The sequence below is a fragment of the Spea bombifrons genome, chromosome 1 (genome assembly GCF_027358695.1).
Source record: "Spea bombifrons isolate aSpeBom1 chromosome 1, aSpeBom1.2.pri, whole genome shotgun sequence".
Lineage (NCBI taxonomy): Eukaryota > Metazoa > Chordata > Amphibia > Anura > Pelobatidae > Spea > Spea bombifrons.
The window spans coordinates 29,343,201-29,415,289 of NC_071087.1; the positions used below are offsets into that span (position 1 = coordinate 29,343,201).

Consider the following 72,089-nt stretch of genomic DNA (forward strand, 5'->3'; position numbering starts at 1 on the left):
CAATAAACCGCGACAACTAAGGAACTTTATATGCACAACAAACACCTATGCAAAATAACAAGGCTGTGTTTAAATAGGTTTATACATACGATGAGAGGATTGCAAGATGAAAAAGGGAGTGTTTCTATCCTATTTTCATTACTACCAGACTTTCTTACATTCTAGGTGACACAACTGTTCTGTCATTTTATGTAACTCTTCTACTTTATGTTCACACAGGGACCACAACAAACCAGACACGATTTCAGTAGGGTTATTTTTGGAGGAAAATGTGAGCAGTTCTCTTAATAGTAAAATGCACAGAACATAAAACATTAAATCACAACGTAGTTGTAAACTATTTGAAGATCTGAAACATTCTCGTGTTAATTCCGGTTTGCTGCTTTTTGGTTGTTTTTCTCAGATATACCATATACAAATTACAAATGTTAAAAAAGTTGCGCAGCATATGGACAAGTTGTAAAAACAACGATTTTGCGAGATATATATTAAAAAAAAACACATTAAAATAGATTTCTAATCATGTTTCTATTTAATGTATAAAGTCTTACTTTTCCTCACCTCCTCCAAAGTACAAAATGACATGACGGATGTTTTATAAAAGTCAAACTTAATGGGAGCTTGTCTTTTGTGTAGAAAGTAAAGAGTACATTAAAACAAAATAGTATTTAAAAAAAAATACAACATACCTTATATATAAAAAAATATTTTATTAGAGATCGGCTTACAACCAAATATCAAATTGTTTGATAATAAAAAGGAAATAAAAATAATCTATGATGATTTACTTGAAATTTTCAGTAGTTGCGTTGTTTCTTCCATCCTACCAACAGAGAGAAAAAAAAATCAGGTCATACTTAATGGATCCAGTCACAAAACAATCCGTCCATGCCAGTTATATATTATATCGCACATACATAAATATCCTGGCTTCATTCACAAGCAATGAACGTACATTTTATTCCCACAGCAATAGCTGGTTCTGTAGCAATACATATACATGATATAATTAGAGAGAGAGAATCGATAGAGAGAGCTATCCACACCTACCCACTTTTAAATGTTTTACTTTATACATAACCTTATTGTATAATGAATTACGCAGCGCTTGTTACAATACATATATTCAAGGGGCATGAAAAAAAATACAATTTGGTTAGTATTACAGAAATAATACTAATAATATTAATTACACATAAATGGATTAAATTAGGAAGCCCTCACTCACACCGATCGGTAAAATACACTACAATAGACATTAACTGAATATTTAACATAAACCGGCACCTTGGGCTTTTTTTTGCATATATACTTTAAATTGGAAAAGTGATGTCAAACGGTGACTTAAAACTCAGGCAAAGCGCATTGTGAAACACTTCAACCAAATATCCTGGACAAATTTCAGTAACACTTCCAAAACCATTAAACAGGTTTAGTTAGAGTCCCTGATCATAAACTGTTAGTTTGGTCTGAAAACAAATGACGCAAGATGTTAATAAGCAGAAATTGGTTCCACACCTTGAAGTGCCCAATACCCTCGATATACAAATATCTTATTTTAGCTTTAATCTGAAAGGAAAACGTGATTTTTACTTACATTTTACCAATCCTCTCCATCCTTTGCCTTGCCGTTTCCTGTAAACACATTTTTCCGGTGATCACTTTATTACATCATATACAGGATTTAGAATCTGTATGGCTCCTAGCTGGACATTTATCTATACTAATGCTTGCGTGTTCTTTTGACCCTACGATGGAATTCACTAAATCATTTGCCAGCTTTACTTACCTTTGGATTTTCTGTCAAGTTGCTGTGATTTATGTCAATAGCTATGGGAGATATGTCTGCAGATAGCAAGGAACTGTATCCAGAGGACTGATGATGGTTCTCGTGGATATCCCCCTTAGCCTTGAAATCTGTGCAAAAAGGTTTCATTTTTAGTAACCTATGTCATCTTGCTTGGTCAGTTGTAAACAACTTGATTTACTATACACAGTCTGCGATGCAATGTTTGGAATAAACCATGGGGTTTTTTCCATGATGTTTTCAAAGTTAATTGCAGACAGGGAGTACATCAAATGACCCAGCTTCAAAAGAATGTATTGATAACCATCAGAGATAAGACCAATATAAGACCAACAATGAAATATGGCATTCAGATGCCCCAGAAGGACAAATACTGTCCAAAATAGCTTCTTTTTTTTTTTTTTATAAAAAAAGAACTGTTTCCGCTACATAGGTTTTTCAGAATATGCTATCTCAACTCTGTATTCATATAACTTCTCTTCTTTGAAGAGGTTTGTTTGGAGCTTTTTTCCTAAATGTGACGCTCTACAAATAATTAAAATTAGTAAAACAACTATTGAAACCGTACACAGAATGGCAGCTATTCTTTCAGGTCCTGTCCTAACCGGGTGAATTCTATTCTGCAGAACCACTAGATGGCAGTAGGACCACATAGCTGATTGTAAAAGACGCAAATATTGTCTCGTACGGATACCAAAGCGAACCATTAAAAAGGTATTGCATATTTAGAAATGTACAGAAACACTGCTACAACTACTTGCGGCATAGCATAAAAATACCAGTCAACATATCCCCGTCCAACTTAGCAAAATAACCATCTCTCATTCACATCTAAAGAATCAGTGGGGTTTCTATGAATAAAATATAAAATGTTTCTCATTGAAAGTTAGAGATTTGTCATGTGCTTGGGTCGGTTCGCCAGAGGCATGAAATATACCAAACCGCTATGGGATACTTTGGCGGCAAAGACATCAAACCCAGATTTCCATGCATGAAACACTAATTAAACTGTAAAATGGTGGTGGGGATGTATAACAACACTACTGGCGATGTCTATTTAACTCAAGATGGGGATCATTATGAGTAAGAAATCCCTCTTTCCAAACAAGAGACATAGGACTCCACTTGTTCCATTTAACCGATTACCAAATGCAGATTGAAACCAATGTGTGTAAAGAAGGAAGTATATTTTGTTTTGTTGGCTTATTTTATACAGCTACATAAAGAATTGAATTTGCTTGCAACGTTCTAACATGTAGAGATTTCAAGAAGAAAAGAAGCTTTTTACTTGCACACATATTATCTGCATCATGGCCGTCGTAGCACTGCAGCTCCCATCGACCTAGTAAACATGGGAGCTTTAGTCCTACTAGGAGTGATGGCAGTGATTGCCCATTGCAGCGCTACAGCAACAGCCCTGAGAAAATGTTACTTCTGTGTTACTACAAGCAAATGACCACTTTCTAGTGGGTATAATTATTACTATTATTATTATTATTAAACAGGTGCTTCCTGTTTGACGCAGTTAGTCCCAACTATGGAAACTCACCTCTGCAGGCTTCGTTTGTCATTCTACTCGACGTGCGTTCATCACTTATGGCTGTAAATTCTGATGACAGGTCTCTCTGAAAGCATCATAAATTATGTTTATACAATATAGATTTATAGATTAACCCTATATACAGTGATGTGAAAAAGTTTCTGCCCCTTATTGGTTTATTCCAATTTTGCTTATTTGTCACATTTAAATGTTTCAGATCATCCGACTAATTTGAATATAAAACAAAAGACAGCATGAGTAAACAAATCAGGTCGTTTTTAAATCATTTCATTGATTAAAGATAAAAAGAGTTAATCAAAACCTATATCATCCATGGGAAAAAGTAATGGCCCCCTAAAAAACCGCAAACGTTTGCGATAACTGGCAATGCGTCTTTTACACAGCTGAGAAATTGTGGAGAAATTCTTGGCAGATTTGTATTAATTCAACCACTTTGGATGGTTTTCAAGCATGAACTTATTTCTTATGGTCATGCTACAGCTTCTCAATCGGATTCAAGTCAGCCGCTCCAAAACCTTAATTTGGTTTCTTTTTGAGGCATTCAGATGCAGACTTGTTTGTGTGCTCCAAATCTTTGTCCTACTGCATAACATAACTGAGTTTTAGGTCAACACCTGATGGCCAGACATTCTCTTTCCACCAGTAATGGCAAGCTGCCCAAGACCATCACTAGCAACAATGTGTTTGACTGTTGGTATGATCTTATTATGGAATGCTGTGTGCTGTGGCTTTACGCCAGATATAACAGCGCACGTCTTCCAAAAAAGTTTGACTTTTGACACGTCAATCCATAGAATGACCCCCAAAAGTCTTGGGGGTCATCAAGCTGTTGGTCAGCAAATGTGAGACAAGCCCTTTTGGTCAGCAGTGGTTTTTGCCTTGCAACTTTTTTTGCACAGTCTTTCTTATTATGGAATTGTGAACACTGACCTCAACCGAGGCGAGCCAGGCCTGCAGTTCTTTACATGTTAGTCTGGGTTCTTTTGTGACCTCCTGAATTAGTCATCAATGCGCTCTTGGATTAAATTTGGTAGGCCGGCCACTCTTGGGAAGTTCAGCACTGTTACAAGTTTCCTCCATTCATAGATAATGGGTCTCACGTTGGTTCGCTGGATCTCCAGAGCCTTAGAAATGGCTTTGAAACCCTTTCCAGACTGATAGATGTCAATGACTTTGTTTCTTATCTGTTCATGAATTTCATGAGATTTCAGCATCATGCGCTGCTTTTTGAGACCTTTTAGCCTATTTCACTTTGCAAGTTCTATTTAATGGATGTTTACAAGGCTGGCAGTAATCATGCCTCGGTGTGCCAAGTGAAATTGAACAATTATGAATTATATTTGATTATTTTTCGGTTAATTTAGTATCCAAGAGGGCAATTGCATTTTTCTCATAGCGCCAGGTAGGGTTGGGTCCTCATTTAAAAAAACTGAATTTTGTTTTTACTCACTTTGTCACGTCGTACTAAAATAAGTTGGATGAACTGACACGTGTTACGAAAAATGGAAGAAATCAGAAAGGGGGCAAATACTTTTTCACTGCACTGCATCAAGTTTGATTTGATTCTTCATCCACCAGTACTTATATTGCAAATGCCTTCTTCTTAAAATCAAGCTTGAAATCGAACCATAAAACACTAGCACAGTTAAAAACAACAGCCAGGACTTCATCTTCCTTATGAAGGATACCAGGGCCTGAAGCTGCCTTATCAGTTACACAGTGCTACAGACCTTATTAGCCCGATAATCACAATTAAAAGAACAATTTAGCAGTAGTACATGTAATATTCCACTTACAGAGAATACCAGAATCTAATACAAGTTCGTACTTCCTCTCCAGTACAGCGGCAAATATTATAATACTTTTTAAGCATTGATATTAATACTTATTGCAACAGCTTTTGGGATATGAACTCAATGTACGCATTACCATCTGGCAATACTATGTATGTAAGCGATGGCACAAATTTTAATAAATAGATACAGTCCAGTATTTTAGAAGATTTTACTTGTTTGCCTGAGACGAGAAGAGTTAAGCTAAATAACCTTAGCTAACAATATTAGTCTACACGTTTGGTAAGAATTTTGCAAACAGCTGTACTTCAGATGACCCTGAAAAATAAAGCTTTTGCCCTAAACTCAATACTGTAACACAATGAATATTTTCTCTCAGAGGATAGGACACAAAAACTTAGTGTCTCACCTTCTTTGAATTTATGAGTCGATCTGTTTCCAGGAGTAAAACACGGCTAAGAAGGTTATTCCAATCTGTCTCATCAATAATTATTTTTCCTTTCATTTCAGTCTCTAAGGTATGTATTCTTTCTTCCATCCAATCAAACCTTTGTAGTTTTTCTTGGCATTCAGCTATCTGGATTTTAAGTAACTCAATTTGTGTTGACTCATCCTTTGAAGCCTGTAAAAAAACAGTGCTTTATATTACAAAGCATAATAGAGCAAGCACTGGCAAAGAAAAGGAAAAAGAAATTGTATAATTTAACAAAATGCAAAGTGGGTGAGCAGAAGAAAAATCTAAAACCAATATTAGGCCTGACAACCCTTTTGCCTTCAAACCAGCATCAATTCTTCTAGGTAGTCAGGGGTTTGGTAGGCATATAGATAGGTGTATAATTAAACAATTATACCAAACAGGTGCTAATGATCATCAATTTAATATGTAGGTGGGAACACAATCATTAAAAAAAATGGGTGAACAGACAAAACTCACTAATAAGGTGAAGTTGCTGAAGGCAGTTTAATGTCAAAAGTCATGACTGAGCACAGCAATAAGACACCATGAGGTTATGCTGCATTAACAAGGTCTCTCCCAGGTAGACATTTCAAGCCAGACAGGGGTTTTCAGGTGTTATGTCAAAGCTCTTTTGAAGAAGCACAAAGAAACGGGCAATGTCGAGGACCGTAGACAAAGTGGTCAGCCAAGGAAACTTAGTGCAGCAGATTAAAGACATAAGCTTTCTTCCCTTCCCAATCGGAAGACGTCCAGCAGTGCCATCAGCTCAGCATTGGCAGAAAACAGTGGGAGCCTGGTACACCTTTCTATTGTATTGAGAAGTCTGGTCAGAAGTGGTCTTCATGGAAATCTACGGCCAAAAAGCCATAACACCAACTTGGAAACAAGGCCAGGTGACTCAACTATTCACAAAAACATCTGAGCTGGGGTGCAGAGAAATCGCAGCAAAATTTGAATTGTTTGGCTGCAGCAGAAGGCAGTTTGTTCGCTAAAGGCCTCAGGTGCAGAACAAGAACGAGTGTTTAAAGGTTGAGGCTCCTTGCAAGTTAATGATCTCCTTTACAGGTAAATATGTACGATGCAATACAATCAGAGATGCATCAGATTGGCCCCAAATTTATTCTGCAGCACGACAACAACCCCAAATATACAGCCAAAGTGATTAAGAACTATCTTCAGAAGTGAAGTGAATAAGGGCCCCCAGAGCCCTTATCTCAACATAAATTTTTAAGCTCTAATAGATTTAGTATTCCTCAGTATTTCATTTGTACCCGCGAGAGTGTTTACTTAAATATGAAGCTTTTTCCTTTTACAACATTTGCTACTATGGTAATATTATAACGGATATCTTCCATAAGGTTACATACCAAAGGTGTGCATGGGCTTTCAGGCTCAGATTCCGATACAGACGTCTCTTCTTCACTGGGCGGTGGATGAATTCTGGTAGCTGTACACAAAGGCGGCAAGTTCAGATCATGGCCTGTGTGGCGCTCCACCAGTGGCTTCTTCTACATTAGAAATCACAACAAAAGTAATAGCAGTAAAAACCACGGGAGGCATTATATCATTGCGTTAAAATACATTGGTTGTTCTAGTCTTGAATATATGTACTGTAAGCGCTGCGTAAATTGTTGGTGCTATATAAATAAAATATAATATTATAAATATTAATATTATGATTAGTAGTTCAGGTCTAGATTTTTTTGAAAGACACGTATAAACATTTTAGAAACATGTTTGATTTTGTTTTAAGCAGGTAAGAACGGTCATGCTTAATAAGAGTTCTATAAAACATGGGGGAGGGTAACAAGCAGAACAAGCAATTTAGTTATTTTATTTTACTGTCTAGGGAAATATGCTACGTCTTGTCATTAACACCAGGAAATTATTTATATCTTTATTAGCAATTGAATGTTAACAGGTCTTGTTAACCAAATGTAGAATTGCTCAAGTATGGATCAATAATAATCTGCTGATTTCATTACTAGCATCCTATGAGGCATATTCTAAATTCAAGAGCAGACGGCTTCCCCACCAGAACGTTATAAAGCTCCAGAGACGTTTATACTTACAAAATAACTCAATTACAAAAGCAAAATCCTATCATCCCTGCTGTAAACAAACAAAAAGGTGTATTCCATTATTAACCATCATAAAACCCCTAATAGGAGAAAGCCACTGAAGCATGAAAAGAGGGAAACAATGGAGTGCATAGTGAATATGGGTGCGCGCAAGAGAGGAGCCCCATGGAACGCATCTACTGCAAGGCAGATAGCCCTGGGGTGATGGGGCAGAGCAACTGCATAGCAAAGATTCCATAATACATCTAAGCATTTGCATTCATAAATAGAAGGTGATGCTCAGCCATCACACGCATTAAAGTGCAAACGATGGCTAGCGTGTACCTTTACACACGGAAGACCAAAATAGTCAATGAGATGAGGAATTTGCTACAGACGCTTGCCTCTGGGCCAGTTCGGTGAACTAGAATTCATAGGACTATATATCACTGTTATCATGATAAATCGTAAGACAAAATTTAGGTATCAATGTTTAAAAACATATAAAGTTTGGGGTTTTGGGTTGCATGCTCCATATTTATCAGCAGCTAGCAGGCAGCCCGCTGCAATGGAGACACGATCTGAGCAATCCATCACTTTGTGCAGAGTAGAGCTACATAGGAGATGAGCTCTCTTTGCCAGCTACATATCTGCTATGTAGTTTTCACTCTAGGGCTTGGCACAATGAAATATGTTTCTCTAACACGCCTATAGTGTTTAAGCAATATAGAGATTATCAGTTTAAAAGTTCCCCCTGCATTCATGCAAATCCTATTTACAAGGTGATAAGATGGTTGGTCTGTCTCACATGTTGATATACAGTGTTTTGTATCTGTTTGTTTACTAAGTAGACTTAACTGTAAAACACAGGATTCGGCACAGCGACATGTTGACTTTACTTTGATACTTAAACGTAAATAAAATCTTATAAAACATTAAAAAAGGCATCCTTTGTATACGCCAACTGTTTCAAGGTTACCCACCTGGCTTTGTTCAGCTTGTGGTGGTTGCACATATGTCTCTTCAGGGTAAAAGATCTCACATGTATCTTTAACAGAAATGTTTTTCTTTATTGGATGGGGTTTAACCTGTTCAAAAGGGGGATAAAGCAGCAGTCATTGCAAAAGTTGCACAGAAACATAGTAACAAAAAAATACAACACCCGCACAAGGCACAGAACGTCGCACGATGCTTAGAAATACCAGCAATCTGGACATCAACTAAACCTACAAACATATCCCGGCAATTTGTTTTGCATGTATTGTGTACTCCGGGGCTGTTATCTATTCTTTACATGAACCCTCCATGTCACCAAAACTTGCTTTATCTTATATATAATAGGGACTTGGTACAACATGCTTTTAATATTTAATAACACTCAATAGGTCAAGAAAATCTATGATACTGAAAATAGATGATCCTGATAGCAGTCTATGAGGGGTTTTTTAAACAGTAAATTAAAGCCAGAATTGTGTTAAAAAAATATTTGGCTACCTTTCACTTGGTACTTTTTGCCAAAAAAAAATTAACTAACCTTTGCCAATAAAAGGATTGTGTCTATGTAGTTATTCCTGAAAAATTCTTGTTTGAACAGACATTTTAATTACATTCCTGTGTAGGCCAAACATAGTTGGAAGCCATGCGTATCATATCAATTAACTTAAACAAAGGAAACATAATACACAATTCGGTTTTATGAAATATGAGTTTATTGGTGACATAAAGGCCACGGCAATAAAACAATCACTTTTACTACTGACAACACATTTTATTTGCGCTAGATCATAAATCAGAGGTTTCAGGAGGTCTACCTGAGCCAATGACTGACTTAGCTGAGCAGGGCTAATCTTAAATGATACTGAGCGGCTAATAAAATAATAATAACCAGATATGATGGTTTACTTATTTCCCACATCTTCTAATCACATACAATTGAAATAAAAAGCTAAGTAAGCCTCTGTGCTTTCCATGAAAAGTCTTGTGGTTTTCTTTTAACGTCCGCTTATATGTAGGAAGGATTATTAGGGAGAGTTGCTGAAGCCCAAGCAAATTGGAACGTGCACCATGTGACTCGGCCAAGAAAAAAAGCAGAACAGACACTCAACAGGAGCACGTTAACAAAAAAGCCATACGTCAATGTGTAAGGGTACGTGGATAGAAAATTATTTAAAAATAAAGAATGAGTAGAGGTGGGAAAGATGGTTGGTGGCTTAGTCTGATCTGAGCCAAGCATGACTTATCCAGAGCATAAGGATCAGTAGGAGTCCCTGCAAGAACCTCAATAATCGGAGGTGATAGGGCCACTACAAGTCCAGTTCACACGCTACCATGCTTGTAGGTAATCAGGCTGTTAGTAGAGCTTTTAGTACATCTCCTAAAAGACGCATCACTCTCATTGTCTCACAAGCTAAACATTTAGATGTGAGGTTTCTGCTGAATAGTAAAAAGGTCTCGATAAAGGGAGGCGAGTACAAGACTGTAAGTCAGGCCCTTTTGGTCACCCATGGGCTCCAATAGTATGGCATCAGAACATCAACAAATATTTCCACATTTTTCAAAATATGTATACTTTAATTGTTGGAAAACAGTTGCAAATGACAGCCACACTTACTCATCTCCTCCATGATTAAGATATATAATTGATAATAGACTACTTATAAAAAAAAATAATAATATTTGTTAAATACCCTGAAAGATGTTAAGGTTTTAGACACAGCTTGCATTTTGTATGGCTGTACTTTGACAATGACCTTGGAACTTCACGTACATTCCTTTATAAACATATCAGTGGAATATGAAGCTTTGATTAATTATCTTTGTACTTTACTTAAACATGACTTTTGTGTCTTAGCGTTAGGTCAATTTTCTTAAGACAGGAACAAATGAGGGTGTTATAGAGGGATTCAACGATGAGAAGATAGTGTCGTTGCTGACCTAATAAGCCCAGTAAGAAACGGCAAGTAACAAGGAAAGATCCATAGTATGACATCTATTTAAACAGAACATTTATCTAGATGAAAGAGTGGAAAATTATAAAGGTCTTAAGCATTACACAAGGTTACTTTTAAAATGCTGCTATATAGCATGGACATTTGCCTTATTCCAAAGAGCTTCTCGACCTAAAGAGCTAAGGTTATTTAAAGGTCTTTGAATTCCATGACCTTTTTTTGTAAAAAAAAATAAAATTGGGGTTCTACAATTAAATGATGGGGACACAATGTGGACATTAGGTTACTTGCAGTTAGAGTTTTCTTCAATAAACCATTAGCTTGCAGATAAGTTTTGGTTTGGGGCAAGATTTCAATTCACTATGCATTATGAAGGGCTGGACGTGATTAATGCCTAGTGTAAGGTAATTATTTTAACTATGCATTATACAGGGCAGCTCTGTTCTTCCTGTAGAAGAAACTTCCATGCCTTTGACAATTATAATTCCCAACACACAGATGTGCGCCTAACACCTTTAGGTAAAGTTGTGGAAATGTAATGAAATGAGAGACAATGCAATATCTTGTATATTTATTTTCTAATGAGGTAAGTAAATGCAATTCTTGGCTGTGTGCAATAAGAAAAAAACAATTCAATAGTTCTCCCCTGTAGTGTTATGTTGATGACTGAAAACAGAGAACACATTCAGAAAGAAAAAAAAAAAAAAAAAGAATAAAAACAATTGAACCAGAAAAATAGAATTTGATGCTACTTAAGAACCGTTCACCTTATCTCTTAAGTCTTACACCTTAATCACCCTTTGGTCTTATCTCAGATTCAAGATAGCCATGTGCCTCTCCTATGCATGTTTAGGTTCTCTTACTGTATTAGCTTCTACCACTTCTGTTCCACTTGTCCACCACCAGCTCAGTAAAGTAAGACTTTCTTACATTAAATTAGTCATGATAACGTCAAGTGTTTCACCATTATAACAACCAGCCTTATTGTACCTTGTTTTTATTGATGAATTCTTTGTGTTTCTTCATTACACAGTCAATAATGTCACAGACGATCTGTATCTTCCTTTCAGAAAACGCATACTGGAGGAACTGCTGTTTTGTTAACACAGGCTTATAGTTAAACACATCACGTAGAACCTGGAAAGAGCATGTAAACATGTTTATCGCCAGTATAAAGGATAGTTCTTTACCTTCCCGCATGCAGTTAAATTTAACCTGTCCATCTATCGGGAGATTTGAAGACTGGATGGCCATTAGAACCATTGCGGCTTTATCCCAAGGCTATTGGGAAGAATAACTGGCACTACTAATGAAATGATCACACGGGTCATACATCGGGGGTTTTTATGTAAAAGCTACAGCCAAACGATGCACGGAATGTTTTAGATATTAGCACGTCTTACCTTATAAACGGAATCAATGAACCTCAAGTCACTCTTTGCTGTAAGCTCTATATCCAAAGACACCAGAATCTCCGCAATGTGCGTGGAATAGCAAGTGAATGCGTAACTTATGATGGGCAATGACGCGGAAGGATCTCCTTTCACCAACCTTTCATGGAGAACACGAAAAAAAAACACAACCCAACATTGGTGAATAGCAAAATACTTCTAATCAAATATGGGGAGTCAAAACGGGGGATAACATACAATGGTATTATGTCGCAAGTAAGCTTGCTTTCTCACTTGTTCTAAACTAGTTCAAATTAACAGAACTAGCAGTTTTTATGCGCTCACATTATCCATAATCAAAGCTGCCTATGGAGGACTCAATAACATGGCATGGACCTTTTGCGCATGCTGCTCTCACTGCTCCTGGGCTGTGTAATAATGAAATTGCAGATGTCAAAGACACGGTAATAGTTCAAAGCAAAAACTCCAATGAACAGACAGTTTTATTCTGTGGACTTTAGCTTTCAAGTCTGCAAATAGGCTCTGTATGTAAATAACGATGAATTCACTGTACCACTTAAAAACGCACATAAAAAAACCTGGCACACCTTCGACAATACTGAACCACAAGTAAACATACAATAAATATAAAATATAGTATAAAATGCACGTAAAACGGAAGAAAGATTTTTTTCTTATTATTGAACGGAAGTCAGTGTTAGTAACAGGCTTCTAGTTTGTGACGTGTCGAGTTCTGTCGGATTCTTCATGTGATAATGAGCTTTCCAGAACTTACTCAGACAATCCACGGGCTTTTAAGAAATGTTCTAGTCACCCCCCATGTCAGTACACAATTCATAAACAAAGATACAAATGAAAAACCTGCTGTAGACGCACGCTATATTTAGACAAAAACACCATCTGAACTCTTCTAGTTTCGGCCAAACGAGATGCGCCTGCCATAAACAACTTCAAACATTTCTACGCAGAGTGCTGAGAAAAGGCTCGGTGTCTGAAGGATGAGACTTCACAAAGCTTTAAAAGAAACCAATATGGAAAACAGGCGCTTTGCGAAGTTAAATCTTGGAACTACGTGACAGCCGTGTACAAGCCTTCATGAGCAGAGCAGGGAATTTAGTTGCAGAACAAAGTACAAGGAATTACGTATGCAATAGGAAAATTCAGAATGTGTTCCTTACAAAACAGAAAAGTACTTTCAAACATCTCCAACGTATCCCTCCGTACAAGCAGCACAACCCGAGTCTGCTCTGCTGCAGAGACAGATTAGAAGTGAACTCACACGTATTTCATATGAGTTAGCAAGGCGAGTGTCCGCACCAGGGGAGCCCTCCTGCTAGTAAAAAGTACGACTCCTAAGACACTTTGCTAAACTGTGGGCTACACAAGATTTTACTGTAATTCAGCTTTATTAAAATACAAAATGCTGCGTCTCGTTCGGAAGAGCTATGCTACCAAGTATAGCAGTATTCATGTGTGATGCAGAGAACCCTGATAGAGCATCTCATGGTAACATTTAAAAACAAAATAGTTGGTGCATTATAATTCAGGAGGGTTGCCAGGTAGCTCTTGGACCATGCTGGAATAACAACTCCCATGATGCGCAATCAGTATCCTAAAAGAACCATATTTATGGAATATCTTCCTTTTTTAAGCAACCAAACTTTTTAGTGGTAGTGTGTGTGTAATATATATATATATATATATATATATATATATATACACTAGGGCTGCAACTAACGATTATTTTAATAATCGATTAGTTGGCCGATTATTTTTTCGATTAATCGATTAATCGGATAAAAAAAAACAATATGCAAATTTTTCGTTTATTTAAAATAATTTAATGAACTGGATGTTAAAAACAACTTAAAATTTACATTAACATTCTTATTTTGTTATGATGTAATAAAAAACAATATTTTCAAAGTACAAGAACCCAAACACAATATTTATGAAACAAAATAACCCCAAACATTCTGAAAAGAGGTGGACTATTACTGTTCAAGAAACTTTGCCCCAGCCCTGGCACTTTGCACCCAGCACTTTGCACCCAGCACTTTGCCCCAGCCCTGGCACTTTGCACCCAGCACTCAGCACTTTGCACCCAGCACTCAGCACTTTGCACCCAGCCCTGGCACTTTGCACCCAGCACTTTGTATCCAGCACTTTGCCCCAGCCCTGGCACTTTGCACCCAGCACTTTGCCCCAGGCCTGGCACTTTGCACCCAGCACTTTGCCCCAGCCCTGGCACTTTGCACCCAGCAAGCACTTTGTACACAGCACTCAGCACCAGCACTTTGCACTTTGCACCCAGCCCTGGCACTTTGCAGCCAGCCCTGGCACTTTGTACCCAGCACTGGCACTTTGCACCCAGCACTTTGCACTGTGCCCCTGCACCCAGTCTCCAACTCTGCCCTGCACCCAGCCCTGCCCCCACACTCACACTCTGCCCTGCACCCACTCTGCCCTGCACCCACTCTGCCCTGCACCCACACTCACACCCTGCCCTGCATCCCCACCCCCACTCTGCCCTGCACCCAGTCTCCCACTCTGCCCTGCACCCACACTCACACCCTGCATCCCCACCCCCACTCTGCCCTGCACCCAGTCTCCTGCCCTGCACCCCCCACCCCCACTCTGCCCTGCACCCCCCACTCCCACTCTGCCCTGCACCCCCACCCCCACTCTGCCCTGCACCCCCACCCCCACTCTGCCCTGCACCCACACTCACACCCTGCATCCCCTGAAACCCCACCCCCACCCCACCGTGGACCCCCACCCCCGCGAACCGCTCTGTGCGAATGGAGCCACTCGCACAGAGCGAACCGCTCTGTGCGAATGGAGCCACTCGCACAGAGCGAACCGCTCTGTGCGAGTGGCTCCATTCGCACAGAGCGATTCGCTCTGTGCGAGTGGCTCTGTGCGATCTGTGCACATAGACATGAAGAATACTTACCTCCGGAACGCGTCACATCCGTCACGTAGCTAGAAGGCGGAGACTGCAGAGCGTGTAGCAGAAGCGGGGAACGCTCGCGGAGGTAAGTAAAAGGAGCCGAGTGCTCCAACAACGAATCGATCACTCGATTAATCGATAACGGAAATCGTCGACAACGATTTCCGTTATCGATTATTATCGATTTTATCGATTCGTTGTTTCAGCCCTAATATACACACACATACACATACACACACTTATATACATACACACAGTGGATATAAAAAGTCTACACAACCCTGTTAAATGCCAGGTTCTTGTGATGTTACAGAATGAGACAAAGATAAATCATGTCAGAACTTTTTCCACCTTTAATGTGACCTATAACGTGAGCAATTCAATTGCAAAACAAACTGAAATCTTTGAGGGGGGAGAAAAAATAAATAAATAAATAAATAAAGGGCTCTGGGTGGTCCATTCCAAAACTTTAACTTTAATCTCCTTCTGGTGAAGCCATGCTTTTGTGGATTTGGATGCGTGCTTTGGGTCGTTGTCGTGCTGAAAGGTGAATTTCATCTTCAGCTTCCTAACGGGCGCCTGAAGGTTTTGTGCCAGAATTGCCTGGTATTTGGAACTGTTCATAATTCCCTCCACCCTGACTAAGGCCCGGTTCCAGCTGAAGAAAAACAGCCCCAAAGCATGATGCTGCCCCCACCATTCTTCACTGTGGGTATGGTGTTCTTTGGGTGAGGTGTAGTGTTGTTTTTGTGCCAAACGTACCATTTGGAATTATGGCCAAAAAGTTCAACCTTGGTTTCATCAGACCATAACACATTTTCCCACGTGCTTTTGGGGGACTTGATGTTTGTTTTTGCAAACTTTAGCCGTGCTTGGATGTTTTTCTTTGTAAGAAAAGGCTTCCGTCTTGCCGCCCTACCCCATTCATATGAAGAATACAGGAGATTGTTGTCACATGTAGCACACAGCCAGTACAGCCAGAAATTCCTGCAGTTCCTTTAATGTTGCAGTAGGCTTCTTGTAAGCCTCCCTGACCAGTTTTCTTCTCGTCTTTTCATCAATTTCGGAGGGACGTCCAGTTGTTGGTAATGCCTCTGTTGTGCCATATTGTGATGCATATCTGAGATGCAACTAGGCAAATGTCAGGTAAGTCCTAATAGAACAGCTGAACTTTATTTGTGATTAATCAGAGTCACTTTAAATGATGGCAGATGTAATGACTGCTATGTAACATGAGTTTGAATGTGATTTGTTAATTCTGAACACAGCCCCAGTTATAAGAGGGTGTGCACACACATGCAACCAGGTTATTGTGAGTTTTTTGGGGGGGGGGTTCGTTCTCCTCAAAGATTTTAGCTTGTTTTGCAATTGAATTGTTCACATTAAAGGTGGAAAAAGTTCTGAGATGATTTATCTTTGTCTCATTCTTTAACATCACAAGAACCTGGCATTTTAACAGGGGTGTGTAGACTTTTTATATCCACTGTATACCCCCCCACACACACACACACTCAATCATTTTAAGTTGTAACAAGAAGCGATCTCTCTTTTTGATTAAGCAAATTTATTGTATTGAAACAGACTCTAACATGCATCCCAGCACCGGCATCCCTAATAAATATGCTTTCCAGAGCAGAGACCGATGAGGCTTAAATTTTGCATTCCATGTATGAGCATCACAAGTGAAATTAACTGGAACCCACACACTGTATAAGGCAAATTCATAGTACATTGCAACAGGTTGTCACCTACATCACACATCAACTTTTCAGTTAAGGTTACAGAAGACTAAACAATAAAGCTGATTTTGTTTGGTTCATGTGCTGTGTCTGCAGATTTTAGCCAGTCAGCCCCACAAAGTCAAATATATTCATTAAATGTATTAAACTTTTATATGAAGGAATATTAGAGACCTCTTACCCAGAATAATCCACATCTCTTGGATAAGTGAGAAGTCTTAATCTTTGTTCTAACTTTCTTATTCCTGCTTTTACATCTCCGGTTGCCATGTTCTTATCTAAGAGGACAGAATGAAATGTTCAATGCGGACATAAGACAAGAAATCAAAGATTTTACAAACTGAATTTTTTATATATAAAAATGTAAAATAAAAAGTTATCCTGATACAGAACAGAAACAATGACATACCATTCAAACCACTAGTCACGAGAAGCAGTCACTAGCTCACTGACTTAACTAAGCATTATACAGGGCCAGCCAACTCTTCACGTAGCAGAAGTTACCTGGTGTTGGACTTTTATAATGTAAAGTGAAGGAGGTGAAACCACAACTCCTCAGCAGTAGCTTCCCTTTAGTAAATACAAACAAGAGGCAACTGTTATTGCTACAGCTGAGAACAATAGGGTAACAATAAGTATATCACGTTCACGTTATAGGTCACATTAAAGGTGGAAAAAGTACTGACGTGATTTATCTTTGTCTCATTCTTTAACATCACAAGAACCTTGCATTTTAACGGGGGGGGGCAGGGTTGGTGTAGACTTTGTATGTATATATATATATATATACACACACACACACACACACACACACACTATATGGACATAAGTATTCGGACACACTTTTTAACTACTGAATTCAGGTGTTTTATTCAGACTCATTGGCCAAGGAGTATAGAATCAAGCACCCATCCATGCAGTTTGCATTTACAGTTTGCATCTTCGTTCTGAAGAGCTCAGTGAATTCAAGCGTCACATCACCAAGTACAATGCCAAGTGTGGGATCAAGTGGTGTAAAGTAGAGCCCTGCGCGAGACTGTTTTTTTTAAATTCCGCTCCCGCAATGTGTGTGTCCCACTCCTGCGCACCCCCTTACCTGATCTGCAGATTTCCTGCACATTCCCGCAAGGATGTCTTCGCGTTGCTCCCACACAGCGTGTCTTCTCTTGTTCTGCCCAGGAACCCAGCGGAGTTACGTGAAGTGACGTAAAATCATGTGACTCCGCTGGGTTCCTGGGCAGAACAAGAGAAGAGACGAGACGAGACGTTGTGTGGGAGCAACGCGAAGGCAGCCTTGCGGCAGTGCGCAGGATTACCGGGACCTGCAGGTACACTGACCGCCCGCAACTCCTGAAAAACCACCCATGCCTGCAAGTTTTTTGATGGGTACCGTAAAATAATTGTTTACAACATTAACAATATTTCTGATACATTTGATGTTATTTTAATGGAGAAAATATCCTTTTCTTTTGAAATATATATATATATTGCTGCACAACATTATTTACAGAAGGAACTAAATCACTGGATTTGCATAAATAAAAACAATTTTGATTAATGTCAAGCGAGGGTTTGATGGATGTGTGGCAATCCAAGAAACCCTGTATCTTACTACACCTATGTAATATATAACATGCTACAAATACATTGACCTATTACTATATGCAATCACCTAGCTCTGGGCCACTGAGGTGTTACTGTAGTAGCCCACAGGGCAGCCTAAAAGAGATGTCGTCTTTGGTTAGTCCAGTGGCCCTGACTGTTGTATTTTAATTGCATTGGCTGTAGGATGGATCTGCTAACAAATGCTATATGACCCTGTAATAGCGCGGCTCATCAACTAGATAAGAGCTTTTGATCAGTCGCAGCAAGATGAAAATAATAAATGTCTTTAAACACTGCTTTACAAATAACCATTTAAACTGAAATTTTTTTTTCCAGTGTCTGTAGATTAATATGATGGGTTTTATTTTTTTGATCTTAAAGTAGGCATTATGAAGGCAAAGAAACAAAGCTGCAGATATTAACATCACACCATTTGTCTTGCTGATGCATCCAAAAAAAATTAAACAATATTATTTTGAATAAGGATTATATATACAAGCCATCTGCAAATCATTTATTTTTTCATATGCTTTAAGTGAATTGGATACTTCATGGACATCATTTCCAAAGTATAGTATAAAACACGGGAAATAGAGCGATAGAGCTCCAAAAAGATCGTTTTAACTGGTTTTACAGTTGGATTCTCTCCGGAATTTGCTTTCCATGATGTGTTAAATGATTCCGTAACGCACTAATGCCCTAAACAGGACAGGATTTATATATTTTTTTTATTGAAGCACACTTATATTTGATAGATTGCAACTAACCCTTTCCAATCCAAGGTTTTTTTTTTGTTTTGTTTTTTTTCCTTCCATATGTTTTTATGCCAGTTCTAGAGAAACTGGATGTGTGTGTATATATATATATATATATATATATATATATATATATACCGTATTTGCTCGATTATAAGACGACCCTGATTATGAGACGACCCCCCAAAATCTGAATATTAATTTAGGAAAAAAAGAAAAAGCCTGAATATAAGACGACCCTATAGGAAAAAAGTTTTACCGGTAAATGTTAATTCATGTAAACGATTACATTTTTTAATAAAAGCTATGATTGAGAAAAATATTTTTTTGTTTTTATTTCCTTGTATTTTCCAACCTGCCCCCCAGTTACGTACATCTGCCCCCAGGCTTGCCACTCCAATATGGCACTGTGGCCCATGATATGCCTTTTAACCCTCTATGTGCCACTGTGCCCCATGATATGCCTTTTAACCCCCTATGTGCCACTCTGCCTCCAGAAATGCCTTATACCCCTATATCCCATTCTGGCATTTAGGGGGTTAAAAGGCATATTATGGGGCAGAGTGGCATATAGGGAGGTATAAAGCATTTCAGGAGGCAGAGTGGCGTATAGAGGGTTAAAGGCATTTCTGGAGGCAGAGTGGCATTCAGGGGGTTAAAAGGCATTGTATAGAGCACTCTGCCTCCAGAAATGCCTTATACCAGGGCTCGACAAATCCCAGGCGCCAGGTCGCCATGGCAACTCAGAATTTTGTCCTGGCGCCTAGGAGTTTGTCAGCCTCTTACATTCACAAAAAAATGCCCCCGTGTCACCACGCGGGGGCGCTGCTGTTGCTGTCTGTCCAGGAGTCTGGGCAGACAGCACAGCCACTCCGAGTCCGCCCCCGAGCCTGTGATCACTCCCACGGAGTGATCCTGTAGGCTGAAACCGCGATTGCAGAGAAACCTGCAATAGCGTTTTCAGCTACCACAGGCAGCTTCAGGAAAGGGGGTTCAGTGTTGATTGGGTCCCCACACAAGTGTGGGGACCTGACACAACATCCCCCTGCTGCCTGATCGCTCCATGAGAGCGACAGGGCAGCGTTAACCCCTTCAATGCCGCGATCGCGGCATTTAGGGGTTAATTCCCGTTTTTCAAGGGGCTCTGCTGCTGGTGGTCTGCCTGGAAGTCCAGGCAGACCAGCAACAGCAAAAACGAGCCCCCACAAGCCCTTTGATGACTCCTGTAGGCATGGAAGCCTACAGCAGTCATCAGAGACTCCCCCCTGCAATGGCTGGTTTATAGACCAGCAATTGCTTCCCAGCTGCCAGAGGCAGCTTCAGTGACAGGGGGAGAGGGTTCTTTGGTCTCCACATGAGTGTGGAGACCAGCCCCAACACCCCCCTGCTGCCTGATCGCTCCATGAGAGCGACAGGGCAGCGTTAACCCCTTCAATTCCACAATTGTTTATAACACATTCGTGGCATTGCAGGGGTTAACATTTGTCCCCACAAGCTTGTGTGGACTAAATATCAATCAATGCTGTGCTCCAATGAAACATCAGCATTGAAAGTGTTAAAAAAATATATATATCAAAAAAAATTATTTAAAAAAAAAAAAACCAAAAAAACAGCACTGACCTGAAAGTCCAGGGTGCTTCCAGGTCAAATGCTGTGAGTTTAGTAAGTGGGCTGATGATGATCAGATCACTCCTAACCAACTGTTAGTTTAAAAAAAAATCCTGGCTCCTAACTTTTTTAGCTGGTGCCTAGATTCACAACAAATTTGTCAAGCCCTGCCTTATACCCCTATATGCCACTCTGGCATTTAGGGGGTTAAAAGGCATATTATGGGGCAGAGTGGCATATAGGGAGGTATAAGGCATTTCAGGAGGCAGAGTGGCGTTAAGGGGGTTAAAAGGCATTTCACAGAGCACTCTGCCTCCAGAAATGCCCTATGCCCCCATTTAACACCCCCCCCACACTCACACACACACTGACTGGTGCTTCCAACTTCCTGTTGTATTGCCGGGGCAGCGGGTTTACGTCTACGCGATTCCCTGCAGCCGGAAGGAGGTGGAGTTGGCAGCGGGGGTTTGTCTGCGTCCATCGCGCAGACCTTCCCCGACTGTCAGAGATCAGAGTTCCCCGCACCAGTATATATATATATATATATATATACACATATACATATATACACACATACACACACATTTTATATTCATGAATGATATACTTATTGTTACCCTACTGTTCTTAGCTGTAGCAATAACAGTTGCCTTTTGTGTCTATTTACTAAAGGGAAGCTATTGCTTGGAAATAATAATAATGCTAGTATGAGAGAAAAAAACCTCCAACAAATCTATACCTTTTTTTGCAATTATGTTTACAACTCTTACACCGTAAGTGCCACTGATGAACAATAAACACATTTATGTCCCCTGATTAGACTTTTAGCTCTTTTTATTATTATTTGCCTTATCAGTGCAATACGGATGGGGGCCCTTTATGTTTGTCAGTGATGTCATAATGGCATCCCTGAGCTCATTGCTGAAAGCAGGATTTCACCCGCGCTGTACCCCTCCTGTGGAATTCCCTTCCCCGTTCTGTTTAGACTTCTGCCTCATACGCAACTTTCAAAACCCAACTGTTCAGGGAAGAGTACAACATTCCTTCCCAGTACTCCCACCCATCATAATCAAGCCATCTGAACAATCAACAGCTTCAACACATCATTGGAAGCAGAGCAACTAATCCCCATCCAAGCCGTCCTCTCCTATTGTCTCACTTCCCCCTCAACAACTGACTAGATCAGGGGTGTCCAAGTTTTTTCTGCAGTGGGCCACTTCATCAGAATTGTATACTAATTTTTCACTGTGATAAAATATAGCCTTTAATAAGATATGCAGATTGAAATAAAGTAAATGACACAAAACCTTTACTTTTCCCCTCACTGATTTCTTGGCCTAGAAAGTTTTGTGACTACAAATTCAGGATAATTAAAAATGAAATAGTTCTATTTATTCTAGGGATGCACCAAAATGAAAATTCTGGACCAAAACCTAAAATTCAGGGTTCACTTAGCCAAAACCGAAAATGACCCCCCACCTTTAAGGATAACCCCCCCACACACTTTTAATAAAAGTAAGTAACACACCACAATTGGACAAAAAAAATTAAACAATATGACTTGGCATGATAGGAGTGTGATTGCTAACAACAATCACACTCCTATCATACCCAGGCAACCAGTAAATGCTGGAACCTAGGCATGATGGGACTGTGATTGCTGTTAGCAATCACACTCCTATCATGCCAAGTCAGCCAGTACATGCTGGTACAGGGTGGCTGTAAGTGATGTGCAGACCCCATAATGCTGGCAGCATCAATACACATGGGGGCAGCTAGCCAGGTTTCAGCATGTAATGGCTGACTTGGCATGATAGGAGTGTGATTGCTAACAGCAATCACAGTCCCATCATGCCTAGGTTCCAGCACTTACACATCCATGCTATCACACACACATTCATTCATATACTCATTCATTCCCTCAATCACGCATACTCATTCAAACACCCTCCCCCACCCCCTTACCTGCACTGCAGCTCTCTCGATGCCGCTCACAGACTTCAGCAGGGGGCGTGGCCTCCCTCTGTGTTCTCTTGTACTGCACAGAGGAAGCAGGACTGGAGCAGAGTCATGTGATATCACGTACAGTCACGTGACTCTGCTGGGTTCCGCTTCCTCTGTGCAGTACAAAAGACCCTCCCACAGGTAAGTAGCAGGCCCTTGTGATCCCGGTTGCCCTGGCTGCCGATCTTATGCGGGCCGCACGTTGGACACCAATGGAGTAGACGGTAAGCTTGCAAGAGCAGGGCCCTTCTCTCCTTTGCACCAGTTTGTTATTGTATGTGAAATTGTTCTATGGAATCTGCTGGCGCTTATAAATAAATGTAATGTAATTGTTATTTTTTTTCAATATTATTTACATTTCATAAAAAAAAAATAAAAAACTTTTCCTACAGCGTAGCGGCGCTTGTTACAGATAATTGGTTGGTATTGCTATTGGCAGCCTGAGCTCCCGTGCAGCAGCTGTGAAAAACACATGACGTACAGGTAAAGGTAATCTTGCCAAACCTTTGGCGGACGTACCTGTATGTCTATAGGGTAACGAAGGGGTTAATATATTTAGGGTGTTCTATATCTGCATAGCATACTGTAAATCTCATACATTGCTTTGCCTCAGTGTTCCGGATATGATTTGTTCCCCTTGACGGAAAGCTGAAGCGAGTGCATTGTGTTATTTTGTACGATTCGGTGTAGAAAGTTTCTGTCACCTGCTTGTTAGCAGCTTTGGCCTTACATGGATATTTTCAAATGTCTCTCCAGAATGTTTGCGCTGCTTTTCTCACATGCACTTAAGTTGATAAATATGTTCTATTTTAATGTGTAATGTATCATTTCGGAAGCAGAGTACAGGACCGAATCCAAAAACCGTACAGACCATTGCCCATCAATCTTGCTGCTGGCGTAACGCTGCACACATCACTCGTTCACTCAGCGCAAGTGAATACAAATTCTCTGCATCCGATTTGAAACACGGATTGACATGTATACATACAGAACCCAGCATTCGGGGCAATGTTTGTGTTTGCCATACCGTCCTGAGTACATGCGATATTGTCTGATCTCGGGAGCTAAGCAGGGTTGGGCCTGCTTAGTACTTGGATGGGAGGCTACCTTGGGACTGTGCACAACCCCAGAGTTGCAGGAGACCCTGTACTTTAGCTCCTTGATTTCATCACACACTCCTGCTGCAGAGAGGCCCCATAGAATGTATAGTTAAATCAACGATTTGCTTCAAATAATACAGGGCCAGCTCAGCCCTTCTTTCTGAAGAAACCTGTCAGTGTTGACCCTTCATAATGAATAGTGAATCGACAATGCAACCACAACTCTCCTGTAGGGCCCTGCGAAATTTGAATTTCATTCAAAAAGTTTTCAAAGAAATGGTATATGAAGCAGGGCTCTCTCCACCTAATGTATCGGTTTGTCTTAGTCTGTCAATTCTCACCTTATCATACCCCTTGAATATATGTATTGAATTAAGCGCTGGGTAGATTGTTGTCGCTACTTAAATAAAAGATAATAATTAATAAATAATGACTGCATGTGTCGTTATAGCAACACTTTAGAAAAAATATTTTTAAAAAATAACCTATAGGATAAAATAACTACAGAATAATAAATGATTCTACATCCATTAATCGAGTTTATATATATATATATATATATATATATATATATTATATATATCGTGTGTATATATTATATATAAATGGCCAGAGCAATTCATTTATTGTCATTTTGATTACAATAAATGATTTGTTCTGAAGTGTTGATATAGCTTCAGCAGATCAGAGCATTATACCGGCTATATGTGAATAGTAGATTCAATGTACATTTTTTTTTAAATGTCCCCTGCTTTAGAAAAGTTGTCTAACTCAAGCCTTTACACAGCAACACCTGCGAAAAAGCAGTACTGTGCTATAACCATGCATTAGCCCAATCTTCCCTTTCAATGTAAACAAATAGCAAACACTCTATACCATTGTTGTCATCACGCAACCCTTTAAGTGCCAGAATTTAGACATGGGCTGCAAGTTTATACGATACTTCAAGGGTTAAAACGCAACGGGGAATTCGTACTAAAGCGATGCACAATACATTATACGTCATTATTTAATATTGTCGTGAAATAGGAAAATAACCCCAAAATATGTGTGTACGTTACAGACACATCCAGTGACAGTTATTAGCATAAGCGACATATTGCCTGACACACAGTCCTTACCAGTCGGTAACAGCCAGGAACCCAGCAACGTATTCAATCAGAATATATTCCCACTCACTCCCAGGCGTTATAGTGTGGCGTGCCCTGTTTTGCTCGCCCAGACTCGGTAATACGAATTCAGTTGGGCTTCTCCCTCCCCCTTAGTAATTGAAACCTCCCGCCATTCAGAGGCAGATAGACCGCTCGAAACACGAGCGCGCACCGTGACGACCAACAGGGCACGCGCGTCCACAGAGCGTTCGGTTCTAACGTCATCACATAGCGACAGAGTTCTAAACACCGCAGCTTGTTTCATTTTTTTTTAACTGTTTTACCTGCTTGAATAGCTCCGATAAGACGTTTCGAACACATACTAAATTTAGGGGATGAAAATACCTGGAAAAGGTTGAAAAAAAAAATCTTACAACAAGCGAAGGTTACTGTTACTAGACGTGGTGTTTAGAACTCTACGTGTGCATTAACCCTTTGAGAACCGTCATGTGTAAATACGTCTTCATTGTTTTGCTAACATAATACCCGGTAATACATGCACGTTCTGCGGCAGGTGCTGATGTACAGTCTTCCACGGATGCATTTGCCGGGATCAGCTTAGTTTCATTGATGATATTTGGCCAATATACATATAAATAGCTAATACTGTCGCAGGGTTGGTAGAGGTCTCATTTAGGAGTAGCGTTAGAGTGCCAGCTTTCAGGACCACTACGATCTCTTCTTCATATGTTACCAAATTAAAGCTTGTGTCTCTACCGGAATACCGAATGTGTTTGCGCGTTTGCTTTATTTTAACTCCTTAATTGCCCAGAGTGGGGGTGGGCATCGGGAAAATCAACCTGTATCCTCGCAAAACACAAACATCATATTAAGGGATAAAAATTGTATATATACCCCAGTTTAATATCACGCGAATGTGCTGCTTAGAATACGCTAACAAAACAAGGAAGCGAAACCAAAACGCAAGTATGTTTCCGTCAAGTCGTTGTCACCGCTCACGTTGTTTGTGTCCTGTCATAAAGAGCAAAAGTGGAGTGGGCGGCGCCCAATGTAATCACGTACGTTAGCTGACGTACATACCCTAGTGCCATAGCAACGTTAAGCGTCTAAACAAGGAATGGCATGGATTTAAGGAAATGCAAGCTAGTTTGACCCTCTCGCCATCCCGTAGCCGGATGACACCTTCGTCACATGACTGGACGAAGCAAGTGCTAGTGGGTGGTTAGGAGACTGACAGGGAAGGGACGTACCTATAGAGCTGAGGGAGTTTACCTGTCAGGCTGTATACAGCCGGCAGATTCGCTGTAAGTATGCTGTCTAATTCGATATTGTGTGCGAATGCCCCCTGAGTGTCTCTTTAGAGTCAATAAACGATGGATCAGAAATAAATCCTCTATTCCAGTTGTTTCTAGAGCGATGTAAACACACAATGGCTGGGCGGGCAACATAGTCAGAGGTGCTGCTATTCTACTACTGCCAATGCTCCCTTCTCGAGTAAATTGTAAGATCAGATACCCCATATAGCAGGGCAATAAGGTAAAGCAGGGCATAATGTGATTTGCCTAGAGATTGTATCTGCCAATCCGGTGTCATTTGTTTCTTTCTAAATACAGTTTTACTCTCACATGTTCCAGGGCATGATATATTTGTCAGGTTCTATGGCTAGTTTACATGTTTTGTGGCCGTGCTGCAGTTCTTATCACGTCTGACCAAGAATGATCTGCCTGAGAATGATGGGAGTTGAAGTCAGTAGCTGTTTCCGTGCTTTTGCCATCTGTTGTGTAGATTCATTCTCTTATATTTATATGGACGGAATTAAATTCTTCAATTTCTTTTTCATGCAGAAGAAGAAAAAAATCAGAAAAGAAACAGCCACAAACAGGACTGTAAGTATGCCTTACGTGTTACGTGTTATGTGTTATGACACCGCATTCCTCCGTCTGAAACATGCATTTTATAAGCGTTTGTTGTCCTCGCTACACTCCATATCTAACGTATTTATTATATGCGTTCGTAGGTTACTGCATTATGTCGGAATGTCAATAACCTACAATTGTTGTACAGGCCCTTAACGTCTGTTAATTATTGCTAGGAGTTTCTTCAAATGTCAATGTTCAAAAAATAATTTTGCAAAACATGATTAATGGTATCTGCCAGAGAAAGGATTGATACTTTTACAACGGCTGCTATGGCTGTGAGGTCACATAGAGACTCCCCATATTTCTGTGTGAACATTGATGAAACACACACATAACTACGTGCTGTGGTTTATTTTATTTTTTTTACTGTACTTTTAAACTTTATTAAAATTTTGTGCCAATATCTTAAATATAGAGAAGCTTTTAAAAAAAAAAAAGGCCAAGCCTATAAAGTTAGGTATTTGCATTGAATATGTACGCGCGCATTGTTTCTTTACTACCAGCGCTTCCACTAATTCCAAAGAGATGAGTGTAATAAGTATATCCATGCCAGTATTCTGGATTTCACATGGTTAATAGATGCAAATAACATTGGTAAGCACAAATTACATACAATGCCAAGTCTGCTTCTTCTCTTGAATTTCCAAGTGTGATTTTCATGTTAAGTACGGTATATATTTCAAAATCTCTTTGTGTGTGTGAACATTTTTTTTCTGATGTGTAATAGGATATATTTGCTATTTATCTGAAAGCATACATTCATCTCCATGCATATTAAAGTAACACTATTCCTCTGAGTACTTTTTAACATGCTTCCAAAACAAATATAATAATAATAATATAATAATGTATCACTTACCTGACACAGAATATGCAGCCATACTTCAACATATTTTTCTTTAGCCATGCTCCAAATGCTCTTACCACTGATTGGCTGCTTAAACTGTCAACCAGTGGCAATAAAATACCCTAATTGATTTCACTGGAGGTAGGTCCTGTCACTGATTGACAGCTTAAGCAGCCAATCGGTAGCAGGAAAGTGCTGCCATTGATAAAGGAGATCACGCACATATCATATGCATTAAAGTGTGTATGGCGGCAGGAGTGTCCCTTTAATTTGCAGTGATTGTCAGCAATGTGTTTATTATATTCTCAATCTGAAGCATGCTCTTCTTTAAATTTCTTTATTTAGCATTTTTAGAACACAGCTTGAGTTGTAATAACAAACACAGAACAGAAACAGCCTCCTCTCTAAGGCTAATCATTTTCAACAGTTTCATAGAAGTGGCAACTTGAGTCCTAAAATGCAGGCTAGTGGATTTCCCCTGTATGTAGGCTTTTTTTTTACAGGTGTCACTCAAATCATTATGGTAAGGGCTCCTGGCAAAGAAAGCAAGGATTAGCGGACTGCGCTTCTGTTATGTGGTTTGGTTCCCTCATTCTTTGATTAATATGTAACCAAGATGTCTGGAGGTTGTCTTCCCTGTCCCCGAACACAAATGTTTTAAATCGGATTTCAAAAAACAATGCATTCTCAATAATCTACTGCGGGGGGTGTTGAACATCATCAGTAGCACCTACATTTTTTTTATTTTTTTTTTAAATTATTATTATTACTTAAATATTACCAGGTAGGCATTAAGTATGAGTATCAAAATCACACTAAAAAGAGATACACTAAACATGTATCGGTTTGTCATAGTCTGTCAATTCTTGTCATACCCCTTGATTATATGTATTGAATTAAGCGCTGCGTACATTGTTGGAGCTATATAAATAAAAGATAATAATAATAGTTGAACATAGTTGCTTCAACATATGTGTGTGTGTGTGTGTGTGTGTGTGTGTGTGCGCACGCCCTGTGTATCCCGCTATACATAGCTTTCAGTCTTGCAGTTTTCTCTTTTGAATCATGGAAATCCGAGGGCCTTTTAAGATACGTTTGTTGGGCAAATGATCGGGGCTTCCCATTAGTTCAGATTTTGATTAATCCAAACTCTGTTTACAGTGGAGCGTCTCTTTATACGTCTGATGCTCTATTTTGTGGTTAATTTACAGCCGTGTGTTTCTGAAATCTAAGTTGTTCATCGCAGAATCGCAGCTGCTGGCCTGGCTCGGGCTCTAGCCAACCTTTAGTCATATAGATGTTTAGAGGCGAAACATGGGATTGGAATATGTATTCCTAACTGATCTTGGATTTCACCCCAATCTCGGGCTGAACGGGCTACTTTCAGATTCTTAGCACCAGAAGCAGATTTCTTTGCATTCTCTTCTGGTTTGATGATACTTGAGCCTTCAAATTGGATCTTTTCCTATTAGTATTTCATCTGACATTGGGTAGTTGCGCAACCTAAATATAGATACATGTCTCACTACTGAATATTTCTAATGTACTGTATGTGAATTTAAAGCAATTTTGTGTGCTTTAAAAAAAATCCAACTGTATATGCAGCTGAGTGCGATGTTCTTACATTTCTTGCTTCCGTTTTAGATCGTGTATAGTGTAATCATTTAATGAATATGTGTTACACACACTCTGTGTTATTGCGATGAATGGAGTTTTTATTTTTTGTTTTGTTTTTTCCCCCTTTAGGCAGCGCAATGACATACTACATGAATGGTCAGTGCTAGACCACCCGAGGAGCATGAGAATAGCTGAGTAGCTGCAGAGCTGCCTCGTTGCTTCTCATTTAAAGTGAGTTTCTTTTCTTTTTTTATATTTTGGCAGAGCACACAAACAGCTGGATTCATTTCTCTTTCTTAGAGCAATTAAGCAGATCAGACTGAAATTCTGCTACAAAATATTCCATAGCCTTTTAGTACCGAACTGCTTTCATCTTTTTTTCATTTTGTCTTGTAATAAAGAAAGAAATCTGTAGTATAGTGGGCTGCCCATTGGCCTCAAAGCCATCTTTTGCATCCACGTAACAAAGATTTTAGTATTCATGCGTACATACAAGACCACCGATAAAGATAGTGTTTATACTTGAGTTCGGAGGCTCCTTTGCGGAAGCAGAGAATCGAGCTGACCGCCAGCAACCGATCTGCGTTTTTTTGTGTGTGGGAGGACATTTTTTTGTTTTTTGTTTTTCTTCTCAACTTGGCTGCCTCCTAAGTTCTATATAGATTTGTCTAGCTTGATGCTAAGCATTCTAAATCACCCACATAAATGCATTAATTCAATGAATTATTCAATTTTAGTCCCTTCAATGTTCTTCATGTATCCTTTGGATGTATAGTAGGTTGAAAAAAAGACTTCAGTCCATCCAGTTCATCCTTTCACACATACGTACCTCTAAAGTTGATCCAAAAGAAGGTGAAAAAACCCTACTTGAGGCAATTCCCAATTATCTCAGAACATAGTGGCAATCAGATTACTCCCTGGATCAACTTTCTAATACGACTGTCCGTTTAGCAGTTGTAGCCCTTTATGTTTTGCTTATCCAGAAAAGCATCCAGACCTTTCTTAAAAATATCCACAGAGTTAGATAATACAACATCATCAGGCAGAGACTTCCATGTTCTTATTACTGTGAAGACCCCTTTCCTATGCTGATGCGGAAATCTCCTTTCCTCAAATCTCATCCGATGGCCCCGTGTCTTTTGTAGAGACCTCTTGGTGAATATTGCATTTTAGTCTAGATTACTACTCGCGGTGGGAATGATATCCCTTTTGCTTTCTTTTTCTTCTCTTGCCATCCTAAACATGCGCTTGTAAACAGTCTCTACCTCGCTTTACCTCCTTCAGCTGTCAGAGATGTATAGGGTAGCGAGGCCTGCAGAATGTCTTGTAGCTCGATCACGTGCTAGTTCCCTACACTGGTTTGTGTAACATATTCCTGATCTATTTTGGGTCAGGCTTGTAATTAAACCGCAAACTCCACGAAATGCAAAATTCTTTTCTAGTGGAGGGATTAGTATAATTTCAAGGGGTTTGTTTTGTTTTTTGTTTTTTAAACAAAACAACAATTTAATAATTTGTGATTTATTTTTGGATCATGTAGAATACATATTTTGTCCAAAATGCGACGCAGGGGTTCCAGCGAACCTGTTGCTTAAAAACCTCTTTTTGTAACCTGATTGAGCACATGTACGGATAATAGTTTGTTAGAACTTTTCAATAGTTTAGAACTATTTAGATAGAGCCAAATACATAATAGTTTTCTGATTTGCGTGGAAATTGCACGCGGGTGCATTTATTATTGGTTAGGAAATGAGGCGTCTGTCTCATTTAACTCCTCTTTCGTAAATATTTATGGGCACGTACCCTGCTTTGTCTTGCCAAATGGCTGCGTATTTTTGTGAATATTTTAGAACTGGTTATAAAACATGCCACAAAATCAGAAGACGGGCAGAATTAAGTGTGCCAAAGAATAACTGCAGGACCTTGCAGGATAATTTTATATGAAAATCTTGCATGTTCAGTTCTCAAAATCAAACACCAGCCATAAAAGTGCTATTTATGAGAAATGAGCTTTTACAAACATCTGAATTTATAAAAAGCCTGAATATAAGACTACCCTATAGGGAAAAAGTTTGACTAGTAAATTGTATGAAAACAATTTTTTCATATTTCATAAAAACTATGATTGAGAAAAATGCATTTTTTTGTTTATTTCCTTTTAAGTAGCCAACCTGCCCCCCGGATATACCTCATACCCCCCCCTTATATGCCACTCTTACCCTCCCCTGACTTACCAATGCTTCCCTAGACTTTTCCCCGTGCTTCAGATTCCTTTGTGTCTAGTGGGGCAGCCGGTGGAGGTCTGTGCAATGCATGTAGACAACCTCCGCTGCTGCTGCTGCCGGGGCTTCTATGTATGAGCACTGAAAGGTCATGTGATGCCGGTGCTCCGTCATAGAAGCGCCGGCAGCAGCGGGGGTTGTCTGGACGCATTGCACAGACCTCCGCCGGCTGCCAGAGAGGAGGATCTGGGTTCCCTGCAGCGCTGCGGGGTATCTGAATCTTATTCTTGTAGTCAGACCTCCTATTCTGATTATAAGACGTCCTCAAATATAAGACAATGGTTATTTTTCATTTGCTCTGAAAAAAACCTTTTCTTATAATCGGGCAAATACTGTGTGTGTGTGTGTGTGTGTGTGTGCGATGTTTTTTGGCATCGTATCTACTAGACTAATACGGCTTCACCCATTTTATATGTGTGTGTATGATGTATGTGTTTGTGTGTAACTCCACTAACTGGGAACTGAAGACAAGGTCTCTTTTTCCTTTGAAACCAATAGGTCACACTACAAAGTCTTGGAATCCAGTTTCTTCTGGCTTTTCAGATGTTTTCAGATCCTTTTTTTTTGTGATAAATACATTTTCAAACTAGAATACATTTAGCAACACAGGAATGATGCTGATGTTGGGTCACAGAGGACTCCTTAAAAACTCCTTTCTGGACAGAGAGTACTCTTGAAAGTTTACATTTTCGAAAGCGTCCTTTAAATATTTATACTTGTATCAAGCATTTCCTGCCGACTCGGCTCAATGTAGACACATTCAGTGTATATTGATGGACCGGTCTTTTTTTTTTTGGCCTGGGGAAGATCCATTTCTATTCCCTCTCCGTATATTTAGCTCAGTCTTGCAGATAAAACCATTACCGATCTTTGAACATTATGAATGTATATTTTTGTATTTTATTACTCCCACATTAATGCGCCATCTGTTGTTACTCCTTTTTAACGTCTTGTGGAATAAATGTATTCCCTATAACTTGCACCATAGGCGTAGAACCATAAAACGTATCCAGTGCTGAAATATCCACACCTACCCGGGGAATATTTCATTCTGATTTTATAGCTATCCTTTATATTTTTATCCATGTAACGGAGGAGGTTGAAGGTGGAATATACAATAACGGAAGTAGCTATACTTGTTCCTTCAGTAACATTGATCCTTTTTGAGCGTGTGGATAAAAATGAATTATTAAATGAGTTATGGCTGCCTGCTTGTGTTTTCTTTAAGGCATTTCTTTTATAGAGCTAAGCAGAAAATGAAAACACTGGACTACTTCCGGACTACTAGCCTTCATTGATTTGAGATCAATTTCTTGTAATATTTTCATACTTTTTTTTTCCGATTCTAGTTTTAGCTGGAACAGTTCTTCATTCCACCCACGAGGTAGCATCTGCTTTATAGAAGCCAGATTTTGATGAGCTGTAATATATGTAACAAAAATCTTCAAAATATTTTGTTTAAATGTCATTTGAATCCATTTGGTGTAACTCTAGGGCCCCCTCCCTTTTGCCCGTTGTGGCTCTGCGTAGCGTTCTCTTGACATTGATATGTGATGTCCTGTCCTGACTCCCACTCGCTGCATCTATACCTTTTTATATACATGAAGTTATATGTGACTGCACCCTCTCGCCAGACCACTGGAAGACAGGGCAAGGATTGCGTAGCTGCGGGACTGATTGAAACTCAAAGCTCTGTTGTCTGTGTTTAACCCCCTGTATCCTTTGCTCCCCTTGATGTCTGTTCTAGCGTCATCAGAGTTCTGCGGCCATAAATAAGGTCACAATAATATGTAGAGAAAAAGTAGAAAATGTGTCTACAAATGACATCAACCACGTTTTTTTTTTTCTTCCATAGTTTCATAGATATTGATGGGTCCTTTGTGCATCTGAAATGTTTGCATCGGTACTGTTAAAAAGGGAACGCGCTTTAAGCCAGAATCTTTGTCTTTCCCAACCAATAATCCCAGAAACATTTCTCCAACCAAGTAACATCTGAGTACTCCTAGGGGCCCTTGGAAATTGTATTATGCTGTAGGTAAAAATGCATGCCTTATGCTATATTCATGTGATGTTGCTTATCTTGTATACAAAAAAGTCTTGGTTTTACCCCCAAAATAGTTCTGGTTGCATTCATATAATGCTTATTTTTCTTTTCTTGCTATCAGGGTTCACAGATGGGTCAGGGACTCTGGAGAGTGGCAAGAAATCAACAATTTCAGCATGGATACATTGAGTCCAGCTACCTCTCCACAGATAACGGCCAAGGAATAATTGTTGATGAGAACAACATGAACAATTGTAGGCACCTGCAAGGAGGAATGGACATCTACCACCTCCTGAAAGCAAGGAAAACCAAGGATGAACAGGGTTTTATAAACCTAGAGAGGCTTCCCCCAGAGCTGAGCCTTACCATTCTGTCCTATTTGAATGCAACTGACCTCTGTCTGGCATCCTGCGTTTGGCAAGATCTTGCCAACGATGATTTGCTTTGGCAAGGGTAAGTAAAATGTGCCATCTCTGTAACTTGGAAATGAGTGCGGTGGAGGGAGAAGATTGGATGGTTTGGAAAAGAATAAGAAGATAGATTAGTCTATCTACCTACCCTATTTCCTTTTTTCTTCCCCTTCTAAAGTAGAGTTTTATATTCTTGGTGACAGGGGGTTTAGTTCCTACATCGAGGCTTTCAACTGTAGAATGTGTTCTAGGAATCATGGCCTTAAGTAATTACATCTATTTTTTATATTAGAATGCCATAAAACTTGCAATGCACCATAAAAAAATTAAAAATAAAAATATGGACACTTCTGGGATATGAAAAATCCCATGATTTTCTTTTTATTTTCCAAATCCTCCTGTGGTTGGTGCTGTCTGGGGTTTTCTTTTTCCTTTTTCTTTCTTTTAGCGGTTTAGAGACCAAGGTAGGAGCACATAAATATGTACAGTGGGAATCTGTACTCCTAGAAATGGCATCGCCCGCATAATGTCTCGGAGGTATACATCAAAGGTCAATTATGTGGAGCTGAAAACAACCAACATTTAAGTCATCCATGCTCTGCCCTCAACCTAATGCTCAGGTTACTTAAAGTGATTGATGTAAAACATGAATGATTAGGTTCAGATGTGCCTCAAATACCACAGTATATGTGATATTTATTCATAAGAATTCAAGAAATGTGTTTAGGGAAAACCTACATTTCCCAGGAAGATGGAAACATTTATTTAAATTGGGAAAGAAAATACTTTTATATATTATGGAAAATCGAACTTGATATGAAGTGGCCATTTCGTTTCTTGATGCCTTTTGGGGGTTATTCATATATGGGTGCAAGCTTCTAGTGGGATCTGTATGGTTTTGTTTATTTGAACACATCATTTTGTTTTATGTTTCATTATTACGTGTATATATTTTTAGTGTTTTTTGTTGCTACTTATACAGAAGTTTCAAGTACTTGAAACTTTGTACTTTCAAGGACGTACAATAAGATGAACCCAGTTCTTCTTCACTTGGATGCACGTTTTTGCCAGTCCATTGTAATGAACAATTTAAGTGCTAACTATATGGGTTTCTTGTACAGAACATACACACAAGTTGACATAAATCATCAAAACTATTTCCAGTTGTCGGTTCTTCTTCTTATCCTCCTTCTCCACATAAATCGTGTTTTCAGGGCTCTCCTGGCCAGATTCCAGTGTTGCGTGGTGGATAAAGTGCTCCAGCACATACATGATGTGTAATGCTGGTGGAAAGTGCGATGTCAAGACGCTGGTACACGATATGAGTGCAATATACTTGCTGCTACTAGTTTCATTGTCTGCGGTGGTTAAGTGATTATTATTATTTATTGTTTTATATAGCGCCATCAGATTCCGTAGCGCTGTACAATGGGTAGACAGGACAAAACAAGTAGTATGTAACATAACAAATTGACTAACAGAGACAGCAGGTGAGGAGGGCCCTGCTCAAACAAGCTTACAGTCTAGAAGTGATGATTTGTGTTGTTAACACCTTAATAAATTGCCATTAATCATTAACACAGCTGATGCTGTGTACACAAATCACACAACCTGCCTAATGAAAATACAGGTTTCTCATGAAATATAGCTTTTTTTTTTCTATGAAATAATCAGATTTCAAGGTACTGTACATTGAAGACACCATTATAGTTGGGCTTCTCCTTTTGAAAAGAAAACAAAATTCCTTCATTTTTGTTAGTGTATCCACCTTTTTCAAGGCCTGACATGGCTTTTTGATTCCATTTATAGATGTATACCTAAATATTTAATAAAAATTGGAAAAAAATATTTTTGGCATAAATTTTTTTACTGACATCCTTAGTTCACTATATTCAAAAGCTTTGTTTTGAATTTGGAAATACTAATATATATGGATCTCATATTTTTCTTGCAGCTTGTAGGGCAAATATTAGTAGGTCCTAACAAAAGTATCCAATGACTTCTCATTTTGAATGGAAAAAAAAATGGGGGTTAGGCAGATCGCTAAATTAGATACCTTTTACAGACTTGCTGTTCCCTGGCTTCATCCTAATGGTGTTCGGTGGGGTTAAGATCAGGGCCCTGTACAGGCCAAACAAGTTCCTCCATGCCAAACTTGTCATTATGGAGCCTAGACCAAACCCTAAAAAAACAGCCCAAGACTATTATTGTTCTTCCACCAAACTTTACAGCAGGCACTATGCACACCGATAGGAAGCGTTCTCATGGCATCTGCCAAACCCAAATTCATCCAACAGACTTCTAGACAGAGATGTGCAATTCATCACTACTAAGAACATGTTTTAACTGTCCCCGAGTCCAGCGGGTATATGCTTTTATACCACTCCAGCCAACACTTGGCATTTCAGCTTGCGTGTGCAGCTGCTTGACCATGGAAACCCATTTCATGAAGCTCCCACCCCTCCTTGTGCTGATGTAAATTTTTTTTTTATACTCTTCAGCACTCGTTGTTACTCCTAGACATTTCCACTTCACAATAATTTCTAGGGCCAATATTATGCGTCTATGGAGATGGCTGCCTATGCGCTTGATTTTATGGGTCCGACTGAAACACCTAATCTCAATAATTTAGGTGTGATGTCCGCATACTTTGGGTCATATAATGCACCTTTCTCCCCACTTTTTTTTTTTTAACCAACAAGAAAAAAGATGTATAAGTTCTTTCTTTCAGCCCACGAATGCTTTTCACATATGTAATAACAATAAGTAAAATTGAAAATGAATGGTGGGTGGATTTTTTTTTTATTTTTTTTTATTTTTTATTTTTTTCTTCACCAACAAAATCAAAAAGCTATGTGGTATCGCCTCTTGTACTGAACATGTTACATCTGTTTTAAGTTACCTCATTGTTGGTGAGAGAAAATTTCCCCCTATTAATGATGTCCAAACATGATGAATTTTATTGTGAATTATCGATTATCAGTAGCGTGTTCACAGGGTCGTGTTTCTTCCCATTGCAACATTTGAGCTTTCATCATTGGGTAGTCTTTGAACTTCAGGATCTGACATGAACATGTTTCCATATTGCCTCATGTTAAATCAGCTTCGCATGCCTATATTTAGCAGCTTAATCCGTAGGTTTACAAAAAGTCGTTTCATGGAATCATACTTAATCTGCTAGAGTTACTACTGTCAACAACAATAGAAAATGAGAAGCTTCCCCCAAAATGCGTAAATCGGAACTAATATGAATTGGTGTTGATAACTGTGATTGGTTATAGAATATAAGACCCCCTAAGACTTCTCTTAAGCAGCCTTTTTTTTTTACATAAACTTTGGATAATAATCTAGAAACACCTTCCTGTACATAAATAATACCAGGCACCATCCTAGAATATACTCTAGAACATGCAGCTGTCGATACATGGATTTCTTTATTATCCAACGGATACGTACCATCTGGTCTCAATACACAGCGCAAAATGTCCAGCACGGTGTTTTGATCCTGTAAGCTATATAATTATTCACTCAATTTCATTTGCTCTATATTTCCTGGTTTTTAAATAGCTGCTTTAATGTTGTTATTCCCTCGCCTTTTTTTTTTTTTTTATTATTATTGCTTTCTAATGTTTTTTTTTTCTTCCACCCGCCCCTATTCAATGTATTTTTTTTATATATATTTATTATTATTATTTTTCTACTATTTAACCTCTTACAGGACATAAAATTAGTTTTACGTGAACAGGCCATGGTTTTTCTAAGATATGTTAACGCACGTACGCTTTTTTTATTCTTTGAAATGTGACCATTTAAGAACAAGATGTTTTCAGAATTATATTTCAAACAGCATGTTGATTAACTGAATGAAAAAATAAGTCTTTACTAAATTAGGGGATTATTTATTAATATTGTTTTTCGAGTTGTGAGCCTTAATATGCCTATTCAATTCCAAGCATCATTTTGTTGGGGTCACAGCTAGAATGACTTATTTCTTTGTGTTTGCTCAAGTGAAACCTAAAATATCTTTCTACTCTAAACTACGGGCATTTTTATTGTAATTCTTTATTTTCAATATAATGAAATATGAGTGTCAGACAAGGCCTACAAAAAAGTAGAAGAGTCCAATGTGGCTGGACCACTATAGAGCTTTCAAAAGAGCATAGAGTCTGCTTACGAGGAACGCCTGGGAGCTTCGACAAGAAATACTATGTACGCTGGATACAATGGAATAGTTGGGTTCCTCTGCAGTGTTACTCAGTCTTCCTCAATTAATAAAGGACAAACAAATAACTGTTGCCAAAAGGCAAAGGTATAACTTAGAAATACAAATAGTTTTTCGCAGTAGGTGCTCGCTGAGACCGGTATTATTTAGGGACATACTAAAACGAATGACAAAATGGAATGCCCATAGACTTTAATGGGGAGGAATGCCCATAGACTATAATGGGGAGGAATGCCCATAGACTATAATGGAAGGGAAAAGAATAATTGATTTTGAAATAAAGGCTTAAGAAATAGCATTTAGATCTTTGGCACACATACTCCTCTAGCACACACATGTGATCTAAAACTCAGATTACGTTGGATTATAGCTGTTTTCTATGGAATGACAGGTGAATGACAGTATTGAGGGAATGCCCATAGGATATAATGGGAGAAAAATCACACCTTTTTTTCAGACAAAACCCTCTGAAAAGTCATATAGATCTTTGGCACACATACTCCTCTAGTACAGATACATGATCTAAAACTCATATTAAGTGGAATTATAGCTGTGTTCTATGGAATGACAGGTGAATGACAGTATTGATGGAATGCCCATAGGATATAATGGGAGAAAAATCACACCTTTTTTTTCAGACAAAACCCTCTGAAAAGTCATATAGATCTCTGGCACATATACTCCCCTAGTACAGAGACAGGATCTAAAACTCATATTATGTGGGATTATAGCTGTTTTCTATGGAATGACAGGTGAATGACAGTTTTGAGTGAATGCCCATAGGATATAATGGGATAAAAATTAAACTTGTTTTTTAGAGAAAACCCTCTGACATATCATATAGATCTTTGTCATGTATACTCCCCTAGTACAGTTATAGGTTCCAAACCTCATATTAGGTGGAATTATAGCTGTTTTCTATGGAATGACAGGTGAATGACAGTATTGATGGAATGCCCATAGGATATAATGGGAGAAAAATCAAACCTGTTTTTCAGACAAACCCTCAGACATATCAAATAGATCTTTGTCATGTATACTCCCCTAGTACAGAGACAGGATCTAAAACTCATATTAGGTGGGATTATAGCTGCTTTCTATGGAATGACAGGTGAATGACAGTTTTGAGGGAATGCCCATAGGCTATAATGGGAGAAAAATGAAACTTGTTTTTTAGAGAAAACCCTCTGACAAATCATATAGATCTTTGTCATGTATACTCCCCAAGTACAGTTATAAATTCTAAACCTCATATTAAGTGGAATTATAGCTGTGTTCTATGGAATGACAGGTGAATGGCAGTAATGATGGAATGCCCATAGGATATAATGGGAGAAAAATCAAACCTGTTTTTCAGACAAAACCCTCTGAAATATCATATAGATCTTTGGCACATATACTCCCCTAGTACAGAGACAGGATCTAAAACTCATATTATGTGGGATTATAGCTGTTTTCTATGGAATGGCAGGTGAATGACAGTTTTGAGTGAATGCCCATAGGATATAATGGGATAAAAATTAAACTTGTTTTTTTAGAGAAAACCCTCTGACATATCATATAGATTTTTGTCATGTATAACCCCCTAGTACAGTTATAGGTTCCAAACCTCATATTAAGTGGAATTATAGCTGTTTTCTATGGAATGACAGGTGAATGACAGTATTGATGGAATGCCCATAGGATATAATGGAGAAAAATCAAACTTGTTTTTTTAGAGAAAACCCTCTGACATATCATATAGATCTTTGGCACATATACTCCCCTAGTACAGTTATAGGTTCTAAAACTCATATTAAGTGGAATTATAGCTGTTTTCTATGGAATGACAGGTGAATGACAGTATTGATGGAATGCCCATAGGATATAATGGGAGTAAAATCAAACTTGTTTTTTTTAGAGAAAACCCTCTGACATATCATATAGATCTTTGTCATGTATACTCCCCTAGTACAGTTATAGGTTCCAAACCTCATATTAAGTGGAATTATAGCTGTTTTCTATGGAATGACAGGTGAATGACAGTATTGATGGAATGCCCATAGGATATAATGGGAGAAAAATCATACCTGTTTTTCAGACAAAACCCTCTGAAATATCATATCGATCTTTGGCACATATACTCCTCTAGTACAGGTATAAGTTCTAAACCTCATATTAAGTGGAATTATAGCTGTTTTCTATGGAATGACAGGTGAATGACAGTATTGATGGAATGCCCATAGGATATAATGGGAGAAAAATGTAACTTGTTTTTTAGAGAAAACCCTCTGACATATCATATAGATCTTTCTCATGTATACTCCCCTAGTACAGTTATAGGTTCTAAACCTCATATTAAGTGGAATTATAGCTGTGTTCTATGGAATGACAGGTGAATGGCAGTAATGATGGAATGTCCATAGGATATAATGGGAGAAAAATCAAACCTGTTTTTCAGACAAAACCCTCTGAAATATCATATAGATCTTTGGCACACATACTCCTCTAGTACAGAGACAGGATCTAAAACTCATATTAAGTGGAATTATAGCTTGTTTTCTATGGAATGACAGGTGAATGACAGTTTTGAGTGAATGCCCATAGGATATAATGGGAGAAAAATTAAACTTGTTTTTTAGAGAAAACCCTCTGACATATCATATAGATCTTTGTCATGTATACCCCCCTAGTACAGAGACAGGATCTAAAACTCATATTATGTGGGATTATAGCTGTGTTCTATGGAATGACAGGTGAATGACGGTTTTGAGGGAATGCCCATAGGATATAATGGGAGAAAAATGTAACTTGTTTTTTAGAGAAAACCCTCTGACATATCATATAGATCTTTCTCATGTATACTCCCCTAGTACAGTTATAGGTTCTAAACCTCATATTAAGTGGAATTATAGCTGTGTTCTATGGAATGACAGGTGAATGGCAGTAATGATGGAATGCCCATAGGATATAATGGGAGAAAAATCAAACCTGTTTTTCAGACAAAACCCTCTGAAATATCATATAGATCTTTGGCACATATACTCCCCTAGTACAGAGACAGGATCTAAAACTCATATTATGTGGGATTATAGCTGTTTTCTATGGAATGGCAGGTGAATGACAGTTTTGAGTGAATGCCCATAGGATATAATGGGATAAAAATTAAACTTGTTTTTTTAGAGAAAACCCTCTGACATATCATATAGATTTTTGTCATGTATACTCCCCTAGTACAGTTATAGGTTCCAAACCTCATATTAAGTGGAATTATAGCTGTTTTCTATGGAATGACAGGTGAATGACAGTATTGATGGAATGCCCATAGGATATAATGGAGAAAAATCAAACTTGTTTTTTAGAGAAAACCCTCTGACATATCATATAGATCTTTGGCACACATACTCCTCTAGTACAGAGACAGGATCTAAAACTCATATTAAGGGGAATTATAGCTGTTTTCTATGGAATGACAGGTGAATGACAGTATTGATGGAATGCCCATAGGATATAATGGGAGAAAAATCATACCTGTTTTTCAGACAAAACCCTCTGAAATATCATATCGATCTTTGGCACATATACTCCTCTAGTACAGGTATAAGTTCTAAACCTCATATTAAGTGGAATTATAGCTGTTTTCTATGGAATGACAGGTGAATGACAGTATTGATGGAATGCCCATAGGATATAATGGGAGAAAAATGTAACTTGTTTTTTAGAGAAAACCCTCTGACATATCATATAGATCTTTCTCATGTATACTCCCCTAGTACAGTTATAGGTTCTAAACCTCATATTAAGTGGAATTATAGCTGTGTTCTATGGAATGACAGGTGAATGGCAGTAATGATGGAATGTCCATAGGATATAATGGGAGAAAAATCAAACCTGTTTTTCAGACAAAACCCTCTGAAATATCATATAGATCTTTGGCACACATACTCCTCTAGTACAGAGACAGGATCTAAAACTCATATTAAGTGGAATTATAGCTTGTTTTCTATGGAATGACAGGTGAATGACAGTTTTGAGGGAATGCCCATAGGATATAATGGGAGAAAAATGTAACTTGTTTTTTAGAGAAAACCCTCTGACATATCATATAGATCTTTCTCATGTATACTCCCCTAGTACAGTTATAGGTTCTAAACCTCATATTAAGTGGAATTATGGCTGTGTTCTATGGAATGACAGGTGAATGGCAGTAATGATGGAATGCCCATAGGATATAATGGGAGAAAAATCAAACCTGTTTTTCAGACAAAACCCTCTGAAATATCATATAGATCTTTGGCACATATACTCCCCTAGTACAGAGACAGGATCTAAAACTCATATTATGTGGGATTATAGCTGTTTTCTATGGAATGGCAGGTGAATGACAGTTTTGAGTGAATGCCCATAGGATATAATGGGATAAAAATTAAACTTGTTTTTTTAGAGAAAACCCTCTGACATATCATATAGATTTTTGTCATGTATACTCCCCTAGTACATTTATAGGTTCCAAACCTCATATTAAGTGGAATTATAGCTGTTTTCTATGGAATGACAGGTGAATGACAGTATTGATTGAATGCCCATAGGATATAATGGAGAAAAATCAAACTTGTTTTTTAGAGAAAACCCTCTGACATATCATATAGATCTTTGGCACACATACTCCTCTAGTACAGAGACAGGATCTAAAACTCATATTAAGGGGAATTATAGCTGTTTTCTATGGAATGACAGGTGAATGACAGTTTTGAGTGAATGCCCATAGGATATAATGGGAGAACAATTAAACTTGTTTTTTAGAGAAAACCCTCTGACATATCATATAGATCTTTGTCATGTATACCCCCCTAGTACAGAGACAGGATCTAAAACTCATATTATGTGGGATTATAGCTGTTTTCTATGGAATGACAGGTGAATGACGGTTTTGAGGGAATGCCCATAGGATATAATGGGAGAAAAATCAAACTTGTTTTTTAGAGAAAACCCTCTGACATATCATATAGATCTTTGGCACATATACTCCCCTAGTACAGAGACAGGATCTAAAACTCATATTAAGTGAAATTATAGCTGTTTTCTATGGAATGACAGGTGAATGACAGTAGTGATGGAATGCCCATAGAATATAATGGGAGAAAAATCAAACCTGTTTTTCAGACAAAAACCCTCTGACATATCATATAGATCTTTGGCACATATACTCCCCTAGTACAGAGACAGGATCTAAAACTCATATTATGTGGGATTATAGCTGTTTTCTATGGAATGACAGGTGAATGACAGTTTTGAGGCTATGCCCATAGGATATAATGGGAGAAAAATCAAACCTGTTTTTCAGACTAAACCCTCTGAAATATCATATATATATTTGACACATATACTCCACTAGTACAGAGACAGGATCTAAAACTCATATCATGTGGGATTATAGCTGCTTTCTATGGAATGACAGGTGAATGACGGTATTGATGGAATGCCCATAGGATATAATGGGAGGACAATCAAACTTGTTTTTCAGAGAAATCCATCTGACATATCATATAGATTTTTGTCATTTTCAACACTGGTGACACTTGTAATATGTTGGTCACCAAAATGAGGAATCTGCACACACACCAAAGGAACTCTGGTGCTTAACTGCACCAGGAAGGGCCAGCTCCCTAGTAGATCAAAATAAATAAAGGCTCCAGGCACTCAAGGGTTCCAGCTCAGGCAAATAATAGCCGAATAAGCCTAGTTTGGTCCAGTTTAACACATGTCTAAATCAGCATATTGAAATATCCAGCTCTATTCAGAGGCTTAAATTAATCTATCTCAGCTCATTGAATACCATAGACAGAAATACAACCTATTTAGTCAAAAAAACAATAACTGATTATCTCACATAATTGGATAGAACCCACTATCTCAGTTTATTTTAATTAATAAATATCACTTTAAGCCTCATTATAACATTTAAACCATTTATCTAATTTACTAGGGCAATGTTTACTTTATTCGAAGTTGCTTCCTATTGCCTGTAAGTATGAGATGGTTTACTTTAGTTAGTGGTGAGAAATGCAGAATTTGCTCTTGCAGTTTGATACTTCCATCAAATCCTTGGGCCAACTGCCTAAACACTCAACGCCAAAGAAGGATGGGCATGAAATGAATGAACTTGTTGCATGGGATGACTTAACCCCCTGGAACCTGCCACCAACAGATTCAGATAACAAATTGCTAGAAACAGTAAAAGAACAGATTTTGAAAACACTGGATTCCGGACAATGGCTTTGTGATGAAGCTATTGAAGAAGCCATAAGCAACTTCATCTGCCAGAGAAATCTTACAGAAAAGATTTTGATGTGCCCCACCTACATTTACCAAAGTTTGGTGCGAGGAAGAGCAGACATTTTCTACAGCTTCTTGGGGGAAAATGTCGCCTTAAACAAAGACATTTTGTTGGTTCCTTTTAACACGGATTCCTGGGGCTCCGGACAGCACTGGTGCCTTGGTGTAGTCCTTTTTAATACCAGGGAGGTGATAGTCATAGATTCCATTAAGGAAAAAGAAAGAGCAAAATAAAATTGTGATATATTATTGTCTATTGCAGCTGCTTGTTACCAACTGGCAAACTTATGTTTTATCGGAGAAGAGTGGAAGGCATACTTGTGTGAGGACTCAATTCAACAAAATAACAGTTTTATCAACTTGATAAAGACCTCATTGTAAGGTTGAAACGTTGTTGCTGTCTTCCTTTAATAAATTTGCCTGAGCTGGAACCCTTGAGTGCCTGGAGCCTTTATTTATTTTGATCTACTGGGGAGCTGGCCCTTCCTGGCGCAGTTAAGCACCAGAGTTCCTTTGGTGTGTGTGCAGATTCCTCATTCTGGTGACCAACATATTACAAGTGTCACCAGTGTTCAAAATGACAAAAATCTATATGATATGTCAGATGGATTTCTCTGAAAAACAAGTTTGATTCTCCTCCCATTATATCCTATGGGCATTCCATCAATACCGTCATTCACCTGTCATTCCATAGAAAGCAGCTATAATCCCACATGATATGAGTTTAAGATCCTGTCTCTGTACTAGTGGAGTATATGTGTCAAATATATATATGATATTTCAGAGGGTTTAGTCTGAAAAACAGGTTTGATTTTTCTCCCATTATATCCTATGGGCATTCCATCAATGCTGTCATTCACCTGTCATTCCATAGAAAACAGCTATAATTCCACTTAATATGAGGTTTGGAACCTATAACTGTACTAGGGGAGTATACATGACAAAGATCTATATGATATGTCAGAGGGTTTTCTCTAAAAAAACAAGTTTGATTTTTCTCCCATTATATCCTATGGGCATTCCCTCAAAACCGTCATTCACCTGTCATTCCATAGAAAACAGCTATAATCCCACATAATATGAGTTTTAGATCCTGTCTCTGTACTAGGGGGGTATACATGACAAAGATCTATATGATATGTCAGAGGGTTTTCTCTAAAAAACAAGTTTGATTTTTCTCCCATTATATCCTATGGGCATTCCATCAATACTGTCATTCACCTGTCATTCCATAGAAAAGAGCTATAATTCCACTTAATATGAGGTTTGGAACCTATAACTGTACTAGGGGAGTATACATGACAAAGATCTATATGATATGTCAGAGGGTTTTCTCTAAAAAAACAAGTTTGATTTTTCTCCCATTATATCCTATGGGCATTCACTCAAAACTGTCATTCACCTGTCATTCCATAGAAAACAGCTATAATCCCACTTAATATGAGTTTTAGATCCTGTCTCTGTACTAGAAGAGTATGTGTGCCAAAGATCTATATGATATTTCAGAGGGTTTTGTCTGAAAAACAGGTTTAATTTTTCTCCCATTATATCCTATGGGCATTCCATCATTACTGCCATTCACCTGTCATTCCATAGAAAACAGCTATAATTCCACTTAATATGAGTTTTAGATCCTGTCTCTGTACTAGAGGAGTATGTGTGCCAAAGATCTATATGATATTTCAGAGGGTTTTGTCTGAAAAACAGGTTTGATTTTTCTCCCATTATATCCTATGGGCATTCCATCATTACTGCCATTCACCTGTCATTCCATAGAACACAGCTATAATTCCACTTAATATGAGGTTTAGAACCTATAACTGTACTAGGGGAGTATACATGAGAAAGATCTATATGATATGTCAGAGGGTTTTCTCTAAAAAACAAGTTACATTTTTCTCCCATTATATCCTATGGGCATTCCATCAATACTGTCATTCACCTGTCATTCCTTAGAAAACAGCTATAATTCCACTTAATATGAGGTTTGGAACCTATAACTGTACTAGGGGAGTATACATGACAAAGATCTATATGATATGTCAGAGGGTTTTCTCTAAAAAAACAAGTTTGATTTTTCTCCCATTATATCCTATGGGCATTCACTCAAAACTGTCATACACCTGTCATTCCATAGAAAACAGCTATAATCCCACTTAATATGAGTTTTAGATCCTGTCTCTGTACTAGAAGAGTATGTGTGCCAAAGATCTATATGATATTTCAGAGGGTTTTGTCTGAAAAACAGGTTTGATTTTTCTCCCATTATATCCTATGGGCATTCCATCATTACTGCCATTCACCTGTCATTCCATAGAACACAGCTATAATTCCACTTAATATGAGGTTTAGAACCTATAACTGTACTAGGGGAGTATACATGACAAAGATCTATATGATATGTCAGAGGGTTTTCTCTAAAAAAACAAGTTTGATTTTTCTCCCATTATATCCTATGGGCATTCACTCAAAACTGTCATACACCTGTCATTCCATAGAAAACCGCTGTAATCCCACATAATATGAGTTTTAGATCCTGTCTCTGTACTAGGGGAGTATATGTGCCAAAGATCTATATGATATTTCAGAGGGTTTTGTCTGAAAAACAGGTTTGATTTTTCTCCTATTATATCCTATGGGCATTCCATCAATACCGTCATTCACCTGTCATTCCATAGAAAACAGCTATAATTCCACTTAATATGAGGTTTGGAACCTATAACTGTACTAGGGGAGTATACATGACAAAGATCTATATGATATGTCAGAGGGTTTTCTCTAAAAAAACAAGTTTGATTTTTCTCCCATTATATCCTATGGGCATTCACTCAAAACTGTCATTCACCTGTCATTCCATAGAAAACAGCTATAATCCCACTTAATATGAGTTTTAGATCCTGTCTCTGTACTAGAAGAGTATGTGTGCCAAAGATCTATATGATATTTCAGAGGGTTTTGTCTGAAAAACAGGTTTGATTTTTCTCCCATTATATCCTATGGGCATTCCATCATTACTGCCATTCACCTGTCATTCCATAGAACACAGCTATAATTCCACTTAATATGAGGTTTAGAACCTATAACTGTACTAGGGGAGTATACATGAGAAAGATCTATATGATATGTCAGAGGGTTTTCTCTAAAAAACAAGTTTGATTTTTCTCCCATTATATCCTATGGGCATTCCATCAATACTGTCATTCACCTGTCATTCCTTAGAAAACAGCTATAATTCCACTTAATATGAGGTTTGGAACCTATAACTGTACTAGGGGAGTATACATGACAAAGATCTATATGATATGTCAGAGGGTTTTCTCTAAAAAAACAAGTTTGATTTTTCTCCCATTATATCCTATGGGCATTCACTCAAAACTGTCATACACCTGTCATTCCATAGAAAACCGCTGTAATCCCACATAATATGAGTTTTAGATCCTGTCTCTGTACTAGGGGAGTATATGTGCCAAAGATCTATATGATATTTCAGAGGGTTTTGTCTGAAAAACAGGTTTGATTTTTCTCCTATTATATCCTATGGGCATTCCATCAATACCGTCATTCACCTGTCATTCCATAGAAAACAGCTATAATTCCACTTAATATGAGGTTTGGAACCTATAACTGCACTAGGGGAGTATATATGACAAAGATCTATATGATATGTCAGAGGGTTTTCTCTAAAAAACAAGTTTGATTTTTCTCCCATTATATCCTATGGGCATTCCATCAATACTGTCATTCACCTGTCATTCCATAGAAAAGAGCTATAATTCCACTTAATATGAGGTTTGGAACCTATAACTGTACTAGGGGAGTATACATGACAAAGATCTATATGGTATGTCAGAGGGTTTTCTCTAAAAAAACAAGTTTGATTTTTCTCCCATTATATCCTATGGGCATTCACTCAAAACTGTCATACACCTGTCATTCCATAGAAAACCGCTGTAATCCCACATAATATGAGTTTTAGATCCTGTCTCTGTACTAGGGGAGTATATGTGCCAAAGATCTATATGATATTTCAGAGGGTTTTGTCTGAAAAACAGGTTTGATTTTTCTCCCATTATATCCTATGGGCATTCCATCAATACTGCCATTCACCTGTCATTCCATAGAACACAGCTATAATTCCACTTAATATGAGGTTTGGAACCTATAACTGTACTAGAGGAGTATACATGACAAAGATCTATATGATATGTCAGAGGGTTTTCTCTAAAAAACAATCTTAATTTTTATCCCATTATATCCTATGGGCATTCCATCAATACTGTCATTCACCTGTCATTCCATAGAAAACAGCTATAATCCCACATAATATGAGTTTTAGATCCTGTCTCTGTACTAGGGGAGTATATGTGCCAAAGATCTATATGATATTTCAGAGGGTTTTGTCTGAAAAACAGGTTTGATTTTTCTCCCATTATATCCTATGGGCATTCCATCAATACTATCATTCACCTGTCATTCCATAGAAAACAGCTATAAACCCACTTAATATGAGTTTTAGATCATGTATCTGTACTAGGAGAATATATGTGCCAAAGATCGATATGATATTTCAGAGGGGTTTGTCTGAAAAACAGGTTTGATTTTTCTCCCATTATATCCTATGGGCATTCCATCATTACTGCCATTCACCTGTCATTCCATAGAAAACAGCTATAATTCCACTTAATATGAGGTTTGGAACTAATAACTGTACTAGGGGAGTATACATGACAAAGATCTATATGATATGTCAGAGGGTTTTCTCTAAAAAACAAGTTTGATTTTTCTCCCATTATATCCTATGGGCATTCCCTCAAAACTGTCATTCACCTGTCATTCCATAGAAAACAGCTATAATCCCACATAATATGAGTTTTAGATCCTGTCTCTGTACTAGGGGAGTATATGTGCCAAAGATCTATATGATATTTCAGAGGGTTTTGTCTGAAAAACAGGTTTGATTTTTCTCCCATTATATCCTATGGGCATTCCATCAATACTGTCATTCACCTGTCATTCCATAGAAAACAGCTATAAACGCACTTAATATGAGTTTTAGATCATGTATCTGTACTAGGAGAGTATATGTGCCAAAGATCTATATGATTTTTCAGAGGGTTTTGTCTGAAAAAAAGGTTTGATTTTTCTCCCATTATATCCTATGGGCATTCCCTCAAAACTGTCATTCACCTGTCATTCCATAGAAAACAGCTATAATCCAACGTAATCTGAGTTTTAGATCACATGTGTGTGGTAGGGGAGTATGTGTGCCAAAGATCTAAATGCTATTTCTTAAGCTTTTATTTCAAAATCAATCATCTCTTTGTAGTGTTTCAGCAGGGAACCCATCAAACACATTGATAAAGGAAAATTTATTGGAAAAACAGTTTTCTGTCAACGCGTTGTGTTTTATACTCAAGGAGAGAGATATTTTTCCATGGCACTTACCTTTTAAGTACCTCTCCCATCAGTGTGGAGCAGTTACCATAGCAACCAATAGACTGTTCCTGTTAGACTCCTCCATCAATTTGTACTACCATTTGTTTTATAAATACCTCCAATAACAAATGGAGCGCAATAAAGAATATAAAGTTTAACTTTCAATAGGATAGTTACACTAGTATGTGATCTAAAGTGACATTCCCATGAGAAAGCTATAGTGCGGAATCCTATTTCCATTCCTAAGTTACAACAAATGTTTAATACAAAACAGTATAAATTAAATTTTTAGTCATTTGTTCGATGTGTTGAAGTGTGGTAGATTTACCAGTCCCTGTGTCTTTTGGTGGGGTTTAGTGCTTCTCCCGATATGAGATTCATTGTGTATTCCTGAAAATTACATCCAGTTCTTCTTGAGAACAAAGCAGATCAAAGGAGTCCGCTGAAGGCACATTTTCTCGTTCCCCATGTGGTTTGAGTATCGTACAGAGTCTCCAAATTATGATTTTAGAATGTGATTGTGATGTAGTTTCTTGCAACACTTGTATTGCGATCCTCACAGTAACCGTGTGTGTGTGTGTGTGTGTGTGTGTGTGTGTGTGTGTGTGTGTGTGTGTGCGCCACACTTACTGCCCTAAGAGAAAAAGAAAAGCAGCCGCCAAGGGCAAATGTTCTTGCAACCCTGTCCTTCTGTACCGCATGATCCCGAAACAAAATTACTTCCTCATGACATATATATATTGGGAAGAAAACAACTAATTTTCTAACAGATTTCTGCATTGCCATAACCGGATTTTGTGTTTCTTTTAGATTATGCAAATCAACTTGGGGTCATTGTTCAATATACAACAGGCGCCACCCTTGCGGGTTTTCCTATCGAAATCTCTACATGCGCCTGGATGAAGGAAGCCTCACCTTCAATGCTAACCCGCATGAGGTAATGTCTGGCAGGGCGTTCATCCTTTTAGTACCTGGCTATACTGTACCTTCGGCGTTCTCTATAACATTATAAAAGGGGCAGGGGGGGCCGGATCTGCAAAGGTTTGAGATTGTGGTTGCATCCCACCTGCTGTTGATGTTTGAGGTCCCAAGATTTTCATTTCCAAGCATATCGCCTATAGAACACAGATCATTTTGGATAATAACACAATTTACTCTTTTTAGTTCTCCATCCTTCCTGACATTCCGTTCAACAATAGAATTTACTCAGAGTTTTAGGAGTTTACAGATTTAATTTTAAATATCTTTAATAGTATCCATTTAAAATTGAAGCAGATTCAGCCTTACGGCTTCCATATACTCTCTTGGGGATATTATCGGATACCTTAACACGGATTTATTTTTTCTTCATCCTCTGTGAATTACCCATAGTTCAATATTTGTTGAATAACAGATGATATCCAATTCCACTTAACGGAATTTCTATTTTTTTTTCTCTACTTTTCAATTATTTATTTCTCTTTGTCTCCTGTAACATTCAGATCTAGTAATAATTGTTAAATCGCGGCTATAGATCTGCATCGCGTATTCTTGTCACAAATTCACAAATGTTTGCATTGCTTGAAGTTTGTGAGGGGGTTTTTTTTTTTTCTTTTTCTAGGGAATTGAATATTTTTTATCCAGAGGGATACTAAACGATACACCAAAAGAGATAGCAAAGTTTATATTTTATACAAGAACTCTAAACTGGAAAAAGCTGAGGATATATCTTGACGAAAGGTAATTGTATATAATTATATTATTATTATTATTATTATTATTATTATGAAATGCGTTTGGCTTTAGAAATATTAATTATTTACTAAAGAATAATTTGCTGCATTTACAATACTCTCATAAGAAGCTAGGGGTATGTTTTAGTGGGTCGTAAAGTAAGATGTAGCGTCACATAAGCTTGGTGATCTACATCTTGAATGTCGCTGTTCTGTATGGTATAGTATTAATATAATATTAAATATTTTGTACAGCAGCTTTGCAAAATTAGAAACTTTTTGGAATTTGCATGATTTTTTTCCCTTTAGGAGAAAGATCAGGTTCATGCTAGTAAATATAGTATATATAATACAAATGCTGAACTTTTTACATAGCAAATCTTTACTCGTGATATACGTTTATGATTACATTTCTTAATATATGCCTCGAAAAGTTTTATTTTCAGTATGTTGGTAATATTTCAAAACATAATGTTGAAATTTTATATATGTTTTTTTTTCTCCCCCGCACCAATCTAAGACGAGATGTATTGGACGAACTTGTGACTCTACACAATTTCAGTAACCAGTTTTTACCGAATGCACTGAGAGACTTTTTCCGGCACATACACGCACCAGAAGAGCGAGGGGAATACCTTGAAACTCTCATCACAAAATTTTCCCACAGATTTTGTGCTTGTAATCCTGGGCTTGCACGAGACCTTGGCCTTAGCCCTGGTAAGGATGGTCGAATGTTTATACGAAGCCAGTTAGTAAACTCTGTTAAAACTGATGCATGTGACAACTAAATCTTCATTTGTTTTCAAGCAAAGCAAATAGTTTTGATCGGTGGCAATGGCTAGCAAAGTAATTTGACTGCTAAACTCATGCATTGTGCTTTCTTTTATTATTTATTTTTGTATGGGTGTGTGTGTGTGTGTATGTATGTATGTATGTATGTATGTATGTATGTATGTATATATATATATATATATATATATATATATATATATATATATATATATATATATATATATAATATGCACAAATGCACACTGTTCAAGAACCGCAAATTCTGTCCATTTAAATAACATCAAATGGATCAGTGTAGACATTGTTAATGTTGTAAATGACTATGATTGCTAGAAATGGCTGATTTTTAATCAAACATCTTCATAGCCGTACAGCGGCGCTTTAGCAGCAACCATCGCTCCGGTGTTCCAATGGCACGTCGTGTTCACTGATCCAAGTTTAGGTTTAAAAGGCTGATTGATCATAAGAAACCCCTTTTGCAATTGTTAGCACTGCTCTCATGAAAACCGCTAAGTGACCCCAAACTTTTGAATGGTAGCATATATATGGTGAAATATATATTTTTCCCAGTTTAAAATCTGGAATAAGAGTCAGGAAAGGTGATGAAGCCAAAACATCACCGGATGTCTAAAAATATGGGCCAAGTAATTGTTGGTCGCGTTCCTAAGTTTTAGGAACATAGCTATTTATTATATTCAGGAAATCCAGTTTGTTAACAAGAAGAGATTGCCTCGTCATGTCCTGTAGGGAATATATATTTATAAGCCCCCCTATTTTACATTAGACAGACTTAAGAGCCATCACAGTCCTAATTCTTGCCGCTTAAACTGGGACACCATCACTAATCAGGGCCGGCCCTATAATGGGGCAGACTGGGGCAATTGCCCCAGGCGGCACTTTAGAAGGGGCGGCACTTTGCTGCCCCAAGCGCTTTTTTTTTGTTTGTTTTTTGAAGCGGAGGAGAGAGAGAGAGAGAGGGGCACCGAGTGGTTTTCGCTTACCCGCTCGGCGCCCCTCTCTCTCTCTCCTCTGCGGCGAGTCTCCCTGTTCGGTCCCGGTGCCGGCTTGTAATGCAGAGCGCCGGAAGTGACGTCAATTTCCGGCGCTCAGCATTACAAGCCGGCACCGTGGCAGAGCAGGGAGACTCGCCGCAGGACTGTTTAAAGGTAAGTACCGGGGGGGGAATCGTAGATTATGGCGTCGGCGAAGGTTAAAATGCCCCCCCCCCGACGTCGGGGGGGGCGGCGTTTTAAACTTCGCCCCAGGCGGCGTTAAGTCTTTGGCCGGCCCTGTCACTAATGCATGTGCACACACAGGGGTTAATCCGAAATCCTGAAAATTAAACATTTTAGCATTACTTGTGCTTTAACGAAGAGAAAAAGCTTTTGAAAGCTCATAGAAGAGGGACTCTCAGACGTTTTAATAATAATTTAATCGTTTAGAAAATGAATAATACTGCCCTGCATTAACCATGTGCTTCGTATATCAAAATTATTTTAGAGAGAACTTGATGAAAATGGTAGTCCTTTTATGGATTATTAGGCATTATTCTCATACCCATACCTCTTATTGCTGAGAAGATGGCTATAACTAACATATTCAGAATAGTGTTAAAAATGACATTTAGTCTTTTACTATTGTAACACAGGATAACTATTTATTGTTGAAATACATTGTCCTCCTGGTAGCGGAATAATTCACCGGATTATATTAGAGAGACGCAAGGCAAATTTACATATGTGTATATAATATCATGTATATGAGAGGTATCTGTAAATGTGTTATGCGATTACATCATAGGCACATCAGTTGGCTTTCAGTTGACTCGCTATACATCCTTTCCTTCCTTTGGGAGCTGAGATAACATAAGTTCAACTGTAGAGAAAGTGAAAACATATGCTGGAAGCAAAAAGGTTGAATTTAAAAATTATTACTCATCAAATAGTCCAAAGTGAAGGCTTGCACATACCACAGATGATCCTTGGTCACTATGCCAAATTTGGCAACTATTAATTCTTCTAAAGATAGTAATATTCAACTAAATCTGTAGTTTAGGACAGAATAATGGCCCAGGTACTGCTGTGCACAGGAGGAGCGGGTGCAGATTGTTTGGATTATTTTATGTTTAATCCTTTTGGTGTGGCTGGGTGTAATTTCATGTCTAAATCTTTCCCAATCAGCAATATTCCAATATATGTTAATGACAGCCCGTACATGTACGGGCTCAAAATGCATTGTTTTCAATGGGTTTAGGGAGCGCCCGTTGTCCTTAAGGGGTTAAGATATGTATATCTGTCGGGTAGACCTGTCCATTAGCAATAGAGAGCCTACTAAGAGGTGGATCTCATGGCACGCGGATTTTGTCGTATAGTAGTTAGCTTTTCTCTGTGGGGGCCCGTACTACCTTTTTATATGGTGTATACCTTTTATATATATAGTATATACCTTTTTATGTATAGTAGAACTGTCTTTGCTTCCAGCTCCTGCCAGATCATATGCAAAGTGTTTGGTGTCGTTATGCACATCCGCTTCTCATTATTATCTGTCTTGCTTTTTATTTGTCTTTTTATTTGCTTTTAATTTTTTATGTCTATGTTTTTTTTTTTTTAATTTATTTGCTGTTCTATCTACCATGCTGAATTTTTAAATATTAGTAGCTAAATGCAGTATTAAAATGTTTCTTAGTATTGCTGTATGCCTAAACCCCTTCAAGGAATAATGAATCATGTGAAATGTTCCCTCGTTTATTATTTATGAAAAAATTGTTTGTGATTAAACCTTCGGAGGGAAGGATAAAATGAGGGATCTGCCAAGATCTATTTAGTTAACATATTTTCTCCCTAGTAGAAGACTGCAAAAACACTTATTATACTACAGTGAGGCAGAAATATACTGTTCAGAAATGTATATCATAGTTGTTACTGCCTCTTACTTTATTGCATTTGAACTGAAATTTTAGATACATTGCTTGCGCCTATTTTCCATTAACGTCACTGTTTTTTGTTTTGTTTTTTTAGATGCAGTGTACGTTTTGTGCTATTCTTTGATTCTGCTTTCCATCGACCTCGCAAGCCCTCATGTGAAGAACAAAATGTCAAAGCGAGAGTTTATCAGAAATACTCGCCGTGCTGCTCCGAACATTAGTGAAGAATTTGTAGGGCATCTATACGACAATATTTACCTTGTCGGCCACGTTGCTGTTTAGTACCTTCTAGAAAAAATAGCAAACTACTACAACTCCAGCTTCCCAAAGCTTTGACAAAGTGGCAGATATGGGGGTTATGTTAGTGCTGGTCATTCTAACCTCTGTCTATAGTCAAATTATGTGTTCTTTCCTCTCTTAGAAATATACAGTGAAAAATGTTGAGGGTTTTTTTTTTTTTTTAATTAATTAATTGTTTTCTTTATGTCTTGCACATAACCGTGCCATTAGACTGACCTAGCCATTTATGACTGTTAAACTGACATTACAATGTAGACCTTCAGGGTTTTGGATCTAAACACTAGATTTTTGTTTTGCAAAGCAATTACCAATGCATTTTTTAACATCTTCTAATTTGTATATACTAAACTAAAGAGATTTATAATTATAATATAAAATATTAAATATGTAAAGTATTTTAAGTAAAGTATCTGAGTTTGTTTTGCTTTGCGTCAGCCTTTCCCACGGATCTGTTATGCACGGGTACATCAAATTTAAACACAAATACTTCAAGGTTGGCATGAAATAATATGATGGGAAATCTCAGTACAATATATGTCTCTGGTCCAAATAACTATTTGTTTAATACATAGCCTTTGACATTGGGGGTAATGATATATACAATAGAATGCACACGGACTTCTGCGCAGAGAATCCTGGACAGCAGTTGGTCTCCTCTCCTGCTCTCCATTAATATACCTCAGGGCTCTAGGGCGTCTCTCCTTCTTTATCTACACATCCTCTGGTGAAACACTTATTTCTTATTTTGGATTCTAGTACTTTCACCTTCTCTTCTAACGCGTCTGTCTCTCTAAAATAGCATCCTGGATAGCAACCCACTACCTGAAAGCCAACATCTCTAAGACAGAGCTTCTGGTTAATCCCTGTCACCTCTAGCCGCAATTCCAGATATCTACATTACTGTTTGGAATTCCACAATCTACCCAAACAGCTACCTTGGCAGTACAATCAACTTTGTTTTCTCCTTCAACTTTTACATTCAATGGCTCAACAAATGCCGCAGCCTTTACATGCAAAATATCCATTGAATCCTGAATGTCCTTTAGTCACGCACTACTAAAAAACTATTTCATTTCATTGTGATAACCGAAACGTCATACAAACTGACCTAATATGCGTTTCACAACTCTAAGCCATTCTGATCACCTCTGCAGGGCATTATTTTATTCCATTGCTTTTCATTTGCCACTGTGCCAGTCCCTCCACTGCCTTCTTACCTGTAAAGCCCTTAACAGCCCTACATCCCTTATATCTCTTCTCTCCAGATACTCTACTAACCACCCTCTTTACTCTGCCCCTGACTTGTACCTCTCGTTAGATGTTATTGCTTCTTCTCATGCATGTCTCAAGCATTCTACCCTTGCTGTTCATATTCCCCGGAATTCATTCATTGGTTTGGTAGAGTAAAGATTCTGTCCCACCTGGTTTTCTTATCTCTCCTCTCTTCTCTCTCTCTCCTTTCTTTGAGATAAAACTCTTTTCACTTCGTATGTTCCATTCTTCACTGCTGGAACAGTGTTTGATTGCTCTACCGATGGCCATTATCCAGCAGTGGAGAACTTTTCCCCCAGTCTCACATGGCACAGCTAGATGTTTACACTGCCATGTTTGAGGATTGATTTAAAAAAAGCTTTTAAAACTATTGTTCAAACTATGATATTTGTGCATAATAGAAATTAAAAGGCACTACATGAAATGTAATGTGCTTTAAAAGAAAAAGAAAAAACTTAAAATTAATCCAACTTATGAAAAAACTGGATGAAAAAATACTGAGCAAACCTTTGGAATTGTATACTTTTGTGTCAAAATTTGAAATTTTTTCAAGAGTTGCCAAAACTCAAAATACTGAAATCTTTCATTCTGTTGACCAGTTTCGAACTCCAGATCAATAATATATTGCTGGTACCCAGGTTTACACACGATATTCTATATCCTGATCTCATATTTCCCAAATCCATAATAAATAAACATAATTTCAATAGACTGTCATTTTTTTCGGGTTTAAGAAGGAAATATCTTTCTACTAGTTTAGGGCTTTCAAAAGTTAAGCAACTCGGATAAATACTTTACCGTATTTAAACACCTTATACGTAAACTTCATTGCTGTTAGGGTAATACATATGTTAATTCTCTAAATTAAAGGGTTAAGTGATTTCTTTTCAGCAGGTCCTAATGAAGCTTCCCCCCCCCCTTTCCAATCACGCAAGCACAATTATTGAGACAAAGGACAGACATAGTGGATTTCCTGCGTCTCCCATGGGTAGGTTTTTGCATAATGGGAGTACTTTAAGATTCTTCACAAGAAAAATGGTACTTTAACAATTTAGGCATCACCTTAAATAAGAATTCAAGCCCTGACATTTTATTCTATTTTCCCTGAACTGTTTCAAATAAAATCAGCAACTGAAGGAAGAAAAACATTTTCTCTGTGTAAGAACACCCAGTTCTGTTACTTATAGCCCTCTAAACATTTAAAATTGAACTGAGAAAATAGAAATTGGATTCTCATTCAGTTGGAATTGACTGCAAAAAAAAAATATTCTCTCCAAAAATAGAACATGATCATTTTATTCGTTATTTTTTTTTAAATGTAATCCGTACTCCGACAAAGGTTTATTTTTCAAAAAGTTGAGGAATGTTTTTCTTCTTTTCTTTCCAATTAAGGTGAAGAGCAAAAATAAGAAAGGGCACACAATCTTCTCAAAGGGAAGTTGTAATTGTAAATGTTGGCTTTCTTCTTGCCATTTGGAGACAGGAAGGTTGGATTTAATTTAAAATGATTAATGAGATTTTCTCAGACTCTCTGCCTTCAGCATCACTGCAGTTTGTCAGCACAACAACTTGAAACAGCCGGACGCCACTCTGTCGCCCAAAACAGTGTACTAGGAGAAAAATAAACTGTCTAACTGATGCCAGGTACGTATCAGTGGTACTGTCTCAATGTCGTTGACAGTTAAAGTCAATAGGCCTTGCTATCAAACCTTATTGCTCAATCTGCTATTGGCTTGCAATGATACAGTCTCTTTACTTAGCTATTAAAATTAAAAGAAACATATCATGCTTCTGTATTTGATATATTTTCATTTACTGTAATATTCATTATTGTAAGCATTTTACTGATCTGGATCTCCCAATCGGGAAAGAGAATTTTATGTTTTATATATATATTTTTTTTTTTTGTAGAAGAGTTAGCGAGCAAGCAAGAGATTGTGACTAACCGCTGGCTTGATAGTTAGTTTATCCCAGCCATACGCAGTAAGACTCATTGTTCATGTCCATCTCAGATGTCTACAATTTAAGCCTAGTGGATAGCAAATGCATTTTTAGACCATGGTGGATAGACTTCACAGTATCTCTGCCCAATCATCCATGTTTTTCATAGGCTCCTATTGCATATAGGATTCAGGACGGTTCAGACCGAGGGGATCTGTTTTTTTTAATATATGTTATAGGTATTAACCCCTTAAGGACAATGGGCGGTCCCTAAACCCATTGAAAACAATTGCATTAAGCCGATTCATTAAAAATAAATATTGCTGCGTCTTAAATCTAAAGTTAAGGAGTCAGAAACATATGAACACGGAAATCTTGTGCAGCGCTGTGGAATTTGATGGCGCTATATAAAACAATAACTAATAATAATCAATCTTAGCTCGGTAACACATAGACTAATATTTTAGGTCTATTGTCTTTGGTTTTGTATGGTACAGTTAAAGTCTTTGGTGCCCTTGAAGTGTAAGCCCAATATCTATAACTGGGATATTAAAACCGTCATGTTATTTATTTTTATTATTACATAAGCTTGTTCAGCCAGCCTTATTGTCACCCAGAAACACGTAACTGGAATGAAAGGGTGTTACTGGGTGTGAAAGCTCTAAGAAGTTCTGCGCATGTGGAGAAGGCCAGAGGTTTTGTCTGTTTGGCATGGTTATCATCAGGCCCGGACTGGCCATCGGGCACACCGGGCATTTGCCAGGTGGGCAGGGCCGGATTGACTTAGGGGCCCCCTACCTTAAAATAGTCCTGACTGGGCCTATGTGGCCTCTACGGCCGCATTAACGCAGGGCATAAGGGGCACCTGCCCCTTAAGCCCGCCGGAACTGCGACCGGGTCCGCCACTCTAAGGGGCCGGGAAGCCCCCACCAGGGCCAGCCTTAAAACATCGGGGGGTTTTTTTTGTTGTTTTTTTTTCACTTTATTTAACATACTCCATGTTAAATAAAGTTTTTGTTAACTTTATTTAACATGGAGGTTGTTAAATAAAGTAAAAAAAAAAAACCCCGATGTTTTAATTTAAGCCCTGTGCGGCCGCAGACCCCTAAGGCTGGCCCAGTCAGTCCGGTCCTGATTGGGCCTATTTTAAGGTAGGAGCCTGAAGCTGTATCTCCATCAGCCCCTAAGACAATCCGGCCCTGCCGCAGGCCCGGTCGCAGTTGCTGCTTGCTCCGGCAACAAGGTAAGTAGGGTGAGGGAGGGGGAGCAGTGAGAAGGGGCAGAGGAGGGTTAGATAGTGAGAAATGGGGAGAGGGGATAGATAGTGAGAGGGGGTACATAGTGAAAAGGGGGAACATAGTGAGAAGGGGCAGATAAGATGGGGAGAGGGTGTAGTGTGAATACGTATGAGAATGAATGAATAAATGTGTGGATGAATTGTGTGAATGTGTATGACAATTAATGAATTCATGTGTGGATGAATTGCTTGAATGATTTGTGAGACTGCATTAATGAATGTGTTAATGATTTGTGTGAATGAGTGAGTAAATGCAAAGATGGTACATGAAGGGTGGGCTTTAACAATAAATAAATAAATAAAAATGGGCCGCTCAGGCTTAAATGCCCGGGCCTATTTTTTGTCCCAGTCCGGGCCTGGTTATCATCCAAAGCTGATTTTATTTACGACCTCTCCAATGGTGAATAGAATATTGACTTCTTAAAGGTTTAACCTAATTAATGTGTTAATTCATCTTCATTTAGTATATTACTTTGCTAACATGTTGATCACAGAAAAGAGGCAGCCCTAAAATATGATTAAAGGGTCTGGATGCATGTCCTTGCACAGCCAAAAGCAGCAATGTTAACCTTAGCTATGCAGAGTTGAGTTTGTTGATAAGACCACACAGAAGATTAAGGACAAAGTCACACAGAAGAAATCTCGAGAGAGGCTCTATATTTATCTATTCTGACATACTTTCATATGTCTTAAATTCTTAAACCAATGTAAGTTGCAACTTACTGACACCATAATTAATCCATTAAATATCATCAAGGGAAAATATAAACCAAGTTTTTAGCAGTCGTAAAGTGTCATTGCGCTAATGTAATATCGTTGAACTATCAGTGACCTTTAGCATAAGTTGACTTGTCTGCTACTACATGGTTACCTGGACTGGAAAGAGGAATGAAAACATTTTTCACCCAAAATAATGTTGATTTTGTAATGTTATCTTTGTAACCTTGCTACCTTTCATTAATATAATTTGTAACATGGTGGCGCAACCCCTTTTATTGAAGGAAGCAGCATGTGTTTAATGTATGAGTGCCAACCAGGGCAGAATTCTAAGTTTCCATGGTGGTCTGTGAGCATTTCTTATTAAGATCATCATCTGTTGGGCAGCTTTGACATATTTTAATATCATGGTGTGTATGCTGCCAAGAGACCCTGCAGCATGTCTAATAAATGAAATTGCTTAAAGCCCATCTGTTTTCTGGAGATTTTTATAACATCAAGATGTATCCTTGAGACTATTGTGGATATATAAAACAATTAAAAAAAAAGCTTAACGTGTTAAAATTAGTAGTACACATGTTTACAAGGTTAAAACAATATTGCTTTTATATTGTATGTATTTTTTTCACTTGTTATTTATGTTAGCATATTATAAATACCCATGCCATTTATATAATAACACAACAGCCAATATCAGACTCATATGAGCCATGGTCAAGAACATGAGACCTTGACCAACATCAAATAAGAGATGACGGAATCAGCTAGACATTTTTCTGTTGACTATAATGGAAACAATATTATCAGACTGCCCTCTTTGAGGTTCTTACTTTAATGACAAGCCAAGGAGGAGACAGGTAATGTTAAGTAGGTAGAAGCCAGATCACAGAAGATTGTTGCTAAGTCATCTATGTGGGATAAATGTCTGAAATGGTATCCTAGTGAAGAATGGTTCTGGTGCAAAATAACAGGACAACAATTGTACTTTTATTTAACACTCACACAGGAACATCGTTCAGGGATAGGCCAAGTGCCTGAACAAGGACACCAGTGTCTGTGGCAACGTTTGTCACATTAAATAGTCCACTGCAGACCCCCGTAAATGTCCACCATGAGCCATGTTGGTACTTACCCCTATTGATGTTAAAATGAGTAATGTTTCTTTATTGATCTCTGCTGCTTTAATTATGGCTCAGGAAGCTAAATACAATACAACCCCATTCCCCTTCCTTCCCTTTCAGGCCTAAGCCTGAGAAAAGCTGGATCTTATAGAGACTTCTCTAAAGAGATGACCGACTAAAGTCTTTAAAGAGGGGTGGTGGCCAAAAGCACCACCCCCACACACACCCAAAAAGTTGTCAGAGACACGGCTCCACTCTGGCATTTTCACCGAACCAAATGACAAAACATTAATTAAAAAAAAAATATCCACCACCACCAGCCATAGGCCTGGGCCTTTGAAAGTTGAGTTAATAAGAGTACCAAAACACCTCACACCCTCCTACCTGCACTCTTTTAACCTCCACACTTAAAGTGCCCTGGGCTATTGCTGCTGGTGGTGTTTTTTTTTTTTTACAACAACACTCATGGGCTAATCTTTTGTTAATATGTCACATTTTACATGTTTGTTGTTTTTTTGTGCACATGATGAGTGCTCAGGTGGACCTAACTTGGGACCTGCAAAGCATTTGTCATCCTTCCTGAAACCTGACCGTCCATAAGGCCAGAGTACAAAACTTTTTTCAGATCCTCAGAGAGTTCTTTGCCATGAGGTGCCATGTTGAACTTCCAGTGACCAGTATGAGAGAGTGTGAGAGCAAAAACACCAAATGTAACATACCTGTTGAAAGTGCTTTTTCTGACATGGAAGTAGATGGCAACAGAGAGACACTAAAATGGCCTCCAATGAAGACGCTCACTAACGCATAAGGAGTAAAGACTCTGGTTACACAAATACTCTTTCATCAACAGTCATAGGACATGAATTTGAAGGACATGTCTATATTCATTGTCAGAGTGTGATGATAAACAAAATATCTCATCTAAGTTTTGTAGAACTGATCAATACCTGTAGATGAGTTTCTTTATATATACATTTGTAGGTTGTTTCATACCAGCATTAGATCTCAAGGGGGCACTAGTTCTATGCAGCATGATTTATATGTTGTCTGTGAATCCTGTGATCTATTATCAGTGAAGTCTGCCCTTGGTGAACTAGGGCTCAGGTCCTTTGTTCTCTGAGGTCATAACCTTTCTGATAACAACATGTACTAAATAATGCTTACCTCTTGCTGCAGATCTTTGATGTGAACATATTTCTTGCATTCTGTCCAGTCTGTATTCCTTCTTGTACATTCCTCTGAAGGGTGCATTCAATTTAACTTGGACATAATGCAAAGGCTTTGAAGATTTTTGTAAACCTTTGGCCATTCTGATATCATGTTAATTAAGGTCAATAAAATGAGCGCGACCCTTACCAAAAGACTGGACGTTATTTGCTCTTCATCTTCAGTCTATAGGCACATTAAACAATGGCAGCTGAATATGTTTTCTAGATTTGGTGATGGAGTAAACACATTTATCACTTGTCTATGCTTCCACGGGTTGAGATCTGTATAGAGCTTTGATGAGCTACAGTAAAAAAAATAACCCAGAAAATTGCACAGATGGACCAAAGAATGACCCCAGTCAATACTCCCTAGACCTGGGGTGCACAACTCCAGTCCCTGAGGGCTGCAAGGAATTTTCTGTATCATTGCCTAAAAACAAGACATTTAAATAATTTTTCATTGAAATGTTCATGCACCCCTGCCCAGTCAACTGGATATAACTTAATCGCCACTATTTGTAGTGCTTATAGTTACCCAGTACCCCAAAGTCTCTAAATCTGAGACACCCGGATAGGCTTCCCATATTGGCCATTTTTCAGCGACAAGTATACATTTCACATATCTATATAACCAATATATGTATAGTCTTACCCTGCAGTGTGTGGAACGTATACACTCAAAGAAGGAAGCTTGTTCCTGACATGTACATCCCACATAAATATTACCGGCATTTGAGGTCAGCAAAATTCAAATTGTATATACTGAGTGTCTTAAAGAATGGATGACATGAAAATCCTAAAACCAAATTTAATGCTATGCAGATTGATTTAAATGTTGTCCAAAACAATCACACTGTGTATGTCCAGAATTTTAGCTACCTAATTTTTGTATGTGTTTTGCAGTCCAGTCTTTAAGAGGTTAACTTCACACACAAACACACACACACAAGAACATACTGAAGAGATGTTAGCACTTGGCTATGCTGCAAGAATTAGCTACAATGTATCTGCTCCATTGAATGAAATTTGAGGACACAGGTGATGCTGCCTGCCCTCCACGTTCAGGGGGCGATCAAGATTTTACCACTATATATTTTTATTGCTCAAATTCTGTATGTTTTGTGCAATAAACTGAGCTGCTATATTGTGTCTGTCAGTCATCTATGCCAGCTTCTGCAGTCAGAGAGGGGCGACCAGGCTATACAAATGCAGCGTTCTCTTACCAAAAAAAAGAGTTACCAACAAGAGTGGTCCAGATTCTTCTAACAGGGCCAATTTGAATAGAGCCAGTCTGCTCAGGAAGATGGGGCTTAGTAGGGGTTTTGGAACGCAACTTTACATGAGCCAATGGTAGTGCTTCGAAGAGAGGGTTGCGTAAGTTGAGTAAGCGTGTGTCTGTATGGAATGTATGTATGTAATGCATGTTTGTATGTAAATGTGTGTGTGTTTATTTTTAATGGTTGTTGTGGGGGCAGAGGCCAGGAGGCCTTTCAGTCTTACTTGCCCTGTAGGCTACAAGTTGCCAGCCCTTTCCTGGTATACAACTGACCGGACATTAAAAAAAACTGTCGAAATACTGGTCAGTTAGCTACCCTAATATTTATATATATATATATATATATATATATATATATATATATATATGCAATGGCATAACACAGGCCTCTGCAGCTCATCCAGGCCCTTTGAACCTGACCCGAAACTGCTGTTAACAACGTGTAACATTTTGTTGCTGAACAAACACAAAGCGCTTGTAAAAATACCATTGACTCATATTTTGAGCAAAATTCTGATTATTTGCTTAATAATGCCAATACACATAACTAAACATTAATTTCACAGATTCGATAAGTTATTAAATTAAGATCCTAAATAGGATACATCCTTGGAGAGTTTCCACTCCAGCTTGCAGGAGACCAGGATTTTATACTATGCTACTGTATATATATATACAAATCAACATGTTTGCAGCTCAAATATTGTGTCCTTTGAGTAAATGAGCAAAGAAAATAAAGAATTTACTAAAATGTACAACTCAATTTAAAACACTAGCTTTGACCAAGATACAAATGCAATGTGTAACAAACACCAAAAGAATGCAATCTCCATTGACCTAAACATACAGTGACCAAAGTAAACACCATGTTCTAGATAGGATATCAACAAGCATGGAGCAGTGATCCAGGCTCAGCTGTCAAAAGGACTAAGATTGTCTTTCTAACACCCTCATAAATTTCAGCAAAGTGCTATAAACCCTCAGTTTATCTGTGCCATTAAGTAGGAGGCAGTAACTCTCAGCAAGCTGAGCTCAAGGAGCAAAACTCCGGAAAAAAGAAGATTCAATAGCAGAAGACATGAAATACTGACATATCTCATAAACTGGCGTTGAAGAATGTATAGGTAAACCATAAGTTGAACGCTAGCATGTTAAGGAAATAAACCTTTGTAGATCTGTAATTTTGATGTTGAAGTTTTAACCACATAAAGTAGCATGAACCTATTGTTTGTTGGGAACATTTTAAGATTCTAGAGAAACAGAGTGCCTGCTTTTGTGTGGCAGTCAGACATTAACTGAAATATGAAAATGGTTAAGGAATTATTTGTGGGAAGGGTTTGGCCGTCCAAGGTTATTAGGAATGTTTTTTCAATGTTAGTTATAAAATTGTTACATTCAGCAAATTAGGTTGAAATGGCAACTTTAAAAACTCAATTGCATCTCCTATTCTTTGTACCGGATATTACTGTTATTGTTTGTTTAGAAAGCAGATAACACACGTATCCTCTTGCTTTTTATATTGTGTCCTTTACACCTTCGCGTTTTAAGCACCAATAAATTGTTGGTCACATTTGGGGGTGGCAATCCAATCATGGCCTAGTTGCTAGACTCTGATTGGATGATCACTTAAGGGCCACTCAGAGTTGCCAATAAGTGGGATAGCGGCTATGTCTTTTATAGGATTAGAGGCTGTGCTGATTTGTGTTGATGTGTTATATTAATTATAACCCATAGCTTCACCAAATGTGATGCAAAATAATACAACATTGATAATGAAACAGTGTTATAGTGTTATATTGGATGACAAGGAACATGTTGAGAAAAATGCAGGTTAGAGAGAGAAAAAACTAAAAAAGTATTAAGTGTTTACATTTAATGATGGGCACATATAGTAGTACTATTATACAGTTTTATTCCTTAAGATAAGACTGCATAACAGCTAACCTTGTCAAGATGTCCACATATTCAAAGTTAAAGGTTGTTGACTTGCTTCAATTCAAATTAAAGTTTGTGTCGGTACCTCTATGGAAATTCAATAGACAGGTAGGTACTATCAATATTTGATATTACATTGTCTCACGGTGATATTACATTGTCTATACACTGTATATATGGTGTCCCATTACCTGGGTGGCATCTCGTTAACTGAAGTTCAACATCTCCAAGATTCATCTTCTGGTTATTATGCTATGCTGTCTCTTCTGTCCAGAATTCCTGACATCTCTGTTGACAATTCTACAATCCACTTAACAGACCAACTTCGCTGCCGCAGTGTCACACTTGACTCTGCCTTTTACTTCTTTCCTCACAAAGCTACCTGCTACCTTCAGCTGAGAAACATCTCTCTAATCTATCCTTTCATCACACACAAACAAACTAAATACTCATCCATTCCCTTCTGATATTCAGTGTGAAGCGACAGAACCAAAGGAGGCTGCCTAAATCCATAGAAGAACTGTGGTTAGTTCTCCAGGATGTTTAGAACAACCTACCTGCACAGTATGTTTAAAAACTGTGTGCAAGTGTACCTAGAAGAAGGGTAGGTCACAACAAACATTGATTTAATCTGGTATTATCTGCTGTTGCAAAACAATGGGTAAATGTGTCATGGTATAACAACCAAAGAATTAACAGCCACTTCTGCCTGCCATTATGACATACAGGTGCCAACTAGATGCAAAGTCAATTACTATAATCACAACTAGCAAGTCGCAGAACACTCTCTCAAGATGACACTTGTTGTCTTAGCACTGGATATCAAGTTCACACGGACAATAATATATCCTGACTACAGTTGTGCTTGTTGGTTAATCTGTAACTAATAAACATAACACATTTACATAAACTTTATGATCCTGACCTGAGCTAATGCCATTTGTTGGTTATCAATATTTGGGCCACAACAAGACAGTGCTAACTTCACAGCACAATGGAATAAAAGTACATTGTGGCATCATTATATTCAAGACTATCCCGAGATACCTTTTTTAAATTAATCTTGTAAATCTTCAATTCTATTGCAACGAGCTGAATGAAAACATATCAATTGAACCATGCATTAAAAATGCACAATCCATAGTAACTGCCACCTGTCCTGACCAATGTCTCAATGCTCATGACTGCTGGCAGCTGCAGCACTGTCCTAAAACTTTTGTTCCTGTAAGTTCAAATTGCAACATGATTAACTACTTGTTATGATTAACTACTTGTTATGTCCCATTGTACAGCACTGCAGAATTAATATTCATAGCCCATCATATATATGATATATATGATACCATGATACCCCACTAAAACACACACACACTGGCACACATTCCCTCTATCACCAAACACTTACCTTGTCTGGGGTTGGTCTTCACAGCGGTCTACATAAATATTCAATTTAGGAACTGCCATGCTATTACATGGGGCCACTTAATTTTGACTCCTCACCTCTGCAAGCAGACTGGCCCTGTTTAAAGAACTTGGACCGGCCCTAGAGGGTCAGAAATGTAATGCAATTTAGTTTGCCTAGAGAGCAGTAGATAAAAGGAACATTAACCCATAGGAAGCTACAGAGGATAATACAGTAACTGAATTTAAACATGCATTGGATAGGCATACAGTTATCCTGAATCTAGGACAACACCAAGGACTGATTAAGATCTGAGTCTCTACATCAGGGAAATGGGTAGACTAGATAGGTTGAATGTGTCTTATCTATCGTCAAACTCTGTGTTTATTTGTTTCTTTTGTTAAGGCATATACACCAGTTAGGGCATATACAATACTGCTATCATTGCAGGGTTGGCCCTGGGGTTTACAGGGACCTGGGTGAACTATGTGCCTAGAAACCCCTAGAGGGTTTGGTAGCAGTGCCTCACTTCCTACTATATATTATAGGACGTCCTTTCACATTTTATACGAGTAGTGTATTTATACAAGTTGGATATTTATAATTTATTATATTAAGTTACTTTTCCATCTACCTTGCTGAATTTTAAAAAACCTGAATGCATCATAAGAAATACTATTCTCAAACCTTTTCAGAAATAATATTGATGTTACTATATATTTATCACATTTTGTGTCATTCGTAATTTCATATGATGCAAAAGCTGGTATGGATAGTTCTTATAGAACTGAAAGTAATAAGGTTTGATGTTTCTAGGTGACTAAACCTTTAGAGGAAATAATAAATGATTTGGCATGGAATAGCACATTTCATATTTAATCTATCATATCTGTGTTATTTAAATATATTTTAATTTCATAAAAGATGAAGTCAATAATTGAACTAGGAAGAATAAAAAGGTATTATATAATATTTATAACATTTTAACAATAAAAGCAGTGCCATGTAAAAAGTCTAAAGTACAGTAATTTATGATATATCATTTTCTTCCAATAAGTGTTTGGGGGGGTTGGTCCACCATGGGTGCAACTCACAGGGGGGTCCCACAATTCCTCCCGGGCTGGTCCAAAATTGTTCACAAAGGGCCCATACGACTTGGTCTGTGCCCATCCAGGTTGGACCAGCCTTTTGTGAACAATTTTGGACTGGCCCAGGAAGCCATGAATGGAGCGTGGTCAAGTAACGAGAGGTCATGTGACCCTGCAACTAAAGTGAAGCTGCAAGCAGCAAAGAAAATCTACAGCTGAACTAAGGAGGGTGAGTGAAGGAAGGAGGGAGAGGGTAAGGGGAAAAGGATGGGAAATGTATGTGTGTTTGTGAGCATGCATGCACGTATTTATGTTGGTGTCTGAGCATGTATGTGTGCGTGTGTGATCATGTATGTAGAAGTGTGTGTGAGCATCAATGTGTGCATGTGTGAGCACAGATGTGTATGTGAGCATGGATGTTTATGTGCATGTGTGAGCATGGGTGTGTATGTGTGAGCATTTATGTCTATGTATAAGGGTGTGTGAGCACTGATGTGTATGTGTCTGTGCAAGTGGGCAGATGTGTATGCGTGTGAGCATAGATGTGTGTGTGAGCATTGATGTGTAAATGTTTGTGTGAGAGAATGTATGCATATGTGTGTGTGAGCATGGATGTGCATTTGTAAGTTGTGTAAGTGAGTATGTGTGTATATGTGTAAGTCTGTGCAAATGGGAGAGTATGTGTAAAAATATGTGCCACTGTATATGTAAGATACTGGGGAACAGGCAAGGACAAGATGAAGGATGCCAAATATAATAATACATAAGCGGAGAGATAGGGAGAAAGAGAAGAGATAAAGAGAAAATGATAGACAATAGAGAAAGAGGAGGGGAGATAATGAGAAAGGGAAGAAAGAGAAGGGGGAGAGATAAAGAGAAATACATGTGATAAATAAAAGGGGGAGAGATAAAGAGAAATGGGAGCGATAGAGAAAATGGAGAGATAAATTGAAAGAGGAGGAGAAATAAGGAACAAAGGTAGAGCTGAGATAAATAGAAATGGGAGGGATAATGAGAAAGAGGAGGATCAAGAGGAGACCAAGGTGGGTGCAAGTTGGCTAATATAAAATAACCAAGTCACTAATATGCAGCTGTCTGCAAACATTTTATCAAACAACTGGAACGTTTTTTTAACCAAGAAAGGAGCACAATACTTTATCTGACCCTAGTAATATTTTGTTTTAGAGGGCTCTCACTGTTTTCTGTTAATGAATATGGAGGAATTCCTGGTTTCCAGCATTTCCCCACTTTGAACATTGAATCAATCTCTCAAAATAGTAACATTTACATGGTTATTTTGTTTTACTATTTTACAACACAATCCTACATTAGCCCAACAAATAAATATATTGCACTAGGTATATGGCTTAACCAGTAGATCTATAGGCATCCTCATCTCTTGTGTAAATGAAAATGTGTGATAATTGTGCCTGTGTTTTTTTGTCTGCACTATTGATACTCTTTCAATCAGAATTCAGACTAACAGGGGAGTCTGGTCTCTCAACTGGGAGACTTCTGCCCCTTTTTTAAAGAAAATTGTTTCTCTTTTGAATCCTCTGTAAAACAAAACTTAACTGTCAACTGTTTTGTAAACATGAGATTAATGCTAAACAGGGCTGGGACTCATGTGACCTCTGCTATTTTTCTAAATGTAATCGTTTGTTTGTTGTGTCTTCCTGCTGCCCCATTTTAGATGTTCTAAGAAAATTATACAGATGAAGTGATATGGGCTTTTGAAATTCCGCATACCTACTCGGCATCATTGTAAGAATTTCAATTCATATGATGAACATCAGCATGGTATGGAACGTTTGCCTAAAGTGTTAAAGTTTATATAGTTTGTCTTAACATTTAAAAATAATTACAAATTAAAATAATTAAAATACTGTTTGTATGTAATTATTTGTAGAAATAAACAGCCATTTTAATTCTCTTAAATTATAAATTGTATACATGTATTTAATAATAATAATAATATTAGTAGTAGTAATAATAATAATAATATGTATCAATTAAATCTATCAAATTTTATATAAGCTAAGCTTAAATAGTTCTCTTTTTAACCCATGAATTTAAATTATGGGTTCAAATCCAAAATATATTTAAATGTAACATAAATGAAGTTGCCATACCTTTAAAACATCCGACAATAATATGATAATAATAATAAGAATAAAAATAATTGGATGTTTTAAATATTCCATATATGTTACATTTAAATATGTATAAATGCATATATAAATATATGAATGTTTAAGGCATCACAATAAAAAAATGAATATACATATAGAAATGAAAAAATATAAGCAAAGTTTTTTATTAATAATATTAGTAAAAAAAAAAGTACATAAAATGGTCAATTAGATTTGATATACATGTATACATACTTTTTTAAAAGTAATTATTTTTAAATGGAGAATTAGAGATATAGAAGTGATTTATAAGGTAAATTGCGTATAATATAATTGTTCTATATTGTAATCCTTAAATTCATTGAATTAGCTTCTACATATTAACAGTCAAGTCCCTGTTTTCAGTTTATTACCCTAGCATGTAAAATAGCCTTACAAGCGCAAATAAATATATTATTACCTGGCACACTGTATAGCTTCAAGAAGGTGATCAGAGATGAGTGGAGCTTTGCCTGGTATCTGATACTTAATTCTGGGGAACATATGTGTTTAGAGAAGTAAATAAAATGATTGTATGTTGGGTCTGCTTTCTAAGTGTAATAACTATCCACTGTGATCTTGTTTATAAGGCTCTGGAGCATATTAACATTTCTCGTTAATAGCTGGTTCCCATTTGGCATCAGTCTCTGGCATACACTATACAGTGTATTGAGAATGGAAGAAAGAAAGCATCATCAGCACTACATCTGCATCATCAGGCCAGCTTCCCATCCAAAGGAGTATTCACATGGCATGCATACATCATCGGTAAAGCTACGATGTGTCTGACGTCATGTTGTTTTACCTTTTTCTGCAAACAACGTATGATGATCACACTAGTCCAGTTCATACAGCCAGCAGGTGAATGTTTGCCACTTACTGCAAACTAAATATTGAGCATTAATATAGTATAGTTTGTTATATAAGA

General features: G+C 37.9%; 2 protein-coding genes across 2 annotated transcripts; one reads left to right on the forward strand and one right to left on the reverse strand.

Annotated features, from left to right (window-relative positions):
* Positions 1-690: 690 nt before the first annotated feature.
* Positions 691-25,108, reverse strand: CEP44 (centrosomal protein 44). Its single transcript, XM_053459660.1, has 11 exons — positions 24,924-25,108; positions 16,912-17,008; positions 12,030-12,177; positions 11,617-11,763; positions 8,662-8,766; positions 6,986-7,126; positions 5,571-5,783; positions 3,357-3,432; positions 1,790-1,917; positions 1,598-1,635; positions 691-823 (listed from the first exon to the last, which is right to left on the reverse strand). Exons 2-11 carry the CDS (start codon positions 16,998-17,000, stop codon positions 775-777), a joined length of 1,134 nt encoding a protein of 377 aa, XP_053315635.1. The 5' UTR covers positions 17,001-17,008; positions 24,924-25,108; the 3' UTR covers positions 691-774.
* A 4,285-nt stretch (positions 25,109-29,393) lies between these two features.
* FBXO8 (F-box protein 8) lies at positions 29,394-56,162 on the forward strand. The gene is made up of 6 exons (XM_053459672.1): positions 29,394-29,528; positions 33,745-34,076; positions 50,817-50,943; positions 51,607-51,725; positions 52,239-52,435; positions 55,528-56,162. Exons 2-6 carry the CDS (start codon positions 33,754-33,756, stop codon positions 55,713-55,715), a joined length of 954 nt encoding a protein of 317 aa, XP_053315647.1. The 5' UTR covers positions 29,394-29,528; positions 33,745-33,753; the 3' UTR covers positions 55,716-56,162.
* The last annotated feature ends 15,927 nt before the right edge of the window (positions 56,163-72,089 follow it).

Coding starts and splice junctions, on each gene's coding strand:
- CEP44 (XM_053459660.1), bottom strand. CDS start 17,000: ATGGCAACCGGAGATGTAAAAGCAGGAATAAGAAAGTTAGAACAAAGA. Junction 8,767..11,616: donor AATTCATCAATAAAAACAAG/GTACAATAAGGC, acceptor CCTTTTGAACAG/GTTAAACCCCATCCAATAAA. Junction 3,433..5,570: donor GACTCATAAATTCAAAGAAG/GTGAGACACTAA, acceptor TGATGCTTTCAG/AGAGACCTGTCATCAGAATT.
- FBXO8 (XM_053459672.1), top strand. CDS start 33,754: ATGGGTCAGGGACTCTGGAGAGTGGCAAGAAATCAACAATTTCAGCAT. Junction 51,726..52,238: donor AGGATATATCTTGACGAAAG/GTAATTGTATAT, acceptor CACCAATCTAAG/ACGAGATGTATTGGACGAAC. Junction 52,436..55,527: donor AGACCTTGGCCTTAGCCCTG/GTAAGGATGGTC, acceptor TTGTTTTTTTAG/ATGCAGTGTACGTTTTGTGC.